Source organism: Haliotis rubra, unplaced genomic scaffold, assembly GCF_003918875.1.
Source record: "Haliotis rubra isolate DU_JTF1 unplaced genomic scaffold, ASM391887v1 Scf7, whole genome shotgun sequence".
In the NCBI taxonomy this organism is placed as follows: domain Eukaryota; kingdom Metazoa; phylum Mollusca; class Gastropoda; order Lepetellida; family Haliotidae; genus Haliotis; species Haliotis rubra.
The window spans coordinates 4,029,910-4,101,998 of NW_025767412.1; the positions used below are offsets into that span (position 1 = coordinate 4,029,910).

Below are 72,089 nucleotides of genomic sequence, written 5' to 3' on the forward strand. Positions count from 1 at the left end.
TGTCAATCACTGGATTGTCTGGCCCAGATTCAGTTATTTGTAAACCACTGTATATAGCTGGAATATTGCTGTGTGATGTCAAATAATTGACAAACATTAAAAAAACCAAACTTGTTGTCTAGTGCACGGTGCTATTATACACCTGCTGTAGGATAACACACAGGGTAGTTGCAGTAAACATGCTATGTTATAAGTGCAGTGACTGCTTTGAAACCCGCGAAGATCCGGGTTAGATTTGGTCTTCAGTAACCCATGCTTGTCGTAAGAGGCGACTAACATGATCAGGTGGTCAGGCTCGCTGACTTGGTTGATACAGGTCATTGTATCCCAATCTCGTAGATTAATGCTCATGATGTTGATCACTGGATTGTCTGGTTCAGACTTGATTATGTACAGACCGATGTCATATAGCTGAAATATTGCTTGGTGCGACATTAAACAACAAACAAACAAACACAAAAAGATAGCAGCAGAAACCCTGCTATGATATAACTGCAGTGACTGCTATGATATAACTGCAGTGACTACACAGCCGTGACAGTGGAGTGAGTGAGTGAGTATGGTTTTATGCCACTTTTTGAAATATTCAGCAATATCACCACGGGGGACACGAGAAATGGGCTTCACACATTGTACCCATGTGGGCAATTGAACCCGGGTCTTCAGCATGACGAGCGAACGTTTTAACCACTAGGCTACCCACCCCACTGCCCCCGTGACAAATAACGAAAGTACACTGATGTCAAACTGTGACGACTTTACAGCAACATGACAAACTGGTCATGTATTATTCAAGGCAAAACACAGTTTCCACTCTGTTGAAGTCCTAGTGGGAGAAGGTTTCCGTGCATGGAAGCCCAGGAGGACCCTGGATGCCGAGTCTGCACCAGGAGTTGCTCGGGAAGAACTAGCTTGACACTGCACATGTGACTATCAGCAGCTCTGTCATGGATATTCATATGAATACCTGATGGTTTTGTGTCTCCTTTTTTCCAAATAATTTTTAATTTTTAATACCAGCACTTGAAATAGGAGAAGTGGATTTACCAGAAATTTTTTTAGGTGGAATATTCATAAAACTGAAACCAGGGTGCTTGTTTTGCAGAATTGTCTGTTAAATGTAAGCCATTTTCCAAGAGAAATGAGAAATATGTAATTTAATCATGTGGAATAAGTTTTTATCTGAAAATTTACAATGAAATTGTCATTTGATTATATCTGTTTTTTCCTTCTTGGCATACTGATGATTTCACCTGAAATATAACTAAATTTCGATGAAAAATTTATCCTTCAAAAAGTGGAAAAAATTGTAAATAAGCAAAATATTGTTTAAATTTAAATCTTTAACGTTTAGAAGTGATAGAATTTTAGATATTTCCCTCCCATCTTTTTGGTGAGTGAAAAACGAATCAGTAATGTTTTGAGGCCTTAAGATAAATTTTTATCTTGAGTTTGCTTCTGACATAAGTGTGTATTGTACAGACAGGTTGTGGCTATGACACGAGTCACGAGACATCCCACGCAACAATGGATGGTGTTGTGTTAGATGAACTCCTGGTGTTGGGAGATGAGATGCAGTGATTCCTTTCCTTGTCGTATGCATGTCAACACACAGGCTTACACTGAAAGGATGTTTAACTGTAATCTGAGACCCTTTGCTGTTTATCATGAATCCCTGCATGTATTTGACTGAATGGAATACGTGTTGAGGTGAAGAAAAAACACAGGATTTCATTAAGACCTTTCCTAGAGATGAGACGATATGGGTTTTTTTAAAGCTGTTGAATGTCATTAAACCCACATCCCTCAACACAGGGGGATTGTGTTTTCAATACACTGTACTTTGACTTTGTTAAAAGGTGAGAGAATTTGGGAAGGAAAATGATATATGTGGAAATATAGCTAGCTAGTATTGTGTGTAATTTAGATTGGTTTTCCTTACAGTGGGTGAGTGAGTTTAATATGAGTTTAGTATTAGGGGCGGTGGGGTAGCCTAGTGGTTAAAGCGTTGGCTCGTCACGCCGAAGACCCGGGTTCGAATCCCCACATGGGTACAATGTGTGAAGCCCATTTCTGGTGTCCCCCGCCGTGATGTTGCTGGAATATTGCTAAAAGCGCGTAAAACCGAACTCAGTCAGTTTAGCAGCGATATCCAGCGATATCATAGCAGGGGACATTAGAAATCGGCTTCACACATTGTACCCATGTGGGGAATCAAACCCGGGTCTTCAGTGTGACGAGCAAACACTTTAACCACTCGGCTACCCCGCCGCTCCTTTCGCTGCATGAAATGTGGATATGTCTGTCGAGGTGCAGGACCTGTATTTTGGGTCAGTATCTCTTATCATGTTTGTACTTGTTTATTGAAATATGTATTTCTTGTGTACACATTGAGTCACTGACAACGTCTATCTAGACCAAGGGTGAAGATGATACAGTCACTCGTTATACACCATTGCAACAAGTTTCATTCAACTCAGGAAAACGCTCTATTCATGATTTGTGACAAATTCAAGCCCCAGTTGAATATTTGTCCTGATCTTGTGAGCATTATATGTGTAGACAAGGAGGTACTTTATGTAAAATAACCCTCGAGAAAGCTAAACACAGTGTCAATGTTGCTAGATCAAAGAGAACAGCATAACAGAAGGTACTGTACAGGGTTCAATATTGACTTATATAGAGGTTGGGAACACAGATTCTTTAGCGGAAGAGACAAGGCAAGTTGAGAACCAGCAAGGACACTGTGAGATATTGTATGTTGAGTTGAATGGACAGAGACACAATTGAGATAAACAGGTTAAATCTTGTAAAGAAGGCCTCTGGTTGTAGTTCATCCAGCACAGGATGAGTCACTTGGTCGGCAGACTCGGAGGCTCTCCACCACTAGCCCAGGTGGGCTGACAGGCGCTACCTTGTATTGTACAATACCTGTATCTCAGCTGGTGTATTTACCTTGAGTTAGTGGGGTGTAATGGTGCTTTTATAAATATTCTACCTATTGCAGAGGACATAAGGGTGAGGAAGTATAGTTTACACCGCTTTTAGCAATATTCCAGCAATATCACGGTGGGGGACACCAAAAATGGGCTGCACACATTGTACCTATGTGGGGAATTGAACCTGGGGCTTTGGCGTCATGTGCGAACGCTATAACCATTAGACTGCCCCACTGCCTAGAGAAATGGGACAGGCAGCACATTGCATTATACAATACCTGTATCTGTATGTGATGATTATTCCATGATGAGTGTGAGAGTGAGAAATTTGTTGTACTCCTCAGGGATTGTAATGAACACTTTTACCATTATGAGGGGCGGTTGGGTAGCCTTGTGGCTAAGGCGTTCCCTCGTCACTCTGAAAATCTAGATTCGATTCCCTACATGGGCACATTGTGTAAAGCCATTTCTGGTGTCCCCTGACGTGATATTGCTGGAATATTGCTAAAAGTGGTGTAAAACCATTCTCACTCTGCCGTTATGAACACTCCACATGGTAAAACGTTTTTTTTGACTGAATTACTTCCCTTTGTGCTAGGTAACAACAAGCATCATGTAGGATAATAAGTTTTCTCTCTTTCTCTAACACTGTTTCTTTTAAAGGCTCCCAAATATAAGGTTTCTTTGGTTCATTTGGTTTCTTTGATTTTTTTTGTATATCTTTCAAACTGCTATTCAGTTCATAAGAATTTAAATACTTCATGTTAATTTAATAATCAAATGGAATGGATGTTGTGATAGAAAGGAGCTTATGAATTAGCTGGGTCCTGTTCCATAATGATCATTAGGTGTATTAGCAGTGTCGGGAAAGCCCTATCCGTGAAGACTCAGGTCAGAATTGGTCTTCAGCAAACCGTACTTGCTACAAGAGGTGACTAACAGGATTGAGTGGTGAATCTTGCAGGATTGCTTGACATGTGTCGTATCCCAGTTTTATAGGACGATGCTCATGATGTCCATCACTGGATTGTGTGGTCCAGACATGATACCAAACAGACCAAAATTGGTAATAGCTGGAAAATAACTGAATGTGGCATTAAACAACAACAAATATTCTGACACACGTATTACATGTATAGGTACATATTGACATATGATCACTTCAAACATGTGTAATATACACAAACAAATATTGACTCTCATGTAGAAGTATGGATTTATATGATGGCACTGATTACTCTGATATTGGTCTAGAAGTTGGTGAGGAGTCTTATTGGCCAGGTGCCAAGTTAGTATGCTTTATGCTGCTTTTAGCAATATTCCAGCAATATCACAGTGGGGCACTCCAGAAATAGGCATCACACATTGTACCACTGTGGGGAACCGAACCCAGGTCTTCAGCATGACGAGCAAACGCTTTAACCATTAAGCCTACCACTTCAGGATACCAAGTAAGGGAGGTAATATAGACTCAACTTGCTGTGTTGAATGAGATGCTGAATAATACAACATACAAGCTCAGATAAGAGTTGAATGAATGCAGGTTTGCACGTAACCAATATTAATGAAAAAAGGTAGAAGCAGAAATAGTATCTCTAGATTGCATTTTAGATCAATTTTGAAGCTGTCTGTTAAATATGGAATGAGAATAAGATATTCTTTGGAGACTCCTTGTTCTGCAGGTATATGGTTGAAACATTTTCGAGAAAATAATATATTTCTATTTTACGAAAGAGTAGTACTGATATTGAAATATATATTGGAGTGATTTGAGTTTTTGGAACATTTTTTTTTTTTGGCGAACTGCTGACAGGACTGAAATGGCGACATTTTCAAATAGGCGACATTATGGAGAATGTGTTGTAGTATTACTATTTTCTAGAAAAACAATAAATAAAAAATGATGTAATGTGTTGGGATGTAGTGTTTCGGTAACAAACATCCTAAAAGGACTTTTTTGGTATTTTTGGTTTGGAGGATAGTGCAACATTGACAGCAAGCACTGCCATTGTGTGTATTCTGTACATGAATGAAAACCGACCAGAGAAATTTAAGCACCTCATGTCATGGCTCACATGCTCTACAAAAGATGGACGGATGAAACTAATCGGCTCTCTCGTGTTGGTGAACAGGAGATAGGGAGTCGGAGTCACCTAACATTTCCACGACAGTCTAAGACGTACTGTGTTGATGCAAAAAGCGGAACAGAATCTCAATGAAGGCATTGTAATATCGCCTGCCTGGCTGGAACAAGGCCCCTCTTAGTGTGTACCTTACTACCTCATTCACAGATCGTAACTAGGGTCAACCCTACAATCACGCGGCGAATTGTGATATTTACCTGTTCACTGCTGCATAGATAAAATGCCTTTGATAACGTACATTCTCAAGTTTCTTTCACCAGCCATTCTGGCTAGCTCCATTCAAAAGTTTCACATGTTGTGTTTTTTAAGTCGATTTTCTCACTTGACTGATTTTAAAGGGGCAAAGCAGTTAATTCTGTTGCCAGTGGTAACTTTGAAAAGATGATGCTTTTTATGTATTTTTTTGACAGTTACAACTTTAAATTACAGTTAACTTTGATTTGAACTGAAAGGAGCATTGTGTTCAGGGAGCTTGATATAATGGGTTTTGTGATGGGCTGGTCTATTTTCAAGTTTCAGTTTTATGGTGATGGAAATGGTTTTGAATTTAATGTGGTGTTTCTCTGTCAAGTGGTCATATTTGATGTACTTGCCCAGCAGCTTGTTTAATTGCAGCGATCAGGGTCATTTGTACCTGAAAATTATTGTGTTAATCGTCAGACATGGTAACCATTATATGAGGTTAAATATTCCTGCATGGAAACAACCCTTAAATGTGAAATACTATTTTGATCACGTTGATGAGTTTTTGAAATTAAAACATTTGTACCATTTCGATTCTCCCAATGCTGTACAGCATTTATTATTTGTGTTTGTTTGCTATTTCTGTGAGTCTTACAAGGAAGTGTGATGTTTGAAGCAAAGCTTATGTTCTACTCAATATTAATGATTTGGATCACTTTCTGATATTTAAATGACTCTGCAACACAAACTTAGCCATTGATGCTAGAAATGTTTTTGGTTGTTTTTTTGTAAGTGCGGAGGTGTCACAGATTTGTTTTCCTTGTTGTATGGCAGTTGTAACAGACTTGAAGACAGTTTTAGCTTTAATGTGTTTTTGTGCCTAAATAATTATGGTTGTAAGGTTTTTCAGAGCTGTGCCCAGGGTGCAAAATAGTTTCCAAATTTTGCTAGCCAGTCGGGCTAGCGATACCAGGAAGTTACTAGCCCACATAATAATTCAATAGCCCGAAATTTGAATGTAGACTCAGGTTTCATTATTAAGCTGCTAATATTATGAAAATTTTATCAGGCCATAATCTTGCGTAATTTAAAAGTGTATTAATTATAACTTAGGAGTCAAGGAGAGTGATGTATTTAAAAAATGACCCAATGAATATTCACGAGCCAATCGGGCCAATGACTGTGGAGATATACTGGCCCAACTGAATTTTTACTAGCCGTGGGCTAGCAGGCCAGTGGCTATTTCACACACTGGCTGTGCCCACTCACTCACTCATTCATTCACTCACTCACTCACTCACTCACTACTTACTCACTCACTCACTCACTCACTCTCATATCCTCATCAGGTCATGGTTTCCAGAACCTACTCACTAATGTGGACGTCTTTCTAGTGGAACTGAGAACACCTTTGACGACAATTTTCCTGAAGGATTTGCTCGCTCGTGCAGAAAAACTCCCCTCGACCTGTACTTAACCACGAGGTCGAGGCTTCATGTGGGATCCCCCATCTATCTCCTGGCCGTGAATTAATGTTGGTCATGCTCCACTACTTGTGTCGTAGTTCGGCATTCCCAGAATGCTCTGGTTTGTTTCCATCCAGACTGTTTTCAATAATATTGTGGAAAGTAGATAGGACGGGGATGGTGTCATCTTCACAAACCCACTCATGTGAACCTCCTGTCTGTCCTAATTCATGTGTGTTTTTTCATACTGCGATCATACTGGGCAAGTTTACCTGATTCTGAATGAATGCAGCACCATGCTACTCAGGCAACTTGTCCGAGTCTTCTATAGTTTCTCCTGGTGTAGCAAGATCAGCTCATACTGGTCCATAAACTGAAACACTGCTACTGTAAGACTGATGTTTTTCTTTGTATACTGTTACTGCAGTTTAAAAACTCTCATATATCTGACTTCTTTCACCTGTTGAACTGTTCTTTTGTTTAGATGATCTCTCCATCCTTAGAGGCAGTATCCAGATGTTGAATGATATTTCTCTTCATCCTTAGTGGCACTATCAAGATGTGAATAATAGATGGTCTCTCCATCCTTAGTGGCACTATCAAGATGTTGAATGAGAGATGGTTTCTCCATCCTTTGAAGCACTATCAAGATGTTGAATGATAGATGTCTGTCCATCCTTAGAGGCACTATCAAGATGTTGAATGATAGATGGTCTCTCCATCCTTTGAAGCACTATCAAGATGTTGAATGAGAGATCGTCTCTCCATCCATGGCACCAAGATGTTGAATGATAGATGGTCTCTCCATCCTTAGTGGCACTATCAAGATGTTGAATGAAACATCGTCTCTCCATCCTTAGTGGCAGTATCAAGATGTTGAATGATAGATGGTCTCTCCATCCTTAGTGGCACTATAAAGATGTTGAATGATAGATGTCTGTCCATCCTTAGAGGCACTATCAAGATGTTGAATGATAGATGGTCTCTCCATCCTTTGAAGCACTATCAAGATGTTGAATGAGAGATCGTCTCTCCATCCTTAGTGGCACTATCAAGATGTTGAATGATAGATGGTCTCTCCATCCTTAGTGGCACTATCAGGATGTTGAATGAAAGATGGTCTATCCATCCTTTGGCACTATCAAGATGTTGAATGATAGATGGTCTCTCCATCCTTAGTGGCACTATCAAGATGTTGAATTGCGTCTCTCCATCCTTAGTGCACTATCAAGAGAATGATAGATGGTCTCTCCATCCTTAGTGGCACTATCAAGATGTTGAATGATAGATGGTCTCTCCATCCTTAGTGGCACTATCAAGATGTTGAATGATAGATGGTCTCTCCATCCTTAGTGGCACTATCAAGATGTTGAATGATAGATGGTCTCTCCATCCTTAGTGGCACTATCAAGATGTTGAATGATAGATGGTCTCTCCATCCTTAGAGGCACTATCAAGATGTTGAATGATAGATGTCTGTCCATCCTTAGTGGCACTATCAAGATGTTGAATGATAGATGGTCTCTCCATCCTTAGTGGCACTATCAAGATGTTGAATGAGAGATGGTTTCTCCATCCTTTGAGGCAGTATCAAGATGTTGAATGATAGATGTCTCTCCATCCTTAGTGGCACTATCAAGATGTTGAATGATAGATGGTCTCTCCATCCTTTGAAGCACTATCAAGATGTTGAATGAGAGATCGTCTCTCCATCCTTAGAGGCACTATCAAGATGTTGAATGATAGATGGTCTCTCCATCCTTAGTGGCACTATCAAGATGTTGAATGATAGATGGTCTCTCCATCCTTAGAGGCACTATCAAGATGTTGAATGATAGATGTCTCTCCATCCTTAGTGGCACTATCAAGATGTTGAATGATAGATGGTCTCTCCATCCTTAGTGGCACTATCAAGATGTTGAATGATAGATGTCTGTCCATCCTTAGAGGCACTATCAAGATGTTGAATGATAGATGTCTGTCCATCCTTAGTGGCACTATCAAGATGTTGAATGATAGATGGTCTCTCCATCCTTAGTGGCACTATCAAGATGTTGAATGATAGATGGTCTCTCCATCCTTAGTGGCACTATCAAGATGTTGAATGATAGATGGTCTCTCCATCCTTAGTGGCACTATCAAGATGTTGAATGATAGATGTCTGTCCATTCTTAGTGGCACTATCAAGATGTTGAATGATAGATGGTCTCTCCATCCTTAGTGGCACTATCAAGATGTTGAATGATAGATGTCTCTGAATCCCTAGAGGCACTATCAAGATGTTGAATGATAGATGTCTCTCCATCCTTAGAGGCACTATCAAGATGTTGAATGATAGATGTCTGTCCATCCTTAGTGGCACTATCAAGATGTTGAATGATAGATGGTCTCTGAATCCCTAGAGGCACTATCAAGACATTGTTGAATGATAGATGGTCTCTGAATCCCTAGAGGCACTATCAAGATGTTGAATGAGGGATGGTCTCTGAATCCCTAGAGGCACTAACAGGACATTGTTGAATGATATCAGATGATCGCTTCTCCATTAAGGCACTATCAAGATATTGTTGAAAGACGTCTGATGATCTCTTCATCGCTAGAGACAATATCAGAAGACAGTGTTCCAGATGATCTATTTATCCTGTTGACCATGTTGACAGGCACAGAAGAAATGAGGTGGGGTGGCCCAGTGGTTCCATGATGACTTGTCACAATGATAGCTCGAGTTTGATTCCCCACCTGAATACAGCCTCTTTTGTACTGATATTGATGAATCATTTCTATGTGCCAGTATAAACAACACTCATTCACCAACTCACTCACTCAGTTTGGGACATATTCCTAGTGTAGGAACACCCCCTAGTCAAGTGTAAGGAGCTGTCAAGCAGGAGGGGCGGTGGGGTAGTCTAGTGGTTAAAGCGTTGGCTCGTCACGCCGAAGACCCGGGTTCGAATCCCCACATGGGTACAATGAGTGAAGCCCATTTCAGGTGTCCCCCGCCGTGATATTGCTGGAATATTGCTAAAAGCGGCGTAAAACCAAACTCAGTCAGTCAGTCAGTCAGTCAGTCAGTCAAGCAGGAACATCGTTTTCAAACGATTTTCATATTTCAATGCAAAAGGAATGTTGCTTAAAAACAGGTTCACAATCTCTTGTTATGGTAACTATGTACTTTAGGGGATATTTTGTTATACATGCTGCTAAATCATATTCAGTATTTAGATACCGAAGTGAAACTATTAAAAAACCTTTTGGATTTGACTTAATCATGTTTATTAGAGAATATAATTGACAGCTACACAAGTGAAATTCCTTGAGTATCTAGCATTACCGTAACATGAATCATGGACAATTCAAAACCTTATTGTACTAAGATCTCGGTGAGGAAATTGCAGTATTGTGTGGAGTTTAGATGCATACAATTAAAAGTCAATTATTTGTGCATTAGTCTATCAAGTTTAATGTGTTGTGATAACTAGTTTGCTGTAACCGTCAACAAGTAAACATTTTTCCGCAGTGAGTAATGGTGATTACAAAAAGCATTCACCTCATGCGGAGAGGCGATACTTGAATCGCGTTTCAATTAAACACATAATCCTGTTAAGTCGGGCATGCTGCACAGTTTGTGTGGCACATTAAACATTTGAGTGCGTACCCACACTCAATCCGTCTCAACCACGAGTAGCCCTAAATACCTCCCCACGCTTGTTTGTCATGTCAGGTGTCTCCAGATTTACAATATCAACAGATTTATGGCTTAAATATATTTTACTTATATTTTAATGACATTATTTTTCTTTATTTTTAATAAAATCTTAAAATAGAAGTTAAACATGAGGTAACTTTATAAATGTGGTGAAAACATATTAAAATGTCATTACTGAATTATTAAACTTAAATATATTTAGTTGATATTTTAAGTATTCTTTATATTAAAATGAATATTATAGATATCAGGTGTGTTATATGTAATTCTTTTTAAATAACGTTGTCTTTGACAGGCATTTAGAAGTTGAAGAATTTGAAAACCTGAAATTGGCTTAGAACATATGATAACACTACCTCTACTTTCACTTTACTTCTCTCTTATTGATCATGTTCCTCTCTCTCTCTTCTTAATTCTGAAGGCTGTGGGATAGCCTAGTGGTTAAAGCGTTGGCTCGTCACGCCGAAGACCTGGGTTCGAATCCCCACATGGGTACAATGTGTGAAGCCCATTTCAGGTGTCCCCCGCCGTGAGGTTGCTGGAATATTGCTAAAAGCGGCATAAAACCAAACTCAGTCAGTCAGTCAGTCAGTCTTAATTCTGAGCTTTCTCGTTATTATGTACAATGTTATATGTCTTAGAAAATTCATTCTATCTTGTATAAGCATATATTGATTATTCACATGTGTCTATATTAATTCAATATGATACGGCCTATATTCACCTGATGAAGGGGGGGATGGGTTAGTCTAGAGGTCAAAGCGCTTGCTCGTCACACCGAAAACCCGGTTCGATTGCAAAAAGTGGGTAAAACTAAACACTCAGTCACTGATGAAAGGGCCTCTGAAGTTGATACGAGCAATAAAGAAGTGGTTTTTCATAAAAGTTTTATGTTTTCATGAAATATAGTTTCTCCAGATTGATTCATGTTTCTATACTATGAAATCAATAAAAAACTATTCATACAGGGTCCATTAATATGTAATAAATGTCAGAGTTTGTTATAAGAAATCTGTCAACTTTTAAAAACTCTATGTCTGACTAGTTTCCCGATGGCCTGCCTTCAAGTACGTCCCTTTCGTGGTATTGATTGGTTTTTAATGGGGACAGGAAACGGAGGTAAGTGTTCCGGATTGTGCTTGTCACCCTGTGGCCGGGAGCCGCCGCCGAGGTCAGGTCGTCACACGAAACAGTTGACCTCATCAGGTGGATTACTGTGAATGAAATTGCTGGTGTGGAACAGTTTGATGAGTCGAGGCCTCAGCTTGCAGGACTTGTTTGAAAAAGGGTGAGGAACTCAGCTCATGGCAGCTCGTTCCCTGTTAGGAGAATTCAGTGGATAACTTGAGTTAAACTGTTGCCACATTGAGTTATATAACCTTAAACTAGGAAACGATGTGTCACAAACCAAACTAGACCACACACACACACCTGATTGGACCTACATCACACGCACGATACTGAATGTCACACACTTAATTCAACGTCATACACTCCAGATTCAATGTTATACGCTCCAGATTCAACGTCATTCACTCCAGATTCAATGTCGCACACACCAGATTCAACGTCACACACACCAGATTCAATGTTGCACACCTGATTGGACCATATCACACACCAGATTGCACCATCTCTCTCTCTCTCTCTCTCTCTCTCTCTCTCTCTCTCTCTCTCTCTCTCTCTCTCTCTCTCTCTCTCTCTCTCTCTCTCTCTCTCTCTCTCTCTCTCTCTCTCTCTCTCTCTCTCTCTTCTCTCTCTCTTCTCTCTGACACTAGTGAATGTATATTTTAATCGTTTGTATCACTTGTATAGTCCACATTCTCCAGGAGGTTCAACCTGTATCCAGTATGTCAGGTATCATTACCTCTCTCTCACTCATTCACTCACCTGTAATTAACAGTCGTCACCTGGCTCGGCTGTTTCTCGCTATAACAGTAGCGGAGATTAGGCCAGATTCCTGCAAGATGAGTCTACATGTTAACAATGAAAAAACCCCAGGATTATAATTTGAACACGTTGAAAAGCGGATCAGAAATGAGAGAGGCTGTTCTGTGAGCCTTGTGTGGCTCTTGCAGCTGTACAATATGATTTAACCTACTTCATTATACAATGCCTGCAGGCTTTTACCACCTTTTTAACAGCCCAGCCATGCCATGAAAACTCAGTCTTGCTGTTAATGTGATGAGACAGACAGGCTTAAAACATATGTGGGGATTAAACCTGTCCGCTAGGGAGGACTGGAGTCCATGGCTCGTCACAATGCTGGCAACTAATTGGACTCAATGTCATATCTTCTTTTGAAATTTTCAAAATGGTGGTGGGAGTGTGTCGATTTGTGGCATTAGTGTTGTGTACCACTTTATGTCAAACATATTCTTGTGTAATACATAACTTTTGTCAACTTCAACACTTTTAAAACCTTAATGTCACATGTTCTTGAAAAATGTTATTGAAAGGTGTGGGTTTTTCAGAGTTGTGTTCTGAAAGGGCGATGTGATAAATGAATAAGTTGGATTGTATTTGGATGTATTCAAGTTGTTCGGATTCTTGTACATGAGTTAGAAAACTTATTTTAGTAACAGTTTTTTTGGTATATACACGTTTTAGAAAGTTAATCAGGATAATAGGGGAGTATTGGGTATGTCTGTCCAAGAAACATGATCTAGTCCTATTATACAGGGATGGCAATTTGTTACTGATCCGCGGATTTCCGCTGATTTTATTTCAAATTGTTCAATTTTGAATCGTCTAAATCCATTGAGAAATTCTCAACTCGATGACACAATATTAAAGCATTATGTCAGTAGTGGAAGATTTTAATGTTACTAGTGCAAAATCATGTTACTCATGGAATATCATTATCTTACTTATAATGTCGGGTAGCCTAGTGGTTAAAGTGTTCGCTCGTCACTCCGAAGACCCGAGTTCGATTCCCCACATGGGTACAATGTGTGAAGCCCATTTCTGGTGTCCCCTGTAATGGTATTGCTGGAATATTGCTTAAAGCAGCGTATAACTAAACTCACTCACTCACTCATTATCTTATGTTCATTTATATACCTCATCATAGTTGATGGTGTAAATGGGCTTTGAAAGTTGTGAAGGAGAGTGTATTTTTGAAGAGACAAGCTTTCTTTATTGTGTCAGTAAATGAATGATTTGTGTTGACTCAATATTTCTTCAGGAACATGTTGCAGAAGATGATTATTAAATATTTATAAAAAAATAAGCAGTATGTTTGGAGAAATCTTATGTTATAATTATAAATTTGCCTATAATTTACATAACATGTTGATTTTGCAACTTTGGTACCAAACTCATAGATCTACTTGACACATGAGTAGGTAACACTATCAAGATATGGAGCGTGAGTGTGCCTCCCCCCTCGCTAGCCTCACTATCTCCTTTGCCTTTACAACTGTTGGAGACGGGGATTCGGAGAAGCATCTTCAGGTGTTACTTGAACACAGCCTCTTCACTCCCTGTGTCCCTCCATCTGTCATCAGCAATATAGTTCTCAGTTTCCAGTCACCAGCTGGAACACTACTATGTAGCACAACTCAAGACATTGAGACTGCTTCCACCATTGGTAGGAGTGTTTGCACGAGGTCAGAGGTCGCCTCTAGCCAATGAGAGCCCACGTGTGTAAGTCTGTGAGCCAGTGTCAGTATAGCGAGGTATCCATCAGCATGTGTACGCTGTCTACCTGAGCCTCCACTACAGAATCCAGAGACAGTTACACTATAACAGTGGAATACTGCCATTGTGAATGTTTCAAGGATTATGTCCGTTCTTGGAGAGCACCCCTTAATGGAAGGCGGCCCTCCCCCCCTGGTTCCAGGGCTGTGGCGCCCTGCCCTGTGGTGTACCCCCACCCCACGGGTCCCTGAACTGCCAGTGTATCCCCAACCCCGCTCGATGACTCACCTGCTAAGTGACTACATAGCCACTACCTCCTCTTCTCCACTGTGGTACCCCTGGTATTTTAAAGGTAGGCTGTTTTCTTCTGTTGTTTAAATGTCACTTTCTTTAAAGTTGCATTTAATTGCAATGTTATGCAAAAGTGAAAAGTCAAGATTTTATGTTTTGAATGACATTTAAAAAAATGTGGAATGAATGTTAAAAATAATTTGGCACATGAACTAAATATGTAAAGCTATTGAGTAATCTATTATTTCGCAGAAATTGTTGAAGGATTATGAATAATTTATTCTTCAATTTCAAGATTGTATGCATTATAAACAATGTAATAGGAAACTGATAGAATGCAGAATAACATTAAGTAAGCTTTGGAGAGAGTAGATGAAATTATGTTAAAAGATTAATCTAAAAGTTATATTTGATGGTAGACATGCTTCTTGGTTTTGGCATCATGGTTGTTTGGTTTGATGGCTTTTGATCCTTGTCTTGGAGAATGCAATTGCTAAGATCTGGGTATGCTCTGTGAGCCAGTGACAAGCCATTCTGGTTCAGTATGTGCCATGCATGCATTATTAGCAGATAAGGAGGATTGGTTGTTATGTTGAAGGCTTAGTATTATTAATGCAATATCTGTGATCAAACATAAAGATATATTCCATATTATAGTGTCTTGGGAGGTGTATCACACACTATGTACAACATTTTATACTGATGTAATTTGAGGTCATTGTATGCTGGATTATGCCTTGCATCATTGTACCAGCACTTTTATTGTATATATACTTGGGTTAATGTATCATGCAGTTCGTTTAATACTCTACTGGATATATACATTGTATTTATATTCACCTTTGGTTAATATTGTCTGTACAACATTGTACCCGGTATTTATTGTATTTATACTCAGCAGGATTTAATGTACCATGCAGTATATCTATGCTGAAGTATAGGTTTGTGTACCATGCAGTATGTACAACAGGTGAGGTGAGGTGAAATTGGATTTAACGTCGTGCTTGAGAATATTTCGCTCCTATGACGATGTGCATGCGTGTGTGTGTGTATGTACGGCTGCTTGTACTAGCCCAGACTTAAGCTGGTTTTATAGTGCTAGCCCACTGAGATACCATGCCGCAGTGAAGCATGGATACCCCACTCTGACACATTATACTGACTCCAAGCCGACCAGTCCTTGTTGTACCCATTAATGCCGAGCTCCAGGCAGGGACCAACAATTACCATATTTTAACGTCTTTTGGTATGACGCGGTCGGTGATCGAACCCGCGACCTTCCGCTCTCCGGGCGGACGCTCTAACCACTACACCGCGGAGGCAGTCATGTACAACAGTGTACCAAATATCAGTATATATGTACATTCAGGCTAGCATGTTTCCTGTGTGTACCCACCTATTCATACAGTACAGTGTTGCAACACTCTTCCTGTATAGTGCCAAGCTGAGCAGTCCCTGGCACTTTACAAGGCACTTTACCAATCTACTTCAAGCAGGTGAAATAGCTCAATGGTTAAAGTGTTCACTTATCCCACGAGAGGGCTGGGTTCTATTAACTGGGTTCAGTGGGTTTTGGGAAGGTTGTGCCAGGATGTCACTGTCATTTTACTAAAAGCAGGTAGAGCCACTCAAGAGATCTGAGAATTACTGTAAATAGTGAAATTACTTGAAATTAAGTAGAATTCAGGTTAGGGAGGGTTGTATCTTCATTAATTGAAACTAAGACATTAACAAACATGTAATCACGTGCAAAGCTTATTTTACAGATCACACCATATTTGAAAAATCTTATTTTCCAAACCTCATCTTATTTTACAGATCATGACATTTTTACAGATATCAGCTCTTTTATAGATCCAACATTTTTATCCAAATCCTAAGGGTTAGGGGTGTCACTCATTGTCCAGTGTTTTGGAGTACCTGAAATCACTGGTGTGTGTAAGAGCAGTTTAGGATGTCCCTGAATGACCCATTGCTTAGGGCAGGGCTGACCAGGCAGAGTTCCCCATTGATAGTTGGTCATTGAGGGTCACTGGACTGAACAAATGGTGTTTGATACCAGTCTTTAGATTTCATTGATGCAAGGGTTGGGAGTTCGACACGTTGTAATTTTCATTTGAAAGTGTGCTTTTAAGAATGATAGGAAATTCATTAAGTTTGATTTATTTGTTTTTGAAACTTATAAAAAGATGGTTAGTTACGTTAGAGCCTTGTAGAAGTTTTCTCCTGGAATTGTTAGGTCTGTGACTACATTTAACTCCCGGAAATTTGCTTATAAAAACAGAATAAGTAAATGCACCTACAAGCCCATTATCAAACAATATTCCTGGCCCTATTGGCGGTGGGGTAGCCTTGTGGATAAAGCGTTTGCTCGTCATTTTGAAGACCAGGGTTCAATTCCCCACATGGGTTCAATTCCCCACATGGGTTCAATGTGTGAAGCCTAATTCTGGTGTCCCCTCCCGTGATATTGCTGGAATATTGCTAATACCGGTGTACAACTAAACTCACTGGTAGCAGGGTAAGGCATGGGTTTGAATCCCAGACAGGTTTGATTGTGAGTCTGGGTTTGTCAGCACCATATCCGTGCTCCAGGGTTTCACTGAAGGGTGAATGTCTAAGACCTGTAACACGTCGACAATCACTGATACATTCTTACATCTCTCACTCATTCGCTGTATTTGTGAATAGATGCCAATGGCTGGTGTGTTTTATAGTTGCCGTCTGCTTGGGCATTAGAGTACGTGAATGCTCGCTTGCATTAAGGGTAACTGCTTTAAGAGGTTTTATGTCTTGGGTTTAATGTGTGAAACTAAAAGTGTCAAGTTACTTCAGTAACAAGAATAAACATAAAACCATTGAAGTATAGACAGATATTTTTAGTTTAATGAGTAAAATGATCATGTGGATATGTCAACTTGAGTTTCTGCAGTATCTGGGAAAGAGATGGAGTGAAATAGAAGGATCCTCAAATTTAGGGTTCATGAAGAGGGTCTACTCATTCACTCATACACAGCCTTATTCACTCCTTCATTCCTTTACTCACTCACTCAACCAACCACACACACACACACACACACACACACACTTGCCCACCAACTCTCTTACTTGACCACTCACTCAATCTACCTCTCACTCAACCAAGCTACCACTAATTCAGCCACCCACACACTCTCACTCACTCACTCACTCACTCACTCACACTCACCCACCCACGCACCAACCCAGGCACCAACCCACCCACTCACTCACTCACTCACTCACTGACTGCCTTCGTGGTGTAGTGGTTAGAGCGTCTGCCAAAAGACGTTAAAATATGGTACTTGTTGGTACCTGCCTGGCGTTCTGCATTAATGGGTATAACAAGGACTGGTCGGCTTGGAGTCAGTATAAGGTGTCTGAGTGGGGTATTCATGTTTCACTGCGGCATGGTATCTCAGTGGGCTAGCACTATAAAACCAGCTTCAGTCTGGGCTAGTACAAGCAGCTGCACATACACATACACATGCATGCACGACATTAAACCCAATTTCACCTCACACACTCACTCACTCACTGTGTAAGTCAGTCCTGGCCAGTAACCAGCAGTTTTCAGGCCACCATTGCTCCTGTATAGTCCCATCCATTATTCATTCTAACAACCCTTGTTTATGATAAGTTTTTCATAATTCTCTGTTCACTGAGGCGGTGAGGAAGCACATGAGGTCGGATTTCAGCATTTCTGTTTGGCCATTTTAAAGTACCCATCTCTTTGTGCTGTGACATTTTGTTTTCAGATAAATATGTTCATTTTGAAAAGACCTGCTAAATGATAGATGAGACTCTGTGAGGAGCGAAACTGATATTGTACGAGTCCTTTAGCCAGGAGAACATCAAGCGTTATCTGCTCAGTTCTGTATCATTTCTAATATCTCCTACAAAGACGATTAAAGTTTATCTTCAAAATAAAATTGATAAAACTTTTGAATAATTATTTTGATAAATTTTAATGAAAATTGAACCATTCATTATTAAGGCAGTTTTAGATTGGTTAAACAGTATCTTGGGAAGGTATTTTTTGTTTATAACTAAAACACATTATTCAGAATTACAAATATTGATTGATATCCAGCTGGATGACATTTCGAACTCAAACAAGGAAATTACAGCAAGACAAGAAACACACTCCATGTACTGTGAACACGATGGGATATTTTCAGAAAGGACATGTAAAATGGACTCAGGAATCAGAAGTCTTCAGTGACTGAATTTGATTCAAAATGGGTTATTAATAATAATAATAATAATAACAACTCATGATGCACATGTTTAAACACACATGATTTTCCAATTGCAATTCTCCGTGTTAATTATAGGTGTCCTCAAACAAGCTGGAGACTGCGAGTCTTAACTTATTTCTGTCAGTGCCGTGGGGGAATTATTCTCAACAAGTGGTCCAATTTTAAGTCTGCCTAGATGTTTTGACTTTGGGACATAGCGGAAATGAGACAGTGTTTGCATGTAATTAAATCCACAACAACTAGATGTCGACGTGCATTTCAAAATTTGTTGGACTGTAAGGCTGACTGAGATGGGAATCAGTTTCCTTGACATAGTCACTTCATCAAAATGGCTGCTCGGACAGACAGAGAACCAGACATTAATATGTGGGTTAGAGACAAAGTGTTAATTTCAAGCGAACGCCATCTCCTCTTTGTAATGACACTTGTGATTATGTCATCACATGTGGCTATTAGTGGTGTTGGTTTTCCCAATATGGGACATTCCACATATATATTCCCATACTTAGCATTCATTCCGAGTACAGAGGGCGTGTGATTGCAGATCAAAATGGAAGTTAATTACTGGTTGTCCACTCACTATAGCTGTCTTTTTCAGCTGGCTTGTTTCAGTGTCAAGCTCTTTAGGAAATTAGCTAACCCTACATCACAGAAATATCTGAACTAAATAACGGGTAATTACTCTAATTTTTTACAAATTATGGAAGTATTGCTTTAATTTTTATCGCTCCAGTTAGAATGTTAGGAAGTGGTCTGTGTGTCTGTCATTCCATCTGTCTGTTCATCTATGTGACTGTCCTGAACATGTCTGTTTCATAGTTATATTACCAGAGTACAGAGCATAATCTGTTTTACAATGATTTCATACATAACAGACTTGTAAAATAGAGGAATGTCACTTTGAAATTTTGACTTGTGGTGAAAGTTACAAATGTTCTGAAATTTAGCTCAGAATGCTTTGAAATTTCATGATAAGTTGCACAGGGTGTATATCATCCCGTGGGAACTGTTTGAACATGAGGAGTAGTCTGTCTCACAGTCCCTGAACCACATTATTTTCCGTACTGCCAAGCCTGGCCTGCAGTGGTAAAGCCCTAAATAAAGCAAGTCTAGATTTCCTCTGAATCTCTGGTCTCCCTGGGGCTCCTTTTCAATTTACATGGGCTTGTTTGTTACTATCAAAATTATATATATATATATATTCAGAGACTAAGCGTTAGTCTACATGAGGAGTTGCATCCCTTGATGAAGCCAGGATCTGCTGTTATTGGGTTCAAATCCCAGATGAGACCCATTCTAGTGCTTGTGGATGCCACCCGACAAGTACAACTAGTGTTACTTGTTAAATTACTTAACTGAACTATTATCTAAAGGGTTCTCCCGAGTAGACACTATCATCACAAAGACTCCGTATTTGGGTTACAAATAAACTCAAGGTGAAGAGCAGTAGCAGGGTGTTGGCTGGAACAGCAGTTTTATCTCGGTTGACTAATTATTATTCCTGACCATATATCATCCAAGGATGTGATATCATTACAGACAGACAGGGTGGGGAGTATGTCTTGGGTTTGCATCTCCAAGGTGACAAAGCTTAGGGCAGACTGTACACACCAAGTTGTGTAATACGATCCCACAGAGCAGGAATCAGAGATATGTTTGTATCTAATTCATGTACTGCCTGAATTGCATTCACTATCAGAAACCAGTCTCAAGCCTGGGATGGGTTCATTCAAAATTGGTGTGGGAATTTATGAATGAACACTGCAGAGGGCCGGCCTATCAGCTGGAGCACTTGCTGCAGAGAAGTGTGTTCAGCGTATGGCAGAGGTTAGAAGACACGTAAGATACACAGACGGCTCAGGAATCGGAGAGATCAGGCTTTACTTCACAGTTTTTAAATGTTTTTTGGGATGACCTAGGCTGCCCTCCTCCCTCTGCATAATTTGTGATAAGCATTTTCAAATTTTCTATCAACATGTATGAATACGTCTGTGGCGAGACTTCTGACAGAGTTCAGTAGAATTTTTTTCCTGTTAATGATCAGTTTCGTGTCATGTAAAATGTCTGCCGCAAATGTGGGTTAAAATCCCTTGTGAAGTTGTACGATTTCTACATTCAAGTTGTAGTGCTTGCATCTGTTTCAGGTTTGTATTTTAATGGAATAAGGACCAATTTCATGACGGATTTAATATTGAGGCCAAAGTTCTGTTATATTTTATTTATTAATAACATTTTTTATATTTAGAATTATTTTTTAACATATTTTCAAATTATTTGTTCTATTTCCTCAAAATGTTAGCATGGTTAGTTGGGTAGGAAATGTTCAATTAGGGACCATTCATAATCATTTGTTTCTAATGAGCGGAATTAAAAAAACAAACTTTTCATATTTGGAGGTGGCAGATTTTGTCTAAGTTAAAAAGTAATCCTTAGGTTTCACATGTTTTATGTTTTGCATTGTGAAGAAGAAAATATATTCTTATTCCCAATTTGCCTGTGACAAGCACCTAACAAACGCTCCATAAATCGTGTTGTGATCTGTCATAAACGTTTAGTAATGGGTTATCTGAACAGAGCAGATCTATTGCGCTGTCTACACCTGATTGTGATCGCACAGCTACAGTAACTCGTCAACTGTTTTTGTTTTTACAGGTAGACCTAAACATATAATCTACAATTTCAGCAAAACAACTGATTTATTTATTGAAATTGTTACTACTATTTTCGATACAAAGGTTTTTGTTATCGTATACTCGTTTTCATGATAGATCTTGGTGATGAATATTTCAATATTCCATAAAACTGTTCGTATCATGGTTTAAATTGGAAACCTAAATTTAGCTCCTCCGATCATGTTGACCAACTACTAAATATTTTATAAGAAAGCTTGTTTTCATTGATTTTTATTAAAAAGAATTCAATATACATTAACCAGTAGAACCAGAACATACAATATTTATTTTTATGGCCATATTCAAGTTGTAGGCGAGTGACTGAGATTGAGGAGCCATCTTGTGAAAGTCTGTGGTGGGTCTTTGTTATCAGAAATGGAGGAAAATGATTCCATAGTTCAGAATATTAACTGACCATACCTCACCGGACAATTGGCTATTGCCCACCTTCAATTGCCATAGGAAGTATTCATTATGTATGATAATTGTTGGAAGGTGTTTGAAAAGAGGGAAGTATTTTGTCAGAACGACATAATGCATTAATAGTTGATTGGTGACTAGCATGTTCTTGGACCACCGTGGTATACATGGCATTGTCTGCGGGATGCAGTGTATATATATTTTATGAATCATGCTTCGTGAGGTTTTCAGGTTCTTCTTGAAAAATAGTATGAATTTCTAATGGGCTGTTGTCACTGTGTAAATATCAGTAGGTTTATGGATTGAAATATGTTTTAAGGAAAATACTCTCTACATCTTTGGATTCAGATATCAGTAGGTTTTTGGATTGAAATATGTTTTCAGGAAAGTAATATACTTGTTTGGATTCAGATATTAATAGGTTTGTGGATTTAAATATGTTTTAAGGAAAATACTATATACATGTTTGGATTCAAATTGTTTGATGTCAGTTGTGTAAGGTCAGATTTGATAAAGTTAGTGAAGAGAATTCTTAAAATATTGCGCAATTTCCAGCTGTACTAGGATATTTGCTGCGTGGAGACACTTTTTGCTAGGATATTGCGTTGTGGAGTTTAGTGGACATGTTCACCTGACATTCTAATTAGTAATGTGTAGAAGTATTAACAAGTACTTGTTTTATGTTGAAAAGGACAGATTTATCATTATAACAAAACTCCTCCTCTCTTGCTATTCAGAATTTACATAAAAAATAAACTATTTATTAATATTCTGTAAAAATCGATAATTATGATCCAAAATATCACGAACAATGCAAGGTGGATGTATTTCCTTCTAATAAGGAATTAAAAGTTAAGTCGAGCACTGAAATATAATCATCCTGTAAATAAATCAACGAACAATACATTTGCAAGAAACAGATAAAACCCTTCTTTAAATAAAGTAAATAGGAAATATGGAATATAAAATATATGACATTGATGTTAACAAGTATAAATGTTTAGACTGTGCTACCCAACTTTCCCCTACACTGTAAAGTGATGTTTTCATGGGTCGTGGAAACATAGATACTTAATTTCAGCCAAACTATTAAAAGACATCTGTGTCATTTTAGCCTTCGCTGTTGTTATGTCGGCAAATAATGATAAACTTGATGACCCAGTGGCTTGTTTATTTATAGTTAGTATTTCCTGTTGATTGTGATATACATGAGAGGGCTTTGTGCCTTGCAGCAGTGTGACAATACCGGCTTGATGTCACTGGTGGTAGAACAGCAACGATGCTGGAGGTTCACGAGGGGTGGTTGCTGTGAGTTATTACATCAGATCACAGGTCTGCAGTAGAACAGCAACGATGCTGGAGGTTCATGAGGGGTGGTTGCTGTGAGTTATTACATCAGATCACAGGTCTGTCACTGTGGTAGAACAGCAATGATGCTGGAGGTTCATGAGGGGTGGTTGTTGTGAGTTATTACATCAGATCACAAGTCTGTGGTAGAACAGCAACGATGCTGGAGGTTCACGAGGGGTGGTTGCTGTGAGTTATTACGTCAGATCACAGGTCTGCGGTAGAACAGCAACGATGCTGGAGGTTCACGAGGGGTGGTTGTTGTGAGTTATTACATGAGATCCATGGTCTGTGGTAGAACAGCAACGATGCTGGAGGTTCACGAGGGGTGGTTGCAGTGAGTTGTTACGTCAGATCCCAGGTCTCCGGTAGAACAGCAACGATGCTGGAAGTTCACGAGGGGTGGTTGTTGTGAGTTATTACATCAGATCACAGGTCTGCGGTAGAACAGCAACGATGCTTGAGGTTCACGAGGGGTGGTTGCTGTGAGTTATTACGTCAGATCACAGGTCAGCGGTAGAACAGCAACGATGCTGGAAGTTCACGAGGGGTGGTTGTTGTGAGTTATTACATGAGATCCATGGTCTGTGGTAGAACAGCAACGATGCTTGAGGTTCACGAGGGGTGGTTGAAGTGAGTTATTACATCAGATCCCAGGTTCGATCAACAGTGTTGAAGTTTCACGAGATTTTGGAGGTTCATAAGGAAGAGGTGCTTCTGTTTGACTGTGGCATGACATCAGATCCGATATGTGGTAGAATAACAGTGACGTTGGAAGTTCATGATAGAGGGGTTCTTGCTCTGGCTGTCTGACTGAAATGTAACTTGTTAGCATTAGTTCCGTAAATGTTTGTAGATGTTATGAAGGATTGGATTAAGACACCATCACCCTAAGAATGTGTCCGATCAGTCTACTGGAATGAAAAAGCGTGACAATTTAGATTCCTCAAATAATTTATGTTGTATCAACACAATATTTGCATTGTAGCATTGTGGGTCTCAACAGGAAGACCTCTATAATGTTGAGCGTATTATTAATCAGTGCCTGTTTCATTTGTCTGTTTTGATTGTGTCCTGCTTTTGCCAACGTAAGTTTTGTTGTGGGTTTATGATTATATTCGATTATTGATCGATTACTGAGCTCCAATTATCGATCTGCATATTGTGAGCACCAGCAAGTATACTAGCGCATGTGCAATAATCTTGCCTGCCATGTTAATCCTCATCTTTCACTGGCAGAACAACTTACATCAAAGTACAAGGTTGCAGCGTTCGAAATTAACATCGGTCCTTAGGCCCGACTGAAAAACACTCAGAGCACAGCTTTTGTTTTCTGCAGGTCCTTATGGCCTTTTTAATCCCTAATCCCATACAGCTTTTTTATCCCTAATAACTAAGAGCATTATCTTTCAGAAAATATAATGCAGTAATTTCTAGTTTTTATCTTCATCAGCTCTGCCATGTCCCTGTCTCCAATTCAGACTTTTCAGAAGACTTGGATCTTGACATGAATGTTGATTTTGTTGTAAATGAAGACTTGTCAGTCACAAGAGTTAAATTAAACTCTTTGGACTCACTTTGTTAGTTGTCACATTTTTTGTTTGCTGGGAATTACTTATAATGTAGCTAAAATATAGATCCTGCACATTCTGATCAGGACCCACAACTTTTTATGGTTCTGGGCCCTTATTCTGGAAACGTTCGTAGCTCTAAGAATTCTTAACTTTGATCGTAGCCAATGTGTTAAGAATGGGCTTAAGAAGTTCGTAGGGATACGATAGTTTCGAGAATGGCTCTACTGGTCCCTTGGGGCCTGCAGCTTTTCAGGGTTAAGGGCCAACACTGCATGGAGAAGACTAATGTCTAGTCTCTGAAATGAACATATTTACAGAAAAAACAGTTCATAGTAAAAAGAAAAAACATAATGAAAAGGATCCCTGAGACTTTTTCATTTTCCTGAAACTGTGAAATCTAGACTTGCCACATATTCCAGACTTTCTTGGACTTTCTTGGATATATTTGTGTCAGGGTCTGTATGACAGACTTTGCGTGGAGGTTCTGAGCTGGAAGAACAAATTATTCATTTCTTGTGACCTTACAGCCTTACGATATGCTTACGCAAGTCAGTTTGACAACAAGATGTCAACTTATGCATGATCAGCACACAGGTGAACTGGTGACAGGACTGCCAGGTGACGACACAAGACGGACTGTACGTCAGGTATATGTTCTCAGGAACACAGCGGCCATTGTTTACAGTTGCAACAACTTAGACCAGGGTACAGACATTACAGAGTAGGAACAAAAAACTCTAACTCAGATTTCACTAGTCACAGCAGGTCCATTGTTCGCGACTTGAACTGTAAATGATGACAACCTTTAATACCTTCATCCGGTGACATGAATCAGACGTGAACTGTCGTCACAGATAGTTCTTAAAACAACCTGTACATTCAGGAAAGCTGCCTTAGTGAGCTTCACTGAGGCAGTTCTTTTAATGTGGTTTTGTGAAGTTTCGGTGAGATATTACATTGTTACTGCTGACATTTACCTGTCTCTTTGAATTACCAATTTGACATATATGTTCTGCATATGCAGTTGATAGTTGATCAGAAGAAAGATGGAAATTTATTATGAGGCCTCATGGTCTAAAGGATTTGTTGGAAAATAAAATATGTCTTGCTACTCTGTTGAAAGCTAATGAGACATTAGTGTTGTAAAAGTTTGTTCAAGTGACTTCATAAAATTTCACTTAAATCAATTTTTTGTAAGCATACAAGAGTATTTCCATTTTGCTGAAAATTATCTTACAGTGTTGAGTTATGTTAATTCTATATAAGCTTGCAAAAGTATTCCCATTTCTGAAAAATTAGTCAAAAGGCTTTCAGTTGAATTAATTTTATAGAAGCTTGAAGAAGTATTCTATTTTGCAGAACAGTTAAGTGGAAAGGTTTTCAGCTGAGTTCATTCAAAATGAGCTTGCAGAAGTATTTCATTCGGAATGAAGGGGCGAATTAAATCTCCTGCATGTGTGATGATGTGCTTCCTGAACACTGAGCCAGCAGCACATTAAGCACATCATCCCGGAGAAACATTCACAAGAAGTTAACACGTGTTCACACTTCATGTGTAGTCAGGAGCATAGTATTAAAACCATAATATCCTCCTAAAGACTATTTAAAGCTTGTTATTTTACTGCTTACACTGAGTGCTCCCATTTCTTATGTGTGTCCTCTATTGTATGGCCTCAGCTCCGGCTGTACCCCATAATGCCGTCAGGTAGAAAATATGCAACTGAGGACTCGTTTCCTCTGAGCAACATTCAAATCTCGTTGGCGGTCAGGACAAATCTCATTGACACTCATAGGTGGTCATGTTTTACATTGCTGCCTCTGGCTTATATCCTGAATATGTAACAATTGCTTTTTATCATAGTTGAAATTCCATAGCCTATGGTTTCATCATGTTGAGTAATGCTGCTTGTCTTGCAGAGGTCTCCCCCCTGGTGTCAGTCATTGATGGCCATTTCATACCCTTCTCCATCTGGGGGACATCGAAATATTGTAATTTGTCATTGTTTTTCTTATAGCTAACATGCTGTTGTTTTGGGATATCTGGTAATGGAAGATGAAACCTTGTTTGCATCTGTTCATGTTCAGATTTGTTTGGGTTCAGATCTCTTCAGAGCTGTTCCTGTCTAGATATGTTCATGTGTAGATTTTTCGGTCTCAGATCTGTTCCTATTCAGACCTGTTATGTTCTGATCTATTCGTGTCCAGATAAATTCATGTTCAGATTTCTCTGGGTTCAGATGTGTTCATATTCAGACCTGTTCAGATGTGTTCATGTTCAGATATGTTTGTGTGCTAATCTGTTAATATTTGTTGATGTTCATATTGTTTTATCTTCAAATTTATTCATAAGGCTGATCATGTTCAGGTCTGCCTGTGTTCATATCTGTTCTGTTCAGATTTGTATGTGTTCATGTTGGTTAAATGTTTGGAAATGTTCAGTTTTTGAATTTTCCTGTTCATATCTGTACTATTCAGATTTTTCTTGTGCACATCTGTTTATGTTCAAATGTGGAATTTACAGGATTAAGAACTATTATGGCCCACTTAAATGCCAATGGTCTTGAAGCAGGACCAGTACTAGTATAGTCATAGTTCTCTGATATTAAGTCATTGAAGTTGAAGAAGAAACATCAGAGTCTGGTTAAATATTTGTATTATTGCTTAAAGATGTTAAAAATGATTTCTAGTCCCTCTGGTAGCATTTTTACTCCTGAACTTTTTATACCCTAATGCATGTCTATCTGTTTCATCAAAGAACAATGACTGAGCATTGAAGATTCATTTATATGCAGCGTACTGATTTTACTAAAAATGTTAATTTTAGTAAGATCTTTAAAAATTATTTACTAATATATCATAGGTATAGGGGAGAAGACTTTTTTGTAATCTGGAAAATTAAGAGAAAGTTTTCAGTTGGAGTAAAAAAGCAGGTGAATTCATTAATGTTGTTACATATGTTTGTGTTCTCCCAATTTCATTTCTATGTTTCTTAGTAAGTCTAAGTACTTCAAAATATTTTAACTAAGCCAGGTTGTCGAATGTTCTTATGCTCGCTGTGACTGCTTATCTCGCATGTTGTCATACCGTTATTAACCAATCAAAAGTTGGCCAGGTTTTAAGATGTGCAGCAGCGATGATCAATCTTCCATTTGACGTGTAGGACGAGGCTAGATGTTTGTTGTTGTTTTACAATCACAATTCACTGTACACTTTCCAAACTAACAGAAATATATAAAAATAAACTCTTCTATTTTTAAGACTTTTTTTGAACTTACGAAGAGTTATTGCTTTTTACATTATCCTCAAATTGTAAAAACAAATATTCTGTCTTGAAAATTGTGTAGTTTTATGATATCAGTGGCTCCGACTCGTCTTTCTCTAATGGAGGAACTTCAGCAACCTCAGAACCCCAGGGAAGTTCCAGCAGAAACTGAATCTTGTCTCGTGAATGATTTAGACCTGGTGTCAAATGGCAAACAATCTAGATGGCTCCAAACTCCACATTTCCTTCTAAATATTTCATCAATCCTGAATATGACAATGGTAAATTTGTGAAGCTGTTTAAGGATTTGTTCATCATGGTGAGTGAGTATGGTTTTATGACGCTTTTAGCAATATTCCAGCAATATCACGGCAGGGGACACAAGAAATTGGCTTCAAACATTGTACCCATGTGGGTCTTCGGCGTGACGAGCGAACGCTTTAATCACTAGGCTACCCCACAGCCCCTCATCATAGTCAGAGATATGGTCTCTTGTCATCACAACGTTCATTCTTTGGTCTTTTAAATGTACTTGCACAGTGCTTGCCATGACGCAGAAAACATGCGTTTTTAATGCACAAATTATCTTAAATGCGCAGTGAATTTAGAAGCTTGCATCATTGTTGACGCAATGCTACTGGGCTGTTACATATTGTAATTTGCTGTTGTTTAAAAATACTTAGTTTAATGTTTGCCAGTTAACTGCTCAGTGCTGATTTAAATACCTGACCTGCCTTTTGTAGTTATGAAACAATCACAGTTGATGTCTTGATGAAAGTTTCGAAACATGTCCATGACTCCCTCTCATGACACCAGGGAGTCTTAATGACTTCCTCTCATGACACCAGGGAGTCTCGATGACTCCTAAATTTTTATGCCTAGGACAAACACTGCTAAGTTGGTCAAGTGGGTTAAAGTTTTTTATTGTCATGTGAAGGCTCTTGGTTATCTTCTCACTTGGGTGCAATGTGTGTAGCCAATGTTGGTATCCCCTTCGTGATATTGCTTTAATATTGCTAAACACGTCATAAAAACATTTTACAGACTCTCTGGTACTTTATCCTTTTTGTTTATTTTTTATGTCAGAGGTTACTGTTTGATGTTGGCATTTTAAGATTTATTCAACAACCAAGGAGCTATTAATATACCTTGCTTCTAACCAACTGGATTAAACACAGGTGCAGGTTTTTAAAACTGGCATGTGGGAACTCTGCATTACAATATCTTGAATCAGCTGCTGTTAAAGTCTGGTCAATGGCTTCGCTTTCCCTGCAGTTGACGGCCTACTATTGACTTTGAAGCCTACGTTCACAGCAGTGTGAATGGGCCGACCATAGCCTTACAGGTACACTTATCAATGGCGATCACGTAGCTACAGCCAAAAATGTCATTCATAAAGTATGTGTTGCGGCTTGTGCGAGGAGATTTATGTGAAGTCACGCCCGAATGCCCAGACCTATATAACAGTCGTGTTATTATTCGTGTAGACTATAGACGTTATTATTTTCATTCCCCATCCTGTTAAAGCATTCCCAGGGCTTGAATTAACATAAAACAACTTTGTACATGCAACAACCTTGGAGAAGGTTTATATTGAAATTCAGTATTTAAAACAGCTATAATCTCTGATGTGTTATGAAAGAAGTTGTGAATGGTAGTTCTATTTTCAAAAACTCGGTTAGGAAAACAGGTATGGGTAAATTGTTGATGCAGAACTATCGTGAATGTTGATAATATGATAATATCTTCTTACCTGTTTATTTGGCGACGGTTTAGATTTTTGACTTGATTTATTTGAAACTGTGGGAGTATTGAAATGTTTTCGCCCTCACGATGTGTGAAATACAGGGTTTTGTATTTCATTTCTTAACGACCTTTTGGTCATCAGTAAAATTTTATGATTTAAGTAAATGGTGTTGAGGTGATTGTATTTGTTACATGATTGCCATGGAATTTGTAAGAGTGGTCAGATCTTGAGTGTAAGATATCTGTGTTGAAGTAACAGCAGTGTTGATACCTCTGTGAGTTTTAGGGGTTGAAGTGATACCTAGAGTAACTCTTAGTCCCTAAACATATATAATTTGGATAGTAACAAATAACAAATAAACCCATTTAAATTGAAAAGGAGCCCTAGTGAGTTTGGAGATCCTGAACCTGGGGAAATCTAGACTTGCTTCATTTAGGGCTTTAGCATTGCAGGGAGGGCTAGGTGGATGGGGAAATAATGTGGTTCAGGGACTGTGAGACAGACTACATTACAGGGAGGGCTAGGCTGTAGGGACAATAATGTGGTTCAGGGACTGTGAGACAGACTACAAGACTACATTGCAGGGAGGGCTAGGCTGTAGGGACAATAATGTGGTTCAGGGATTGAAAGACAGACTAGGTGATACCCTGCAGTCTGTGCTAGTCATAAGATGACACTGAATGGGTCCTGGTCTAGCTCTGTGATTGGTTGATCACGCTTCCTCGTACTGATGGTGAGATGGTGCTCATAGTATTAACCACTGGTTTGTTTGGTCCAGGCTGGATTTACAGGCCACCTGGAAGGCCGTACACTGGGAATATTTCATTATGAGCAACAAACTGATTAAAACAGACAGCTGTCTGTGTACTTTAGGGGGTGGAAGATAACCAAGTTCACGCAGCTGCATGTTCAGATACTGCTGCAAAACTGAAGTGAAATAAACAACTCATGTCAGGTGCTTCTGGTAAATACGTCCTATAAATCTTGGACTAGATACAGTTGTTCTTTCATAGGCGTTAATTTCATGAATTTTACAAGTAAGTTAAATTCAAGAGAATCAACTTGATATCTTGAAGAAGGTTCAAGACACTTCTCTGGGTGTTTTATCATCCTTTTAACATTTTCAGTTTTAGTTTCAAAGTAGAATCCTGATTTATCCAGATATTCAGAAACAAGTCTGCAGTGAATGTCAGTGTAAATGTCACTAGAAACAATTGTTAACTCTGTAGAGGTGCCTTGTATGTTTCTGATCTCAAGACCAGTGAACTTGAAGAGGCTCTTGTGTTCATTTCTACATTATTGTTTTGAATGCAGTGTTAAATTACCTCTGAATTTAAGAAAAATATATTAAAACAGTGAATCAAAACAATTAATAAATATCAATGAGTTAAATCCTTAAATTTGAATATCTTTGGTGTGGCATTTCAGTTTCAGCAGAAGTCCTCTTCACTGTCAACTATCCATAATAAGTTGTGCTAGTAATAGTATCTTGTGCCCCATCCCTCCTGCTCCTGCAGAAAGTTGAAAACCTCATTTCTTTCCTGTGTCTCCAAGGAACTGAATCAAGATATATTTGTTGCTAAATTTTATTAACTTTATTTCAGGTGAATCTTTATACAAGAGAACCTCCCCACTAGACGACCGAGAGTCGCCAAGCAAAGAGTTGCCGTCAAAGTTGCTCAAACATGATCGAGTGAAAGAACGCCAGGATCTCTGTCACACTCTCAACTTTGACAAAGATCATGCTGCACGTCTCAACTCCAAAAAATCAGCAGGAACACAAACGTAAGTTTTCTCTGAATGTCTGATGGTTTGATCCCAAGACTTCGACACCTGTGAAGATCCGGGTTACAATTGGTCTTCAGTAGCCCATGCTTGTCGTAAGAGGCGATTAACAGGATCGGGCGGTCAGGCTTGCTGACTTGGTTGACACATGTCATCATCCCATGTCATGCTGTTGTATCTCAATTGCGTAGATCGATGTTCATGCTGTTTGACTCTGTATATGTGTTCAAGTTGGGGATAAGTGTTAAACTGTCTCAGTGGTCTAATACTGTATAATCAGATAGATCTGGACAAGTGCAGCCCCACACACATACGTACATGCACACGGCTACATTAGTGCAATAATCTTGAACATGACATAAAATTCTATTTTCACCTTACCTTCAACAAGGTGTTTCAAGAACCCAGTCTTACCCAGGATGCGGTTACACAGACAGTGAATTTCTTTTCTGCCTCTTACATCATATTACTATCTTTTACGCCATAATATTGCTTTACCAGCTAGCAGTCACAGATGCATCAACCCCAGCACAGACATACACAGTAGGTGGCGCCACTGTGTTGTATACTACTTTCCTACCACCTGCAAAAAACTACCTACTTAGTCATCATAATGATCAAAGATTCACTACCCTGTTGCGTGTCTCGTTCTAGTTTGGGCCGTAAACAAGAAATAAAGGCTTTTTGTAGTGAAATGTATTCTGAAATGAGTTTCAAGATGTATGAGAAACTATTCTTTTTGATATTAATTCTTTATTGATGAGATAATTATTTTTAAGACTGTCTTCAAAAGTTCATGAAATCATGAAGCTGAGTCAAGTGAGGATGTTTTCCCAAGACCTACTTTTGAGTTATGAATCATTTGTGGGTGTAGCTTGTCCACTGTAAACAAGTCAAGCGCCATTCAACTTTTGTTGATTTGTTGATTGCCGGTTCCGTTTCACAACACGCGTGCATGTATCTGCTCCACAACTAAACTATGATTCATAATTCTATATTTGTTGGTTATGAGTTTGACGTTGAAGCTGTTGAATTGTTCAGTTACTTGGTAATGACGTAAAGAGGCCGCTAAGTGTTGTTCCACATGTGGCTCCATGATGTTGAAAAAGTAGATTTCAAGATTGTTTTCTTCAACTAAGTTTTACTTGTTTGTGATGTTGATGATCAATAGTTTGCTTTGCTTAAGAACTTTTTGTTTGAAATAGTAGCAATGATGCCATGGTTTCTTCAGATTTAATGTATTGTCCCAAAATTCAAAGTGGAGAATACTCATTCAAATTTTCACAATATTTTTGTTGTCAGTTTCATATAATCAAAATTCCAGTCCACCCAGCTGTGAATGGGTACCTTGTAAGGATGGAAAGCCACATGAACTTGGTGCACCTAGTGGCTGCACCAGTTGTATGCTCCCCAGGGAGTTGAGATTAAAAATATGATATGCCGTTGAGATTGACTTCCATTGATCGAGGGAAACAAAGTGCTTTGAGCATGCACATGGGATGGACTATAGCACTATATAAATACCCATATAATAACAATTAATAAATCAAGAGTGAGGTAGTGAGGACCCAAATTTAATATTGTGCAATTTGGTTTGCATCCCCAAGGAATGACAGAAATTTGTGATCATGGATCTAAATATTTCTTGTACTCGATTATATTTCTAGGTCTCTCGCCCGTGTGTGTGGGTTACCCCAACTGACTTTTAGAACTGGTGAACAATTAAACACTGGTTACAACGTCAAAGATTCTTTTAGGGCTGGGGCGATAACCCAGATACCCGGGACATATGGTTAATTAGTTGGACCCGGGTACCCGTCTCAATACCCGGACCCGCTAAGATGATGTGGCTAATAGATTACACAATGTAATATGTTATTCTTTCATGATTAAAAGGCTGTATTGTCTTTGAAGATTTAGACATAATTACAGTCACTTATTTTGAATATAATACATGGTTAAGACATTGAAAAACTCGAAATTTAAGCCTCTGAGCTGAAGAATATATTGCCATTTCTTACAAATTTGATGTCAGGAATTAACATAACGGGTATCCGGGTAGGGTAGGGTAATAGGGGGTGGGGTACCGGGGTAGAAATAGAAAATTTGGACCCGTCCCAGCCCTAGATTCTTTGTTATTTACTGTTCAAATGGTTGTTAAACCCAACTCTCTCTATCTCTATCTCTCTGTTGATCATCATCATATTACTGAAATACCCAGTTCACTCACACATTCTGATTGGGGATTCCAGTGTGTGAAATTTATGCTGGTCCTGTGGTCCCTGGCTAGTGCAAATTCATCAGGACCACTAAATGAAAGTTTGCAGTGATCCTGGTGGCCAGTGAATTTTGTATTGATACTATCATAGTTAAGTAAATCTACAAATGTTATTTTGGATCAGTGAAGTACAGACAGGATGGCTAATTATTGTCCACTCACTGCTCTTGAGGTCAAGTGGGAAATTAGGAAGGTTTCTTCCCTGTGATTCTTGTTTTCAAATTCACATTTTTCCTGTAAATCTATAATATTTTATCGTTGCCATAAGAACCTGTATTTTGGAAATAAAATGTTTGATTACAACAGAAGTCCTCTTTGCAGTCAAGTAATCATAATAAGTTGTGTAGGTACAGGAACATTGTTAGGATCAACTGAAACTAGTTACTTGCAGTTTGTTATTCTGATTGGTGATTGTTATTATCAAATTTCTGTTTTTCAAGAGGACAAATAAATCATTCACAGTCCATTGTAATCACACTGAATATTCAGAGCAAAACCAAGCACTACTAGAAAGTTGCCACGCTCACGATTCTCTCCTGAATTAATTATGATATTGTAATGTGGAATATTTTAGTTTTATTGCATTTCTTACTGTTAGGTTATCATGCTTTTTTTTCTTCAGTCCAAATTGTAAATATCATGATTATTTCCAATGTTCTGCCATAAATGAAATTCATGCATAATTAAGAATAAACTTGTTATTAATGTATGGGTAATCTGAATTTTTATTTGGAGAAATGTAACATTTCATGACTTCCACAGGATGTTTGGTGACAGTACAAAAAGCATTGATACCAAATTATAAGGGATGAGATCAGTTTGAACCAGTCATCAACGCTAAATAACCTTTGGGGGAATCAAAAGTAATTTTAAACTGGGACAGCTTTTGGAAATGGTAGATGGCACGGTGGTCGTGTTTTTTGAGCACAGGTGACTGATCTGATGAATTTTATCAATGATAATTGCAGAGAGTAGTTCGATTGTTGTCAACATTCAGCAGAGAGTAGTTAAGATAGTCGTAAGTGCCATACATTAACATTAATTGTTATCTTCAACATTCAAAGCACCTGGACTCTAGAGTCTTGCCCTTACACTGAAGCTCATGTAGCATGTGTTCTGTTGTACAAAGCAATCTTTGTGCTAAGGTGGTCGTAACCCTCTTAGCTTAACATAGACTTACGACAGTCGTAGCACTAAAGTTGTTTAGTACAATGGCACTTAACTTTTTTTCCTAAATCATTTAAGATACCTGTTTCATTGTACAAAGAAATTTTAGGAAGCAATCTTTAGCTTAAGGCGGTCGTAACCCTATTAGCTTAACATAGACTTACGACAGTCATAGCACTAAAGTTGTTTAGTACAATGGCACCTAACATTTTTTCCTAAATCATTTAAGATATCTGTTTCATTGTACAAAGAAACTTTAGGAAGCGATGTTAGAGCTAAGGTGGTCGTAACCCTCTTAGCTTAACATAGACTTACGTCAGTCGTAGCACTAAAGTTGTTTAGTACAAGCACTAAAGTTGTTTCAGTACAATGGCACTTAAAAGGCGGTAATTTCTTCCTAAATCATTTAAGATATCTGTTTCATTGTACAAAGAAACTTTAGGAAGCAATGTTAGCCCTAAGGTGAATTAAGTAACCCTCTTAGCTTAACATAGACTTTACGACAGTCACTTAGCACTAAAAGTTGTTTAGTACAATGGCACCTAACATTTTTCCTAAATCATTTAAGATATCTGTTTCATTGCACAAAGAAACTTTAGGAAAGCAATGTTAGCGATGTTAGTCATTAGCGCAGTAAGGTGGTCGTGAACCCTCTTAGCTTAACATAGACTTACGACAGTCGTAGCACTAAAGTTGTTTAGTACAATGGCACCTAACATTTTTTCCTAAATCATTTAAGATATCTGTTTCATTGTACAAAGAAACTTTAGGAAGCGATGTTAGCGCTAAGGTGGTCGTAACCCTCTTAGCTTAACATAGACTTACGACAGTCGTAGCACTAAAGTTGTTTAGTACAATGGCACCTAACATTTTTTCCTAAATCATTTAAGATATCTGTTTCATTGCACAAAGAAACTTTAAGGTGGTCGTAACCCTCTTAGCTTAACATAGATACGACAGTTAGCACTAAGGTGTACAATGGCACCTAACAATTTTTTCCTAAATCATTTAAGTAACTTTAGGATCGCGATGTTAAGCTCGTAACCCTCTTAGCTTAACATAGAGCACTAAAGTTGTTTAGTACAATGGCACCTAACATTTTTCCTAAATCATTTTAAGATATCTGTTTCATTGCACAAAGAAACTTTAGGAACCTCTTTAGCGATGTTAAGCTAAAGGTGTTAAGTAACCCTCTTACAATGGACTTACTTAACTAAGTCGTAGCACTAAAATTGTTTAGTACAATGGCACCTAACATTTTTTCCTAAATCATTTAAGATATCTGTTTCATTGTACAAAGAAACTTTAGGAAGCGATGTTAGCCCTAAGGTGGTCGTAACCCTCTTAGCTTAACATGGACTTACGACAGTCGTAGCACTAAAGTTGTTTAGTACAATGGCACCTAACATTTTTTCCTAAATCATTTAAGATATCTGTTTCATTGTACAAAGAAATTTTAGGAAGCAATGTTAGCGCTAAGGTGGTCGTAACCCTCTTAGCTTAACATGGACTTACGACTGTCTTAGCACTAAGGTTGTTTTTGTAATATGACATTTAGGGTTGCATGGGTTGAATACTCCTCAGGGAGCTGAGAATGGAAATTCAGTGCTTATTCAAATCCCTTGACCGATATAAAAATGCATGCTTTGAGTATGCTTCAAGGTGTATGTTATGCTCTTTATGAATATAAACAATAATAATATTACTGATGAATGGCATATTATGTACACAAGGCAGTACAATGCAAAACTATATTATTGTCTTGTTAACCATTTTGGCAGCATCTGCAGTTAATGTCCCTAATTTCTGGTCCTTGGTGAAATGTGAGAAGCCTGTCAGGCTTGGAGGCTGCCATATTTAGCAGAAACAAGTCCACACTCTGCTGCCCAGTTTGCCATGAAAGATAATGCAAACAGAATCAAAACCTGATAAAAAATTCATTTTAATTGTTGGTTGCCATGGTAATACACAAAATGTGCACATCCCAGAGTATATCGGATGCAGGCACATTAATTATTTATAATTTCAGATACATAAAAACTGAAAACATAATCATTGATATGTGAAATGGAACCTCTTTTGAAGACATTTAGTTTCCCTGGAACTGTTTCATTGTGTGGTATGGATCTTTTAGACGGATCAAATTGCAGGATTTTGTTGTTGAATTTTAATGTTTGATGAAAACACTATTGTTTCAAAATTATTCTCATATTTAAAGTTACTTGACGATTATCTATTACTGGAAACATGTCAGCAGTTCAGAGGTGAAATCACTTTTTAGGATTGCCATCATTGTGAAGTATGATGTGTGTTTGACGCACTCAGCAATATTTCAGCTCTATGGCGGCAGTCTGTAAATAATCACATCTGGACCAGACAATCCAGTGAAGTATGATGTTACTGAAGTTTTTGTCAATAAGCAATGATAAATGAAAATGATTAAAGGCCATTAAAATATGGCCACAATTGTACATGTATGCTGTACAGTAATGGCAACAGTAACTTCAACCATTAGTCCGAAGCTAATTTTGAGTAATGTCCAGTTCAGTCTAGTAAGTTCAACCAGTGATACATATGAAACACACAAATTTATTGAAGAAACCATGGCATCATTGCTGCTATTTCAAACAAAGAGTTTGTAAGCAAAGGCAAGTTTGGGCTGCAAGACTCAAAACACTTTGAAACAAACTGTGTTGCTTAGAGAAACAATTGGCCAAACATTTGAAGGGAATCTACATGATGTCTAAACTGTTTATTCTTAGAATATGCCCTTATCAATTAAGTTTGATCCTTTGGTGCTCTACCATTTTGGATAGACTGAATATTTGTATCATTTCTAATCATGCTTTTCATTGATGAATGTTGTACTTTGAACTTGAGAAGCAGGAAATGTGATTGCCTCCCTTATCCGTGTGAGGATGTGCAGGTTGTCTTTCTTATCTTTGTTAGACAGCACCAAATCCTCGCTGTGTGGTGTCACTTTCCAAAGTGTTTTGCAATTTGTGTTGACTCGCTTTTCAAGGCTGACATGCCAGTATATATGTCAAATGAAGAGTTGTATATATACCATGAATATACTTCCTGCATTTTGTGAGGGGTATTTTGTTTGGGACCTGAATGTGTTTGATTGGTTGCTTGAAGATGGCGTCAGGCAAATAGTATCTCATGTTGCCATGCAACTTCAGCATGATCAGTTTTATTTTTTGATAACAGTTATATTCGATAGTTTTACTCATGAAGATCTAGGTTAGATTTGATCTTCAGTAACCCATACTTGTCGTAAGAGGCGACTAACAGGATCGGGTGGTCAGGCTCGCTGACTTGGTTGACACATGTCATCGTTTCCCAATTGCGTAGATTGATGCTCATGCTGTTGATCACTGGAGTGTCTGGTACAGACTTGATTATTGACAGACCACTGCCATATAGCTGGAATATTGCTGAGTGCGGAGTAAAACTAAACTCACTCACTATTAATAATAATATATTCACAATTCAGATCCACCACATTCTGTCCTCGAGGTATGCACCAGTATGACACTAACATGTGTTCCTCTCCAATATTGAGTAGAATAAAGCTGAAAATGTTGAAAGAGTTGTGCTTGTTTAGCTGCATGACTAACATGTTACACTGGGGGGGGGGGCAGAACAGCTTAATACAAGAGCACAGTAAGTAGGAAGCTGTTTATGTTGGTTATTTTTAAAAGTTTACCCCTGCTCAGACTAATTTATAGATATTGAACATAACACTTATGTTAAGGAGAGTTTTTGTGGCAGACTGACTTTGTTCTGAAGCCTGTCCGGGAACTGCGTGTCTGCAATGTGGACAAAGTGTCATTTATTTATATTTATGGATAATGTAAATTGGTTAGTCACGAAATACTGCTTTGAGTTAGTGGTACACTGATGTGAGATGGTGAGTCATTATGCAAGCCAAGCACACACACATTCTGTCTTTAACAGTTCAACAAGTCAGTTCCCACAGGCAAAGGCAATTTGCTGTCTGAGAAATATTTACAGTATCATTTTCTGATAAGACAAATATAGACATAATGTGAACTTGATTGTCCTCGTGACTGAATATGATCCGGTTATATCGTTGTTGACATACTGATAGAAAAATATAATGCAAGAAAGTTTCTTGGGAATAGGGCAGTGAGGTTTTTTGAGGCGTAAAGCCATGGTAGATGAATTTTTGGATTTTCTTCCCCACCCTCCCACTACCAAACACACCATCACCATGTTTTTGTAGTGAGTGAGTGAGTTGAGATTTAAGTCACATCGGCAGTGTTTCAGCCATATCATGACTAATGTTATATATGTTATATATTTATATAGTCCCAATCATCCATTTCCATGCAGGAACAGATGTTAAAGGTTTCCCGATTAGGACACATTCTATTTCAAAAGGGGGGCTGGTGGGGTAGCCTAGTGGTTAAAGCGTTCGCTCATCACGCTGAAGACCCGGGTTCAATTCCCAACATGGGTACAATGTGTGAAGCCCATTTCTGGTGTCCCCCGCTGTGATATTGCTGGAATATTGCTTAAAAGCAGCGTAAAACTCACTCACTCACTCACTCACTCACTCACTCACTCACTCACTCACTCACTCACTCACTCACTCACTCACTCACTCACTCTTTCAAAAGGCATGTAGTCAGATGTAGCTTGTTAAGTGACCAAGGAGACGACACACCTCTTTGTCCCTGTCAGTTTCAGCTGGATAAAAGGGGATTTGGTCGGTCAACGTCTGCATATGGGTGGTTGACTCCAGATCAGTAGTTTCCAGATCAGTAACTGGACTCTGTGTATTCTGGGACAGAACCATGTGGTGATCTATTTGTGCCGATACAGGTGAGATAAGACTCAGGAACCACATGCTTCACTCCCATAGAGGTTCCAAGAATAGGTCATCAGTACCCCATGCTCTTAGAACCCTGGACAGGATAGTCAGTGGGATGAGAGGACCAACTGAGGATTGGTTGGTTACAGAGTCCTGACAAACCATTGGTTGATAGAGTTACTGCCTTTACCATGACATTTGTGAGCAGGTGACATTAGCACCTGATCTGAGCAGGTCACAGTGTTCATGAAAGACAAATCCCTGATCTCTGGCCCCCTGACTGTTACATGTGACACCTGTATATTAAGATCCTCCCACCAATGGGTGTTACAGTGTATTGTGACTGTAGCCCTGTATATTAAGGTCCTCCCCACCGTGTTACAGTGTATTGTGACTGTAACGATGACAGAAGTGTTATAGTGTATTGTGACTGTAATGCAAAACCACAACAACCAGGCCTCTGTGAGGCTTAACAAAACCAGGGCCCACACAGGTAGAAGTTTGGTGACGTTCCAAGACTCAGGACGGGGATGAGTCACCTGTGGAAGGAAGCGGCTTCAGACATAGCATGTTTCACTTTACATGCAGTGTAAAAAGAATGGAGGTATATCTCTCTGACATATGTACAGCGTCAGCCAGGGACTACTGAGGCTTAGTTTTGCTGATGTAAGCATTTTACTGTGATATCTCAGCTTAGTCTGTGATAGAGTAAATGCTGTATTGATGTGAGTGACTGAGTTTAACTATTCTTTCAGCAATATTTCAGCAATAGTTTTAGGTGACAATGAGTGTAGATTGTTGATAAAAGGTTGAGATATTTATTGACAGAGGCTGGCAGTTTGAAATTTTGAACTTGCAAGGGGAGGTAATTAGCTGGGATTCATGATTCTGACATGAGTAGTGTGTTAAAAGATTTATATACTTATTGAAAATCATGGTGTATCAATCATATCTAGTCTTCTGGATTATGTGAAAGTTGGTCAGTCAGTGAATAAACTATAAAATGAAATTGTGATGCATTAGCATAACTGAAAATGTCACTTGTGACATCAGTCCATTTTAGGCAATAGTGAGTGAGTGAGTTTAGTTTTACGCCACACCCAGCAATATTCCAGCTATATGGCGGCGGTCTGTACATAACCGAGTCTGGACCTGACAATCCAGTGATCAACAGCATGACTGACTGACTGACTGAGTTTAGTTTTACGCCGCTTTTAGCAATATTCCAGCAATATCACGGCGGGGGACACCAGAAATGGGCGTAACACATTGTGCCCATGTGGGGAATCGAACCCGGGTCTTCGGCTTGACGAGCCAACGCTTTAACCACCAGGCTACCCCACCGCCCCTCAACAGCATGAGCATTGATCTGCACAACTGGGAACCGATGACATGTGGCAACCAAGTCAGGCAGCCTGACCACCTGATTCCGTTAGTCGCCTCTTATGACAAGCATGGGTTACTGAAAATCAGTATTCTAACCCAGACCTTCATGGGTCATTTTTAGGCAATAACCATGGTAGCAAGCTACATTGCTTCTGGAAGGAGGACATACTTACATTGTGTTGACACTGGTACCTGAGTAGTGAGTAGTGTTTTACTCTACCTTAATGGGGCAGTGGGATAGCCCAGTGGTTAAAGTGTTCGCTCATCCGGGTTCGATTCCCAACATGGGTACAATGTATGAAGCCCATTTCTGGTGTCCCCCACTGTGATATTGCTGAAATATTGCTAAAAGCGGCGGCGTAAAACTAAACTCACTCAATCTACCTTAACAGTCTGTAACAATTGTTACATCTTGGTTCCTCATGGATTCACTCAGGGGACATATCCTACAGATAATCCTCATGGGGGGAATAGCATTGTTTCAGAGAATATATTCTACAGATAATCCTAATAGGGAGACAAGCATTGACTCTGAGAGTATATTCCATGTATAATTATCATGGGGAGAATAGCATTGTTTCAGAGAATATATTCTACAGATAATCCTAATAGGGAGACAAGCATTGACTCTGAGAGTATATTCCATGTATAATTATCATGGGGAGAATAGCATTGTTTCAGAGAATATATTCTACAGATAATCCTAATAGGGAGACAAGCATTGACTCTGAGAGTATATTCCATGTGGTATTATCATGGGGAGAATAGCATTGTTTCAGAGAATATATTCTACAGATAGGGAGACAAGCATTGACTCTGAGAGTATATTCCATGTGGTATTATCATGGGGAGAATAGCATTGTTTCAGAGAATATATTCTACAGATAATCCTAATAGGGAGACAAGCATTGACTCTGAGAGATCTATATTCTATGTATAATTATCATGGGGAGAATAGCATTGTTTCAGAGAATATATTCTACAGATAATCCCAATAGGGAGACAAGCATTGTCTCTGAGAGTATATTCCATGTGGTATTATCATGGGGAGAATAGCATTGTTTCAGAGAATATATTCTACAGATAGGGAGACAAGCATTGACTCTGAGAGTATATTCCATGTGGTATTATCATGGGGAGAATAGCATTGTTTCGGGGATATAATCTACAGTAAATCCTTATGGGGCAAAAAGCATGACTTCTTGTGACAAGCTTAGATCCAGGGAACATATTCCATGTATTAATGTAATGTTCACTGTGAGACAAGGTACATGGGTACCAGGGATGATAGCAACAAGAAGTGATAGATGTATTCTGATGACGCAGGCTGTTGTATACACTGGTAATAGCAGCTTACTGAGTGCTCAGTGACTCATCCTCTCTTGCAAGCCACACACCAACTTTTTGATCTTCAGCAAGTTTCTTGAAATACCAGTCAGTCTGATAGGCATAGTTATCAGAGAGCGCTGAGCAGACAACGCTGCCGTAATTATCATCAACAGCGAGTGTGGCAGAGGTTGGCATGACCCAGCCAGTCGCTGCAGCTCAACAGCTTCCATTGGGGCAATTATTTACAAACATACTTAGAAACAATTTGAATTGTATTACACGAACTTCATGACAGCTGGAAAAAGTTGTGTGAAGGTATCTTGTGTGCAGTTATCAGATGGGTGTGTTGCTGTGGTTGCTGCTGCTGTTGCTGTGGTTGCTGCTGCTGGTGCAGGTGGCCCATGCTTCTTGGTGCATGCACCTGTTAATTCTGTTAATTAGCATTTAAAGGAAGCATGTCATCAGTTATTGATGACTGTGAGTCATTAGTAGGTGTCACCTGATGTTGTTGCTTATGCTAACCTGGATTATATTTCCAAAGGATAAGCCCTGTGCCTCGTGCTTGTCTTAAGGTCAGACACAAGCCTACTGGCACCTGAGCAAGTCATTCAAGCTTTGATTGTGAGAAGTCAAATATATCATGAAGTCAAGGTACCCTAATTTTGTAGAGGAACATTGATACATATAATGTGTGTTATTTAACATTGGACTTGGCAGTATTCTAGGTATATGATCACAGTCTGTTAGTAACTAAGTCTGGGTGAGTGAGTGTAGTTTTACGCCGCACTCAGCTATATTCCAGCTATATGGCGGCAGTCTGTAAATAATCAAGTCTGGACCAGACAATCCAGTGATCAACAGCATGAGCATCGATCTGCACAACTGGGAACCGATGTGTCAACCAAGCTATCGAGCCTGACCACCCGATTCGGTTCGCGACGCCTCTTACGACAAGCATGGGTTACTGAAGGCTCATTCTAACCCGGACCTTCACGGGTCAACTAAGTCTGGACCAGACGAACTAGTGATTGACATCATGAGCAACAATGCATTTAGGATCTTTAGGATGTTATGGCTGGATTCAACCAAGTCAGTGAATTTGACCACCTTGTACCGGTAATGTGTGTCGCCTCTCAGAAACAAACAGCAGTTCTTGAAAACCAATTCTTCTCTGCTCTCACCAAACACATTGGTTCGATTCTTCACAATGCAATATTGACCTCAGTTTTGTCTGTGGTAGAGCTGAATATTTTGTTGAACTCTTTTCCTGTCCCATTTTTAGTCTTTAGCAATGCATTCGTGTCACTGACTTGGTTGACACATGTCATTGTATTGTTGTGTAGATTGATGCTCATACTGTTGATCACTGGATTGTCTGGATCTTCACAATATAGCTTGAATATTGCTGAGTACAGCATTAGTCAACAAATAAACAAATTATTCATTAGGGGTTGATTTTGAATATTTGACCGGACTATGGCAGTGATATTGCACGAGAGCATTAAACCATGTTCACTCACTCACTCACTCACACATGTTCTGTGGGGTAGCCTGATGGTTAAAGTGTCGAAGACCTGGGTATGATTCCCCACATGGGCACAATGTGTGAAGCCCATTTCTGGTGTCCCCCGCCGTGATATTGCTGGAATATTTCTAAAAGCAGCTAAAACCTTACTCACTCACTCACTCTTATTCTGTTTTATGTGGCTGGACTGTCGCTTATAGCCACATCAACAACATCAACTGGTACTACTCCATCCTTCTCATGGCTCAATCAGTTTTTAAATCCTCATTGTCTCCTGGGTAGTTGTCAAGCATTGAATTAATCACCTGAATCCTGAATAGACCATCAAAAGCTGTTTCCATTATCTTATGCTCTTTCCTTATCCCATCAACTCGATGGCAATCATTTCAGTGACTACCTTAGGGTCAGGCCTGAAATATCTGCTTGTGTCATGGTTCCAAAATATGTTAAGAGATCATCCTGAAGGTGGAACAATAATTATGCAAATTATACCAGTGATGACCGATTCAAGTAGACCTTTGCTCCACCTGATGGTAGGGCCAAGACATTATGGCGACTCAGTCAGCCTTGACATTGGAAAAGAAAACACTTTCCATGATGAAATTCATATCATCCTTAACAGGTGAATCATCGTTTTAATGTCTGAATTATAGAGTGGTTATTAGTGTGTATACAAGACTTCTGTGTGGGAAATTGTGCTTGGAGCAATAGGCCGCAACTTTGACACAGCATGGAGGTGATACTTTGTGTGCTGGTTGAATTGAGTTGACACTCATGTTCTGGTTGAATGGAGGGATTTTTAGGCTTCTATACTTTAAAGAAGCATTTATTGGAAGTTTCTCATTAATGAAGTAGAGGTTTTCATATCAAAGGGGTGGTGGGGTAGTCTAGTGGTTAAAGCATTTGCTTTTCATGCCAAGGACCTGCATTCGATTCCCCACATAGCTGCAATCTGTGATGCCCATTTCTGATATCCCCTGCTGTGATGTATTTCTAAAAGCAGCATAAAACGTCTCTCGCTTGCTCACTCACTCACTCACTCACTCACTCACTCACTCACTCACTCACTCACTCACTCACTCCACTCCACATCAACTGGTGTCTTTTTTAGTGACTCACACTGCTTCATGGTGAGAACAAATGTAGTCAGTATGTACCTATTTAGGTTCAACGGTTGGGTTCGGTCAAAATAGTCGAGATGAAAGCATTGTTTCTTTTCCTGCAGGGTGTGTTGCAATCAGAACAGTTTCACACACACAGAACTATAGATGTGCTCGAAAACTGTTCAGACTGGACATGAAAGCCCCATTGGTGTGAATGAGTGCAAAAGTCACATTGCCAACCTCCTGGTTTGACTGGTGCTTGTTGAGGATTGGCTGTCTAAGAGTTGTGTAGCTTCATAACCTGACTATCACCTCACATGAAGTATGGTAGATATTGTATATCTTGTCAACCAGACATATATAGCAGCACTCAGCCAAATGATTAACACTTTCATTCTTACCGAAAACCCTGGATGATTCTGGAATTAGGAAATTCCATGTGACACCAGTTCTTGGTGACCCAGACAATTTGGTATATTGCTAGATGTAGTAGTAAACACCAACTCACCTACTAAATTACTAAATGATGCTTTAATAATCGTTAAATCATAATTTAGAATGTTTTAAAATTTCTCAAGGCTGGTAAAAAGATCAGATATATTTTTCAGTGCTCTTAGTCGAGTATAAATTTTCTTTGCCTGTAAAGATAATTGCAATTGGTAAAAAGCTATGATTTAGTGTTAGGAGGAATGGAGTCATATTTCAATGTAACATATTGGTAGTTGAAGAGTATGTATTTGTGTAAAAGTATAAAGTGACTTTGTGTGTGTACAGACATGATTTTGAAATCTAGCTGGGCTGTTGGAAAGATCTATTTTTTATCTTATGAAATCTTCAACATACTGAATGTATCCCTCAACTTTGTGGCATAACCTGAAAATAAAAGCTTCTATTCTGGATGCCAAACACAAGTCTGATTCCCCAGTATAATGATAAAGTCAATTTGTGTAGTATAGCTAATATTCACCGTAATGAAACAATACGTCAAGGAATATAGAAATATGCCATGACATTGTTCCCAGTGTGGCGCCAGCCCTTTCTTGGAATGGTTGGCTCTGTATGGTTATTTATTGATGGACATGAATACTGGAGCTGACATTATGGCTATTGTTGGTGAAATATGGTCCCAGGCAGTTGCAGACATGATTGAGGAGTGAAGAAGTCAATGGGAGATGATATGTCATGTACTAGCAGAAAGTCACTTTTCTACCATCAAGCTATACCCATGGGTTACATGAAAAACAGGGGTTAGAATTGGTCTTCAGCAACCCAAGCTTGATGCAAGAGGCGACTAACAGTATTGGATGGTCAGGCTTGCTGACTTGGTTGCCACATGTCATCGGTTCCCAATTGCGCAGATCGATGCTTATGGTGTTGATCATTGGATTGTCTGGTCCAGATTCGATTATTTACAGACCGCCGCCATATAGCTGGAATATTGCTGAGTGCGGCGTAAAACTTAACTCACTCACTGAAGACACAGGTTCGATTCCCCAAAAGGGTACAATGTATGAAGCCCATTTCTGGTGTCCCCTGGCGTGATATTGCTGGAATGTTGCTAGAAGGGGAGTAAAACCTCACTCAGTCACTCACTCGCTCTTGTGTTGTCATACTGTCAACTACCTGTTTGTTAGAACTGCACAAAAGTTGAGGCTGCTGAGATATACACCCCTGTATGAGTAGCAAGGTGTTAAAACAATATCCTCAGGTTCAGCAGTGACTGGGATATACCAGTGTTGCTTTGATGTATATAAAGCGTATCCTCCTAGGGTTGTGGTCAAAATGCCTCTTTCTGACAGTACTGTTCTGCTTACATTGAGATGCAGTTTCATGACATTAGTACCTAGATTAGCGTTGAGAACGTTTTTATTGACCATGGACAGTTCTTCAAACATTATGGCACCCAGTTTTAATGGAGGCTCACATGGAATAACTTTTGATAACTGGAACAAAGCAGAGAGTAAGTTTGTCTAGATCCGTGTTCCACCCACTGCTGTCTCCATGATTCACAGGAGAGGAATTAGTGTAAGATAATCTCTGTAAGAAGAAGTAGTCCTGGAGTGTTTGAAAAGCGTGGGAAAGTTCCTGCGATTTGTTCGTCTTGTCAGGTAGAGCTGTGTTGAAATATACACATGTAATTTGCCCTTTTGTCTCTGTGCCAAGTCTTGCAAAGAATCAGCGGTACTGGAATCGGTATAGTATACATGACATTACCACTGCCACAGTTCCTGCTGTAGACACAGACTCATCTCATGGTGGCCCACAGAAACAGTCTCACCTCATGGTGGCCCACAGAAACAGTCTCACCTCATGGTGGCCCAGTGACAGACTCACCTCATGGTGGCCCACAGAAACAGTCTCACCTCATGGTGGCCCAGTATCAGACTCACCTCATGGTGGCCCACAGAAACAGTCTCACCTCATGGTGGCCCAGTGACAGACTCACCTCATGGTGGCCCACAGAAACAGTCTCACCTCATGGTGGCCCAGTGACAGAGTCACCTCATGGTGGCCCACAGAAACAGTCTCACCTCATGGTGGCCCAGTGACAGACTCACCTCATGGTGGCCCACAGAAACAGTCTCACCTCATGGTGGCACAGTCTCACTACAGGGTGCCCCAGTGACCCAATCTGACCCTGTGGTGACAGTCTCACCTCATGGTGGCACAGTCTCACCATCGGGTGGCCCAGTGACAAAATCTCACCACATGTTTGGCTAGTGATACAATCTCATCTCATGATGATGGTCAGGTCATCAGTGTGTTCCTGTAGCATCGGATCTCATCAAGTGGGCCTGATACGACATTCTAGCCCGACATTGTGTGATACTCGATTCTGATTGGCTGAGAGCTCATCAAAACCATACTTAAATGGCAGTTTAAGACCGCTAATTAAAGTGACCGATTGACAGCATATGAATACAATGAACTCATTGACCCTTTTGTTTGTAAACAAACATGTCGAACATTGACAATTTCTACCTCAGCAGATCTTTGATGTGTTTGAAGTATAAAGCGAATGATTTAAAGAAGAATTTCTTGACCCTAACCCCAGTGAAGAAACTATGAAGCTGGAAAATTCGTCAACAGCGTAAAAGCGGCAGTATTCCACCATACTTCAAACCAGGTCTAAGATCTAGTGGACATTCTCTGTAGCAATATGAAAGAATCCGGTGATCCTTAACTTCCTCTGAGTAGTATACACGTTTGCTCAGTATTTAGTTACCGCTTGGTCTCATATCAGAGTTACACACTTCCGTTATAATGACCATAAAACATCAGATGAATGTCACGTTTTCCTTAACGCTACAGCATGTGTCACCTAAAGATTGTCCTGAGAAGTTGTCCTCCTGATACTGATTTGGAAAAGTACACATTGGCATCAGCTGTTTAGGTCCCGAAATTATCTTGACCCAAATTTGTCATCATAAAACCATCTTTAAACAGACATATATCACCATCAGCTGCATGGCACAATATCCTGTATTTACAAAAGTATTAGGATGCCACTGGTTGGACTGACTGACTGACTGAGTTTAGTTTTACGCCGCTTTTAGCAATATTCCAGCAACATCACGGCGGGGGACACCAGAAATGGGCTTCACACATTGTACCCATGTTGGGATTCGAACCTGGGTCTTCGGCGTGACGAGCGAGCGCTTTAACCACTAGGCTACCCCACCGCCCCCCACTGGTTGGATGTATCTGCAGCCTGTCTCTGATTCCTGGAGATTGAAATAAAAAGTTAATCCATCTTAAGTCCAGAATGATTGTGCAAGTCTTAAATGATTGCATCAGCTCCAAGGTTGGGTTAAATCCATCCCTGTTCCAGGCTTGATTTGAGTTCTATTTTTACTTTGTAGATATATTTATGTAGATAAGATAGCTTTATTTCTGTGACTAAATGTATATCTATATCTGGTTTGGCGATACTGTTTGATGTTGCAGTTAACAATTTTTAAATTAACGGTGCCAGCCACAACAGTGATACTCCTTGTAATGAAACAAAAACAATAATAATTTATTCACTAATAAATTGAAGTTCCGCCAGCATAGTTTTAGGTGTTTTTAACAAGAACGTACTCCCCTCTTTTCTTTTGAAATAGTGTGCAGTAAATAACAACAATGTTGGTCTCATCTCCCAAATCCTGAACATATGAGTCACTTGGTACAAACAGTTTCCATGGAGATTGGGTTTCCAGAGGTTAGAACTTGTCACCGGCAACCTATATCTGTCGTAAGACCTGATTCATTTGATTGGGAGGTCAGACTTCAGACATTCATGTCATTGTACTCTTGACAGCATGGTGGGTGGTGGGGTGGGCTAGTGGTTAAAGTGTTCACTTATCACATCGAAGACCTGGGTTTGATTCCCCACATGGGTACAATGTGTGAAGCCCATTTCTGGTGTCCCCCAAAGTGATATTTCTGAAATATTGCTAATAGTGGCGTAAAACTAAACTCACTCACTCCGACAGCATGGATTGTTGCTCAGCATATCAATCCCTGGTTTGCTTTGTCCGGGCTGGAACAATTACTGGTCGTGTCATTGAACTTGATTATTGCTGAGTGGTCTGTTAACAAACAAAACAATAGACATTCAGTCAGTACGTCCCCTGATGCTGTGAGTGTACCAGCCAGTAGTACCTCAGGATATTCTTGCTACATAATTCCAATGTCAGGAAGCCAGCAGGTTGGAATGAGGTGAGCGCCACTGAGAGACACATGTGTGTAATAATGATGTAATCCCATGCAGATAACTCTCAGCAACGGCATGCCACGGGGTGCTGGCATTTTATGTTTTCTGCAGTCATACAAGTTCTTCCTCATGTGTGGCACAAAGTTGATAGGTTATATCACCCACTGGGATATATAGTCTTGTTATACCATGTAGGATACCATTGTGTTACCAACACCTCTCAATTGTGTTAGCTCTATGTGATAGGTTATATCACCCACTGGGATATATAGTCTTGTTATACCATGTAGGATACCATTGTGTTACCAACACCTCTCAATTGGGTTAGCTCTATGTGATAGGTTATATCACCCACTGGGATATATAGTCTTGTTATACCATGTAGGATACCATTGTGTTACCAACACCTCTCAATTGTGTTAGCTCTATGTGATAGGTTATATCACCCACTTGGATATATAGTCTTGTTATACCATGTAGGATACCATTGTGTTACCAACACCTCTCAATTGTGTTAGTTCTATGTGATAGGTTATATCACCCACTGGGATATATAGTCTTGTTATACCATGTAGGATACCATTGTTTTAGCAACACCTCTCAATTGTGTTAGCTTTATGTGATAGGTTATATCACCCACTGGGATATATAGTCTTGTTATACCATGTAGGATACCATTGTTAACAACACTATCACCCACTGGGATATATAGTCTTGTTATACCATGTAGGATACCATTGTGTTACCAACACCTCTCAATTGTGTTAGCTCTATGTGATAGGTTATATCACCCACTGGGATATATAGTCTTGTTATACCATGTAGGATACCATTGTGTTACCAACACCTCTCAATTGAGTTAGCTCTATGTGATAGGTTATATCACCCACTGGGATATATAGTCTTGTTATACCATGTAGGATACCATTGTGTTACCAACACCTCTCAATTGTGTTAGCTCTATGTGATAGGTTATATCACCCACTGGGATATATAGTCTTGTTATACCATGTAGGATACCATTGTTACCAACACCTCTCAATTGTGTTAGCTCTATGTGATAGGTTATATCACCCACTGGGATATATAGTCTTGTTATACCATGTAGGATACCATTGTGTTACCAACACCTCTCAATTGTGTTAGCTCTATGTGATAGGTTATATCACCCACTGGGATATATAGTCTTGTTATACCATGTAGGATACCATTGTGTTACCAACACCTCTCAATTGTGTTAGCTCTATGTGATAGGTTATATCACCCACTGGGATATATAGTCTTGTTATACCATGTAGGATACCATTGTGTTACCAACACCTCTCAATTGAGTTAGCTCTATGTGATAGGTTATATCACCCACTGGGATATATAGTCTTGTTATACCATGTAGGATACCATTGTGTTAGCAACACCTCTCAATTGTGTTAGCTTTATGTGATAGGTTATATCACCCACTGGGATATATAGTCTTGTTATACCATGTAGGATACCATTGTGTTACCAACACCTCTCAATTGTGTTAGCTCTATCTGATAGGTTATATCACCCACTGGGATATATAGTCTTGTTATACCATGTAGGATACCATTGTGTTAACAACACCTCTCAATTGAGTTAGCTCTATCTGATAGGTTATATCACCCACTGGGATATATAGTCTTGTTATACCATGTAGGATACCATTGTGTTACCAACACCTCTCAATTGAGTTAGCTCTATGTGATAGGTTATATCACCCACTGGGATATATAGTCTTGTTATACCATGTAGGATACCATTGTGTTACCAACACCTCTCAATTGTGTTAGCTCTATGTGATAGGTTATATCACCCACTGGGATATATAGTCTTGTTATACCATGTAGGATACCATTGTGTTACCAACACCTCTCAATTGTGTTAGCTCTATGTGATAGGTTATATCACCCACTGGGATATATAGTCTTGTTATACAATAGTGGATACCATTGCGTTACTAGTCTGTCTCACGGTCCCTGAACCACATTATTTTCCCTACTGCCTAGCCCTTTCTGCAATACTAAAGCCCTAAATGAAGCAAGTCTAGATTTCCCCAAGTTCAGTATCTCCAAACTCACTGGGGCTCCTTTTCAATTTAAATGTTTAGTTTAAATGATAGTTTATTTGTTACTATCAAAATTTTTTGTATTCAGGGAGTAAGCCTTAGTCTACTATGTGTTGCCAACACATCTCAAGCCTAATGCTTCGAAGGTCCGGGTTAGACTGAACCTTCAGTAACCCATGCTTGTCGTAAGAGGCGACTAATGGGAATCAGGTGGTCAGGCTAGCTGACTTGGTTGACACATGTCATTGGTTCCCAATTGTGCAGATAGATGTTCATGGTGTTGATCACTGGATTGTCTGGTCCAGACTCAATTATTTACAGACCGCCGCCATATAGCTGGAATATTGCTGAGTGTGGCGTAAAACTAAACTCACTCACTCACTCCTCATGCTTCGATATTTCTAAACTATTACTAATCATGCTTAAAACTATACTCCAGACAATTTCACATTAATGGATTCCCTCTAAAAATTACATTGAGCAGTTTATATCGATAAGAATTTATAGGTTTTTAAAAATTTTACCAGTCTGATATACAATTGCAACATGCTTCAAAATTCCAGCAGAAGAGTGAAATGTTTAAAAGTTTATAAAACCTTGTCCCATGTGGAGTGCTGTGACTCAAGGTGGTATATATTGGTGGCACACCACAGCTGTGTTCACTGGGCAACTAGTAACACTTGTGGTGGTCTGGGCCGCCGAGCTTGACAGTGTCTTTCAGTTAAGGATCCTGTCAAGTAAGAAGCCTCATAACTCTTTACTGTACATATGAGTCATCCGAGTGTAAATACTGGGAGGTACAGTCACAACTTAAGCACTACAGGTATGCCCTCTTTCAGCGTGGAACTTCACAAGTCACTTCAAGTCCCAAATCAAATTGAGAGGGCTTAGCTGTAATCTACAAACCTGCTGCACTCCTCGAAAAAAATTCAAGTACAAGTTTTCGATAAATTTTTGAGTTTGCATCGAAATTAAACACTTAGAGTGCTTCAGAGTTAAATATGGCTTTGGATTATTAAGCATTGTTGGAATAAGTAAAAAATATGTAAAACTGATTTGTATCAGATTTGAACCATGAATTGCCTGAAGAACTTGAATCAGGATTAAATATGTTTGTGGATTAATGTTTTGTCCTGTTAATTGAGGTTTATTGTTTAATGGTGCTTTAATGACATTTTGTATGATATTTCATGTTAAGTTGATCATTACTGTTTGCTTTAACAAGTGTCATGTTATAGAAGTGGTGCTGAAAACAATGTCATATGATTGTGGTTTGCACATACCTCATCCTCAAAGAGTAGGAGAGGCTAGTTTGGAATTTCTATTGAGACATTGTGATATCTTGTTTTAAATTTATCAAAATATCAGGGGGTGGTGGGGTAGCCTAGTGGTTAAAGCGTTGGCTCGTCACGCCAAAGACCCGGGTTCGATTCCCCACATGGGCACAATATGTGAAGCCCATTTCTGGTGTCCCCCGCCGTGATATTGCTGGAATATTGCTAAAAGCGGCGTAAAACTAAACTCAGGCAGTCAGTCAGTCAGTCAAAATATCAGATGTGTAGGATTCTGTAGATACTTGTTGAAGTTGGAGGTTTTCCTGGAGACTATAAACTGGTGATTCCTAGTTGTGATCATGAGCACCTGAGACTCCTTGTAGCTATCACACATGACAAGTATTTGTATATATCTGTCCTTGTGACCACCATTCTAGCTTTGCATCTACACCAGGGTCACTTATTATAGCACTGTGCGAGTCATTCGGGGGCTGGTCACAGTTTTGTTCGGTGGATTTTATGCTGCTTTTAGCACTATTCCACACTGAATATGGAAGATATAGACTTCTTATGCAGTAAACTATGTTTGTAATGAACATGCATATTATGATATAAAACAATTTTTTATGGATAACAACTTGTTTATTTCTTAAGTGCGACAGTTTCGATACAGATTGTTGTGACAACGGTACAAGAATTTGTATCGAAACGTCGCACTCATGAAATAAAGAAGTTGTTATCCATAAAAAATTGTTCTATATTGTACGTCTCAACTTCTAAAATGCCACTGAAACAAGTCATGCATATTATGAGCTGATGCATGTAACAAACTCTTTGGTATTTTTTGTCCCCTACCACTTGCTCTAGAATTTACTCAAAATGCCTATAGCAATGGTCGTAATGAACTAAAGTGAGTGGTCCCGCTGAGTTTGTTGTTAATTTAATGAATTTTACACATATCAGGAATTGAATGCTGGTTGACAAGGCCACGATTTGGTCAGGGAGTAACACCATCACTCCGAACTGATAATATAATATAATATATACATATTTGAACATTTATAGCTTATTGGATAGAGATGCAACTTAATTTTATTGCTGGTGGTAGCATATTGACTGTGGGTAACAAAATGACTCGTTCTAGTGCCAAGTTGCTTCCATACAGTGACGAGCCAAAGCGATAGCAAGATGTCATAACCTTGACACTGACACTGGTAGACATGACACTGGTGAATGCTGGGAAGTTATCGACATGTCCAACATGATAATGTCTTAATATTCTGTCTATTAATTTCAGGCAATTTACAAGTTTTAATGGAGACAGCTACCCGTACTACCCGTGTGAGACAGTTCCTGCTGATTCCTCGTACAGCCTGCGGACTCTGTACCCCCCAACCCCTCCTCCGCCGCCACCACCCTCACACCCTAGTCACGACCAACATCCCGCTATACCCAGCCATCCTACCGAGCTCCCATCGCCCGACATCCAGAACGCACCCTTAAATCTCTCACTCTCAAGTGGAGGCTCCCCTCCACCTCATCGTCCACAACTACGTCCGTCGGTTATCACATGTGCGGCGACGACGTCATCACCAGGCAGTAGTTCCTCACAGCGGTATGGGTGTTCGAGCCCGGAGGAGCGCAATCACCGCCATCAAATGTACCTGCGGCAGGTAAGACGAATTCAAGGGACAGCTTTATAGGGGGGATGTCTTAGTTATATCATGTTCATGAAGGACACTTCAAAGTCATATTTTTGTGGTTGTGCACTGATAGAACTGTCCAAGGATAGATTTAGGGCTTGTGCATTGATAAGTCATTACACTGAATTTTGGTGGGGTTGTGTTTGTCAACATTTTTAAAGATCAATTTTGGGGTTGTGCACAGATGGAGCAGTTCTGGTCCAGGGCCCCATTCCTCAAAGCGATCGTAACCCTAAGACGATCGTAACTCCCATACTTTAACATGGAGTTACGACAGTCGTAGAGGCGCTGCGATCGCTCTGAGGAACATGGCCCTGATTTTTAGGTTGTGTACTGATAAGAGTCAGTTAAAGGATTGATTTGGGAGTTATGCACTGATAGAAGTTTTAGTACTGATTTTGGGTTGTGAACTGAAAGGAGTTAAAGGATTGTGAACTGATAGGGCAGTTCTTGTACTGAGTTTGGGTTGTGCACTGAAAGGATTTAAAGGATTGTGCACTGATAGAACAGTTCTTGTACTGAGTTTGGGTTGTGCACTGAAAGGATTTAAAGGATTGTGCACTGATAGAACAGTTCTTGTACTGAGTTTGGGTTGTGCACTGAAAGGATTTAAAGGATTGTGAACTGATAGGGCAGTTCTTGTACTGATTTCAGAGTTGTCACTGAGAGGAGTCAGTTAAAGGATTGGTTTGGGGGTTGTGAAATGGTAGGAGTTGGTTCAAGTTATCGATTTGTTGGTTGTGAAATGACAACGGTTCAAAGATTAATGTTTAGAATTGGGCACCAAGATGTCAGTAGTTGCTCTACCAGGTGGGCCACTGCCAAAACAGGTTACAGTGGGACTGATGTTTCGAGACTTCCCGTTCTGGGAGGGCCCCGAGCTAATTGTGTGTGAAATGTGCGGTTAGTATTGGAGTGTTTGTCCTGGAGGAATCAACACCATGGTTTGACTTTGAGAAGGTATAACAGACGTAAACAGTTTCATAAGAAACAGGCTGCCTGAAAGTTTGTGGATGTTTATGAGTAGCTTATTCTGCTATTGAGGCTGCACACATATAGAGGTTGGCCTTTTTGTGCATTTGCCTCTGATTCATAACATTTATTGAGCTCAATGACGTCAACTCCTTTCTGGAAATATCATCACTTTTTCTTTCGCTAAAATAAATAGAAGTAAACAGAAAAATAGAACTAGCTAGAAATGAAAGGCAAACAAGCAAGTTCATATATACATGTTTTAAATAGATATAGTGCTACTATCAAAGTGTTTCGCTGGAAGCCAAAATGCTGTAGGTTTGAGTGAAGCTTGGCAAGTGATAATGAAAGGCCATATATGTCTGATCAGTGAAATTATCTGTAGAGAAGAGGACACAGACAGTTAGATCAAGCAGTTGATACTCACAGAAAATATGTTAAGTGTTTGAAACTTATGCAAGTGAAAAGGGCAGGAGATATCTCTTAGACACAACAGGTGCTTCTGACAATTCAACAGCCTTTTGATAACTACATATGAAATATTCATGTATGACTTTCATGTGTTTGTCTTAAAAAAACATGTAATTCTGTGGAAAGAATTCATTAGCCTCATTGAATGCAGAACAACTGAGATGGTATTTGAAAGAAGGTGGCCCAGTTGTCTGGGTTGCCACAGTTAGCTGTTATCATGGGTTTGAATCCCAAATTTTCCGTAATTGCTGAATTATTTAATTTGTAAAATTAATGGTAGGGCTAGAAATTCCATGCAGAACAACTGGGATGGTATTTGAAAGAAGGTGGCCCAGTGGTCTGGGTTGCCACAGTTAGCTGTGATCATGGGTTTGAATCCCAAATTTGCCGGCATCATGATTTTGATGTTTATATCGGCTCAGTACCTGTGCTCATGGGTTTAACTTAACTGGTACCAACTGCATGACTTCCGGCTTTCTTTCCCACATCAGGCTGACACACAATAACTGAAAAACTGTTTGAAGTTGTGTTTGAACCCACCTCACTAACTCATTCTTCATATGGTGTAAAAGGTTTCTGATTAACTTCAGTATTTTTTGGGATGAGTGAATTATCTTCTTATCTTGTTGTACATGGTACCTTCTAATGATCCATTGTGTCAACTGGGAACTTCAGTGCATTGTGTGGTACCTTGAAATCATGCATTGTGTTAACTGGGAAACTTCAGTGCATTGTGTGGTACCTTGAGATGATGCATTGTGTTAACTGTGTTTAATCATATTTCAATCTGTTGTTGCAGTAGTGACTGACCCGCCATTGAGGAGCACTTCCGGAGATCCTTAGGCCACAACTACAAAGATTCTATCCAGACCAAAACCACAACCACAACGGTCACTGCTGCCACTGCAGTCCACGCTAATGTCTCCATCACAGGTGAGTGCAACAGCAGCAGCAGCAGCAGCAGGAGACAGCAGAATGTATAATAATAATGAGAATATTAATCACGCGCCTTTTCCAGGCTAGATATCTGCTCAAAGCGCACTATCTAATCATTATTACCCCGGAAACTCCAAGCTGAATGTTAGGCGCTAGAAGGTTAATAGTATCACGATTTACTTCACTGGGTACCCATTTACTACTGGGTGAACAGAGACAATTTTTAACAAACTCACTTGCCTAAGGTGAGACCACATCTGCTTCATTGTGGAGCAGGACTGAAGTCCTAGAAACTCTCAAGAGTCAAGCTGTCATACATGGTCACCCATCAAAGGACTCTCCACGCCCAACGTTGCTTAACTTCAACTAATTTGTGACAGTGGGATGCATTCAGAAATTCAGACATTTTATGGGTGATATGAAATTCTAAAAAGTACAATCACTCGGTCATTACAGGGAGGAAACTTGATTAAAGTCTACAAGTCTGAGTTGTGGTAGTATGCAGCAAAGGTTTTGAAGTTCTACAAAAGCCCTTTGGATTCCTTTAACATCAAGAAATGGGTCAGGGAGAGTGGGCTTGTCATCATTTGTGCCAGGGGTGATAGGCTATGCTTTCAGCCAATTATACGATTACTGAAGAAGAATTGGGCAAATCACAAAATGCAAGTCCTATATCAAACCAGCTGTATTCTCATATACTTCTGTAGGCATTGTAGCCTATTTTTATTCCAAGAATTGTTTCAAATTCTGCAGCCATTTTTAAATTGTTGACCATTGTGTTCCATAATTTTGCCAGAATGTTAGAAAGTCATTGCTGAATATTGAAGTATCCTAACCTAGTAGTTTTAGGAGAAATGAGAAAAAGTTTTAAAATACATGACAAAGAGAAAAATCATGATTACTTTAAAAACTGAAACTTGATCAAACATTTATCTAATTATTTTCAGGCTCAGTTGACGATCACTTTGCCAAGTCGCTTGGAGACACAACATGGACGGCCATAAAGGCCAAGTCAGACCCAGTCAAGGATATGTTTGCTGGGTCTGTCGACGACCACTTCGCTAAGGCATTAGGCGACACATGGTTAAGAATAAAAGCCGAGAAAGAAAGCAACTGCCATGGATCATCTTGTTCCTCGCCATCTGGGTCGCCCCCTCATGCCTCCATAGTGACCACATAGATCTGTTCAAGTGGTTCTAGTGCAAGGGAGGTAACTCCAAAAACTCTCAACTCCTTGCAGCTGTGCCATGTAAGGGAGGTAACTCTGTGCCATGTGTTGGATGGCCACCTATCAAACCAAAGAGGCAGGGATATGCCATGACACTCTCTGTGGTATAACACACACTGTGCTTACAAGTGCCATTGATTGCAAGCTTCTATACCAATGTGTTGCCTTGTCACTTGGCACTGTGAAGCCCACGGTTCACAAGCAAGACATTGACGATGTGGTCGATGTTTACAAATTTGAAATGGCAATCAATGTGTACATATTGAAGAAGATATTGTATGTATGTTACGTTTATGATGGATTTGATGAGATTTCCATGTCGTGAGATGAAGGTGCCGAACCACCACTATTTATGAAGGAAAACGCTACAAACTGATATAAATCAGCCTTGTTACATGTTTGTGTCTCAGTCAGCTGCAGAAGTTGACGTCCATTAATTATAAAAACATATTTAAATGTTATGTATGAAGAATGGATAAATATAACTTTCACATAATACATTCATATATTTGCCTTTTGTTACAATGATTTATTGTATTGAATAATTGGTGGAAAAATTGGCCATATGTGTCCAAGACTAGGTTCAATATCCTGTTTCTGACAGGCATTTCATGACACTTCTGATGTTATCCTCCGTGGAAATGTCCTGAACATTACCTCGGTGGGCCAGGGAAGGAGATATAATAGGGCATAAGACAGTTATCCCATGGCTAAATGTGACATACCTGTTGTTACTGAAGGCTGAGACAACTACCAGTCACGTTCAGTCATACACAGGAACACTTCACTCATGTGCCATCATGTTTTGTCATCTGATCATTTTAACTATGGTTGACTGGGCTCCAGACCATGAACCTCTTCATTGGTGTATAGCTGGGGTTATAACACTGTCAGTGATGGAGTTATGATACTGTCAGTGATGGAGTTATAACACTGTTGATGGCTGTGTGATAACACTGTTTATGATGGTGTTATGAGGCTGTCAGTGATGGAGTTATAACACTGTCAGTGATGGAGTTATAACACTGTTGATGGCTGTGTGATAACACTGTTAATGATGGTGTTATGACACTGTCGATGGTGTTATGTTACTGTAACTGATGGTGTTATCACACTGTCGATGGTGTTATGTCACTGTTAATGATGGTGTTATGTCACTGTTAATGATGGTGTTATGTCACTGTCAACGATGGTGTTATGTCACTGTCGAATATGGTGTTATGACACTGTTAATCATGACACTGTTATTTATAGTGTTGTGACACTGTCAGGGATGGGGTTAAGACATTGTCCGAAAACTTCCTCATCAACCTCACTGTCAAGATCACAGGACAAAAAATGTGCAATTTACAACTGACACCTCAGCTCATTGGAAATATTTCCTCAAATCGTGTATATATGTCTTCGTTATGGATAGATATATTTTCACAGACTAATAATAGCAGTTACTTAGTCTGATCAAAGGGAAAAACAACCTGTTTATGACGATTACAGCCATACAACCTGACAACTGTTTGTCTAAAACTAATTAAGATTATTTCCACCTCCAGGTATAGGCAGCAGATATTACTCTTTGTTGTTTTAGAACTGTGAAACTATATTCACAACAACTGACTTTGTAAACCCATGACCATGGAATTTAGCATCCTTCTGCTTCTGAACTCGTCGTAATACTGACTTGTTTGTTTATGATCAGCTACAAAGGGAGGGGTTGATTCGGGACAGCTTGGAAAGGTGGAGTTAACTGGGAACAGCTGGGTAGGGTGGAGTTAACTGGAAACAGCTGGGTAGGGTGGAGTTAACTGAGAACAGCTGGGAGGGGGGAGTTAACTGGGAACAGCTGGGTGGGGTTGATTCGGGACAGCTTGGAGAGGTGGAGTTAACTGGGAACAGCTGGGTAGGGTGGAGTTAACTGGGAATAGCTGGGTAGGGTGGAGTTAACTGGAAACAGCTGGATAGGTTGGAGTTAACTGGAAACAGCTGGGAGGGTGGAGTTAACTGGGAACAGCTGGGAGGGGGGAGTTAACTGGGAACAGCTGGGTAGGGTGGAGTTAACTGGGAACAGCTGGGAGGGGGGAGTTAACTGGGAACAGCTGGGTAGGGTGGAGTTAACTGAGAACAGCTGGGAGGGTGGAGTTAACTGGGAACAGCTGGGTAGGGTGGAGTTAACTGGGAACAGCTTGGTAGGGTGGAGTTAACTGGAAACAGCTGGGTAGGGTGGAGTTAACTGGGAACAGCTGGGTAGGGTGGAGTTAACTGGAAACAGCTGGGTAGGGTGGAGTTAACTGGGAACAGCTGGGTAGGGTGGAGTTAACTGGAAACAGCTGGGAGGGTGGAGTTAACTGGGAACAGCTGGGTAGGGTGGAGTTAACTGGAAACAGTTGGGAGGGGGGAGTTAACTGGGAACAGCTGGGTAGGGTGGAGTTAACTGAGAACAGCTTGGAGAGGTGGAGTTAACTGGGAACAGCTGGGTAGGGTGGAGTTAACTGGAAACAGCTGGGTAGGGTGGAGTTAACTGAGAACAGCTGGGAGGGTGGAGTTAACTGGGAACAGCTGGGAGGGTGGAGTTAACTGGGAACAGCTGGGTAGGGTGGAGTTAACTGGAAACAGCTGGGTAGGGTGGAGTTAACTGAGAACAGCTGGGAGGGTGGAGTTAACTGGGAACAGCTGGGAGGGTGGAGTTAACTGGGAACAGCTGGGTAGGGTGGAGTTAACTGGAAACAGCTGGGTAGGGTGGAGTTAACTGAGAACAGCTGGGAGGGTGGAGTTAACTGGGAACAGCTGGGAGGGTGGAGTTAACTGGGAACAGCTGAGAAGGGTAGAGTTAACTGGGAACAGCTGGGAGGGTGGAGTTAACTGGGAACAGCTGGGAGGGGAGTTAACTGGGAACAGCTGGGTGGGTGGAGTTAACTGGGAACAGCTGGGAGGGGGAGTTAACTGGGAACAGCTGGGAGGGAGTTAACTGAGAAGAGCTGGGTAGGGGGAGTTAACTGGGAACAGCATGGAGGGGGAGTTAACTGGGAACAGTTGAGGGGGAGTTAACTGGGAACAGCTGGGAGGGGGAGTTAACTGGGAACAGCTGGGTAGGGGAGTTAACTGGGAACAGCTGGGAGGGGGAGTTAACTGGGAACAGCTGGGAGGGTGGAGTTAACTGGGAACAGCTGGGAGGGTGGAGTTAACTGGGAACAGCTGGGAGGGGAGTTAACTGAGAAGAGCTGGGTAGGGGAGTTAACTGGGAACAGCATGGAGGGGAGTTAACTGGGAACAGTTGAGGGGAGTTAACTGGGAACAGCTGGGAGGGGGGAGTTAACTGGGAACAGCTGGGTAGAGGGAGTTAACTGGGAACAGCTGGGAGGGGGAGTTAACTGGGAACAGCTGGGAGGGTGGAGTTAACTGGGAACATTTGGGAGGGGAGTTAACTGGGAACAGCGTGGAGGGGAGTTAACTGTGAACAGTTGGGAGGGGAGTTAACTGAGAAGAGCTGGGTAGGGGGGAGTTAACTGGGAATAGCGTGGAGGGGGGAGTTAACTGTGAACAGTTGGGAGGGGGGAGTTAACTGCAAACAGGTTGAAGGACGGAGTTAACTGAGAACAGCTGAGAGGGGTGAAGTTACCTGGCAACAGCTAAGAGGGATGGTGTTAACAGGGTTCAGCTTGGAGGGGTGAAGTTACCTGGCAACAACTAAGAGGGATGGTGTTAACAGAGTTCAGCTTGGAGGGGTGAAGTTACCTGGCAACAGCTAAGAGGGATGGTGTTAACAGGGTTCAGCTTGGAGGGTGAAGTTACCTGGCAACAGCTAAGAGGGATGGTGTTAACAGGGTTCAGCTTGGAGGGGTGAAGTTACCTGGCAACAGCTAAGAGGGATGGTGTTAACAGGGTTCAGCTTGGAGGGGTGAAGTTACCTGGCAACAGCTAAGAGGGATGGTGTTAACAGGGTTCAGCTTGGAGGGGTGAAGTTACCTGGCAACAGCTAAGAGGGATGGTGTTAACAGGGTTCAGCTTGGAGGGATGGTGTTAACTGAGAACAACTAAGAGGGATGGTGTTAACAGGGTTCAGCTTGGAGGGATGGTGTTAACAGGGTTCAGCTTGGAGGGATGGTGTTAACTGAGAACAACTAAGAGGGATGGTGTTAACAGGGTTCAGCTAGGAGGGATGGTGTTAACAGGGTTCAGCTTGGAGGGATGGTGTTAACTGAGAACAACTAAGAGGATGGTGTTAGAGGGATGGTGTTAACAGGGTTCAGCTTGGAGGGATGGTGTTAACAACTTGGAGGGATGGTGTTAACAGGGTTCAGCTTGGAGGGATGGTGTTAACTGAGAACAGCTGAGAGGGATGGTGTTAACAGGGTTCAGCTAAGCAGAATTGATGGGGACAACAAGGATGTGTGTGGTTAACCGAGAGAGCCATGAGGAACAGAGTTAACATGAAACAGGTAGGACTGGAATGTCAAATTCAAATACAAGACGAATATACTTCACAACTTTTGATAGAGATATCTATGCTGTTGTCAATCCTTTAGAAACAGCTGCTTACAGAAATATTAAACTGAAAATGAAGCTGAGGCCAGACTAATTTTATTTCTTGTTTTACAGATTTTTTGTCCTCAGAAAACCTAAAGACAGAAGGGAAATAGAAAATGTAAAGATCCCCAATCAAAGTAATATTCCTTGTAAATACGGAAAGTATTTTACTTTTGGCAAATTATGAAGTGTATATGGGGCAAAAAAAGCAATCTAAAAACATTTTCTAGTAAGTTTACATTTTTGGCCAATAAAATCATTAGGATTGTATTTTTGAGTGGGGAAAAGTCATTTTAAGTTTTTTTCTTATTCTTGAAAAAATACGTATGGTGGATCTGTAAAACAAGAAATAAAATTGGTCTGGCCTGAAGATGTGTCAGTGCAATTTGGATGACATCTCCCAGCAACATTCAGAAATAACAGAACTATCTGAAATAACAGAACTATCCCTATCAACAGTTGAGTGATATAGATACTTTGAATTGAAAATAATGAATTAAAAGTTTTTGCAGTCTTTAATTAATAGCATGGGTAGCTGTTGTGTTAGGTGTGGCTTGTTTTCATATTGTTACAGTGTTATACATGTATTTTGTGTGAGCTGGACAAGTTGTTAATCTGAGATAACACCCTGGGTTGAGATATATAACGTAGCAATATGTACCAATTGAACAAAGGTGTCAGCCTACCTGTTGTCTGTCGTCACACAGTGTTTAGCACATATGTCGGTTAGGAAAATATTCAGACAATCGCAATGTTGGGGTTTCTTCAAAGAAGAAATCTTCCATGTCTTCACAAGCAATACAGTAATCAAATTTGGTCATTTAATTGATGTAGCTTCCATATTTGAGCGGTATTATCATGCATGCTGTTCCACAAAGACATCTTAGCGCTAAGCCGATCGTAAGTCATAACTTAAACACTGACTTGGTGGAACTTGTATTGCTTTCTAGAGAAGGTGTCTGTTTAAAGTTAGGCTGTTTTTGGGTAAGTGATCTTAGCGCTAAGATAATTGTATGCCCATATGTAAACACTGACTTGGTTAAGTCATAGCACTTTCAAGTGTAGGGCTCCTTTCTAAAGTTGGGCTGTGTTTCACTAAGTTATCTTAGCACTAAGATTATTGTAACACCAATATTATGCATTGACTTGGGAAAGTCATATCACATACACTGTAGAGCTCTTATCTAAAGTTGGGCTGTGTATCACTAAGTTATCTTAGCACTAAGATTATTGTAACACCAATATTATACATTGACTTGGGAAAGTCATACCACACACACTGTAGAGCTCTTATGTAAAGTTGGGCCATGTTCCACTAATTGATCTTAGTACTAAGTGAATGTATAAATATGTGTTTAAGACTGTTAGTGCTAAGGCAGCTTTGTTGGATGGAGCCCTGTCTAAAACCCATCACCCCCAAATGACACCTGCACGTCTAATTAAATAATTTTTGTTGAAGTTTTCAAAGGATTGAAGCAAGCTTGTATGTTTTTTCATTCCTAATTCACTATTTTGCACAAATTATGTATGTAAATTTGGAAATGTACTCTGATAACTGTGTGATTGTGAGAGACTCTGTTGTCATTCGGTGTGGCCGTAAACATTTAAATGTAAGCTAAGACCCGAGACGGTCTGTATGTGCTAATGTTTTGATGATAATTTTTACCATAATAACTGTATATTTATGATGTAAATGAACCATTCTACCAATATATAAAACAATATGTAAGAAAGAAAGAAAATATTTTGAGGTTAATTCTTTTGGAAAAAATATCAGATATAGAATTATAATATGGAAGCGGTTTCAGTCATTAGTCATATTTTCTCTTTTGCTTTTTAAGAATAATTTCTGGCACATCAGTAAACCAAGAAAAGTGAAATTGTAAGGTCTATGGAGTAGAAACAAATAATGTATTCCTTTTCCTACTAATATGAAATGTTCTTGTATTTTGCCTGTACAATGCATCATTACTTGCGTAATGTATAGTTTTCCTCCAAATAATACAAATCATACGACATACCCTCTGTTGCATCAGAGGGTCAATCATATATATTTTTGATTACCGCTGGGCGGAGTGTTAGCATACCTAACCTCATATGATTGGCTTGTCTGTTGATTGACAGTTCAACTGTCATTATGATTGGTTGACATTAGTAGCACATTATGTATGTTGGTTTTCTGTTGTAACAGCCACTGCCAAATTCTCAAGGGTAATGGTTGGTTTTAAGTTATTTTGCCATTAAAACATATAAGTTGTTGACGATAGTGATCACTCTTGACAAGCCATTTGTGGTACTGGTGGATTTAATGATCGTATAGTTTCCTTAATTTATTTCTAGTCCATTTCACAATAAGCATTCCTGTGGAGCATTGATCATGTGTCTGTTTGCATCTCTGAGAGACAATTGTCAGAAAGCGATTATCTGATTCTAGTCTGAATTAGGCCAATAAAATTGATTTTCTTGTCTTTCATGACCACCCTCAAATTAATTCAAATGATTTTGTTATGTTTTATTCTTTTCTTCCAAATCCATAGATAAATAACGTTGGATTTCATCATGCGTCCAATCTCAAATACGTCTTCATAAAATCCATGTAATAGTTTCATATATCCTCAATCTGTTTGAAAATGTATAAACCTAACATTTGTCCTAAAAAAATTAACATGTTTTCACAAATTATGGATTAATTGGCATTTATTCTTAAAACTGTCATCTTTCAGGGAGATCCTTCATGATTATTGCATCTCTGCATGGTGGGCCTAGCATGTGAAGGATGTGAATGTCTGCATGCTCCATGTTTCATATTTTGATGGAGGTTACACACAAACTATTGTCATTTATGATTCATTCAATAAAACAAGACTTCATGGTTTCATGGGATTATACCATGGTTTCATGGGATTATACCATAGTTTCATGGGATTATACCATGGTTTCGTGGGAGATTATACCATAGTTTCATGGGATTATACCATAGTTTCATGGGATTATACCATTACTTCAAAGGGGTATGTTTGTTTAGTTTCCATAACAAACAGAAAACATGCTCATGTAGGGATTTTATGAGTAAAACCACTGAAATATCTCCTTGCATTATGAAGGTGATTAAATAAGTCTAAAATATATTTACTATTGGCCATTGTTACTAGCAAGCTTTAAACCTAATTTTTCTCTCACTGCAGATACCTGAAATGTCATAGAGGTGATTAAGAGTGTAAAATTCAGAAATATGTATTCTTTGTTAGTCTGAGGACAAAAACATTCCTGTGTTATGATGCCAAGACTGAAACATTAAAAGTATTGTTTGTTTGTTTGTTTATGTTTGTGATTTAGGTGCCTAAGTTTTGTTTCACGTTGAGCCGTATCTCCAGGCAGCAGTGAGCGTGGTGCTACCCGAGCTGTGTTGTCTGCGGTCTTCTCTGTACAGTTAATTGTGGATATATGTACATATTCTGTTGTCATGTTCATATTCTCGATGTACAGTCAAGCTCAATAAAGAATCTCAAATAACATGGGTGTTTGTTGTCAGTAGTGTGTCATATTCATATGACCACCTCCGTGGTGTAGTGCTTAGAGCGTTCGCCCGGAGAGCGGAAGGTCGCAGGGTTCGATCCCTGACCGCGTCATACCAAAAGACGTTAAAATATGGTACTTGTTGGTCCCTGCCTGGCGCTTGGCATTAATGGGTACAACAAGGACTGGTCGGCTTCGGAGTCAGTATAATGTGTCTGAGTGGGGTATTCATGCTTCACTGCGGCATGGTATCTCAGTGGGCTAGCACTATAAAACCAGCTCAAGTCAGGGCTAGTACAAGCAGCCGCACATACACATACACATGCATGCACGTCGTCATATGAGTGAAATATTCTCAAGCATGACGTTAAACCCAATTTCACCTCACCTCACCTCACCTCATATTCATATAAGGATGCTTTGTTATGTGATGCTCCAATAAAACATGTTCCAACTGCTCTGGCCCTGATCAAGTTTGGACCAGATAACCCAGTGATTGGACTCATGAGCAACATCTCAAGCTGTTTGGGTATGATGGCATGTGATCAACCAAGTCACAGTCTAACCATCAGGATGTGGCTGTACAAAGCGATCTTAGGGCTAAGGTGACTGTAATTTCCATACCTGAACGTAGACTTACTAAAGTTGTTTTGTACAATGGCACCCGACCGCCTCCATGGTGAGTGTCCGCGCGAACAGCGGAAGGTCACAGGTTCGATCCCATGCCACATCATACCAAAAGACGTAAAAATATGGTATTTGTTGGTCCCTGCCTGACGCTCGGCATTAATGGATCCAACAAGGACTGATGTGCTCGGAGTCAGTATAATGTGTCTGAGTGGGGTATTCATGCTTCACTGCGGCATGGTATCTCAGTGGGCTAGCACTATAAAACCAGCTTAAGTCTGGGCTAGTACATGCAGAACCACTTACAGGATGTTTGAGAAAGTTAAAAAAAGAAATGCACTGCTGTTTGTTACATCTCACTTATGTCTGCTAGTGTCCCAAGCAGAGGATGTGAGCAGTGATTCCACTTGTCACTGTTAGTAGTACCTTTGGGGGCAGTGGGGTGGCCTAGTGATTAAAGCGTTCGCTTGTCACGCCAAAGACCCGGGTTTGATTCCCCACATGGGTACAATGTGTGAAGCCCATTTCTGGTGTCCTCCGCGATGATATTGCTGGAATATTGCTAAAACCAGCGTAAAATTAAACTCACTCACTCATTCACTAGTAGTACCTTTGATCATTGTGGTTTCCCGAATGCTCTGTGACCAGCAAAAACCAGTGATTGATAGTGTCAGCAAAGGTCTATCTGGTATGGGTCAGACAAACTGGTGTGGAGTAGCCTAGTGGTTAAAGCGTTGGCTCATCACGCCGAAGACCCGGGTTCGAATCCCCACATGGGCACAATGTGTAAAGCCCATTTCTGGTGTCCCTCGCTGTGATGTTGCTGGAATATTGCTAAAAGCGGCGTAAAACCAAACTCAGTCAGTCAGTCAGTCAGACAATCTGGAGACTAAAGGTGCTCCTTTATTAAGTAAATCAATCAAATATAACTTGAAACTTCCTCTTGCCTGGAAGACATCAGTAGTCCTGGTGTTGAGGGAATCAGCTGTATGGAGTTATCTACCTTATCCATTAGAGGATCTGCTGATTAGGGATATCAGTATCAGGAGGGTCACACTCTTGTGGCTTTTACTAATGTATTTCTTTATGAGGTTGGCTACTTTAGGTGTCATGAAGCTTCTTAAACAATGCACCATTGCCTTCATAGCTAATGAAACAACAAAACCATTGTCTTGCCAATTCAGGAAAATAGACCAACTCCTCTAGTGCTATCTGTGGGCAAAGGTGGCCCATCGTCTAAGACACAACAGGACATTTGATGTATGGAGATGCCCATGGTCGTGGGTTTGAAGAGCAGTTCGTCTTGAATATGTTTCTTGGTTTGCCAGCAACACACTCGAACCTGTATCATGAAACTCTCACACTCAACCAGTGAGCCACTTGCACAAGCACCTCTCAGCACCATCCAAGCAACTGTTACACGATCTACACCCACAATGTCTTGTATCAGGTATGGCGGTGGGGTAGCCTAGTGGTTAAAGCGTTTGGTTAAAGGCACGATGTCAATGCCCCACATAGGTGCAGTGTGGGAAGCCTATCTCTGGTGCCAACTCCGTGATATTGCTAAATGTGGCTGGAAAAGGTTACTCACTCACTGTATGGCGCCGGTCAGTGAATAATCGACTCTGGACCAAACAATCCAGTGATCAACAGCATGAGCATCGATCTACATGTGTCAGCCAGGTCAGCGTACCTGACCACCCGATCCCGTAAGCCGCCTCTTAGGACAAGCATGGGTTACTGAAGATCAATTCTAGCCCTGATCTTCATGGGTAGGCATTTTAAGTGAAGAAATTCAAGCTTTCACAACTATGTCAATATGCCTTGGTGATGCAGCACCTTACAAATGTCAAAACTCGTGAAGATCCGGGTTAGAATTGATCTTCAGCAACCCATGCTTATCGTAAGAATCGACTAACGGGATCGGATGGTCAGGCTCGCTGGCTTGGTTGACACTGCGGTGTATGAAATAAGCCAAAACCCCAGCCAGACATCTGGGCTGGTACCTTCAAAAACTTACCAGACCAGAAGAGATTTTACCAGTGCCAGTGGAAGATCTGATTTTAACCGGTCCTTCTTAAATCCTAAATAGGTAGTGCCAGTGGACACGTTATCTGAATATTATTTTTCACCCGTCCATCGGGCTGGCTAGCTGTAAAATTAGACCGTCCGGCAGAAATCTAGCCCGTCTCGGGCGGTCGGACGGGCCTTATTTCATACACTGATTGACACATGTCATCGGTTCCCAATTGCGCAGATCGATGCTCATGCTGTTGATCACTGGATTGTCTGATCAAGACTCGATTATTTACAGACCGCCGCCATATAGCTGGAATACTGGAAGTCTAGATTGCATTAAACCTCGCAGATGCAACTGTGGCCACGCATAACGGCGCAGGGACATGGTTTGGGCAGGGATAACTCCTACTGGACGTACTCTATACATCACATGGTCGATGGTAATCTTACCGGACAGCATTATCGGGACGAGATTCTGGCTCCTATCGCAGTACCATTCCTGCAAGCTATGCCTGGCTTTTATGGTCGACCATCTATACTGCAAGACGACAACGCTAGTATAGGCCTCATAGGGCCAGGATTGTCGCGGAATTCCTTAGGCAGCAGGGTGTAGAGCGGATGGAGTGGCCAACATGCTCACCAGACCTTAAACCAATTCAGCATGCCTGGGATGAACTCGGTTGACGTGTGTACACGCGTCACTCAGCACCAATGGATCTCTCGGGACTCCGCAGAGCTCTAGTAGAGGAATGGAATGCTTTCTTTGTTAATTTGATCAAGGTGCACCTGTGTCTTGGGCGCGCGAGGAGGGTACACAGATATTGAATGACCGAGTGCTTCATGTTTGTCATTTTCATTTATTTTTTTGGGTGTGTTTGTGGTGTGTGATGTGTGTGTTGTGTGTGTGTGTGTGTGTGTGTGTGTGTGTGTGTGTGTGTGTGTGTGTGTGTGTGTGTGTGTGTGTGTGTGTGTGTGTGTGGTCTATACGACTGTTGAAGAGGAACACTTTTTATGGATAGATAACTTCTTATTTGCAGTAGATGTCTATAAGAAGTTGTCTATCAACAAAAGGTGTCCCTCTTCATCATATACCAGCTTCTAAATGCCACTTAAGGAATTTATCCGACTGATGTTTGCTAGTGCTGTTTGATCTTTTGTCTGCATGTCACGATGTGTCACGTTTGTCAAGACATTAAACATTTTGATGACACTCTTAGTTCTATTATTTCTGAGAAACTTTTCTTTACCTGTGCTATGTATCATTTGACCCATTATTAATGACCCTAGTATATATGTAGTCATAGTCCTTAATGCGTATCTAATACCGTTTATTGAATTTTAAGAAATGTTACCACATGTCATAATGCATTGTCTGCAATGCGTAACGTCCAGTACGCTCTCACTGGATTGTTTGGTCCAGACTCGATTATTTACAGACCGCCGCCATATAGCTGGAATATTGCTGAGCGAGGCGTAAAACTAATCTCACGCACTCCAATACGCTCATGTGAGTATTCGAATACGGATCATGCTGCTGTTACGCACATGTTTGTTGTTTAACGCTGCACTCACCAAACCAGTGATCAACAGCATGAGCATCGATCTACGCAGCTGGGATACGATGACATGTGTCAACCAAGTCAGCGAGCCTGACCACCCGATCCTGTATTTCGCATGCAACTATACAGTATATTAACCACGTGGGAAATGGCCGAGGTTTTCCCCACTAAAGCGCGATCAAACATCGGGACGGTGAGGTAGCCTAGTGGTTAAAGCGTTGGCTCGTCACGCCGAAGACCCGGGTTCGAATCCTGTCATGGGTACAATGTGTGAAGCCCAATTCTGGTGTCCCCGCCGTGATGTTGCTGGAAAATTGCTAAAAGCGGCATAAAATCAAACATCACATGTTATGAATCAGAAGATCTGCATTTTAATGTCTCCTAATATTTTTATTTCAGACATCGAGACAGTCAATGCTGATTACGATTACGCACTACACACAGACAACACACACTTAACTCAGTTAAACATGTGACAGCTGAAACACAGCTCGTTTAACTCTTTAACTCCAACTGCGAATCCTTGGTATAAACGGATGTAATGAATGAAGATAGGCATGGATTGTGTCCAATGTTTTTGTTGGGAATCGATCTGAATGAAGGAAACACCCCGGCGAAAACAGCCACTAAAACGATTTGGTACTGTACATCCACAATCAATTTGTTGAAGTATCATTATGCTTGACTTGCATATCAAGCAGATATTGAAGTGCCAACGGGATTGTCGCAGCGCAGTGAGTGATTTTTACGCCGCTTTTACCAATATTCCAGCAATATCACGGCGTGGTACACCAGAAATGGGCTTCACACATTGTACTTATGTGGGGAATCGAACCCGGGTCTTTGGCGTGACGAACGAATACTTTAACCACTAGGATACCCCACTGCCCCACAGTATAGCGCAAATTGTGAGTCGGAACCAGTTTTTCTGCGCTTCTTTAATATATGGCGAATTCTACTGCTTTCTTTCTGTCCCGTATGCCACATACTTTGATTGTTGTAGTAACCACATATATGAAACATATATGCATAATATATATGTATTCGATGGACATTATTATGTCTATATCTGACTGAGAAAGAAATTACTTTTCAACCAATATTTGCTCTACGATGATGCGACCATCAGCCAGAGGTGATGATTGTGAAATATTACATCTGAATGGCCAATCGGAATCGGGGGCGGTGGGGTACCCTAGTGGTTAAAGCGTTTGCTCGTCAGGCCGAAAACCCGGGTTCGATTCCCCACATGGGTACAATGTGTGAAGCCCATTTCTGGTGTCCCCCGCCGTGATGTTGCTGGAATATTGCTAAACTCGGCGTAAAACCATACTCGCACTCGCCAATCGGAATCGACTAACTTCTAAATCAATGGAAGAATAATGTATT

At 40.1% G+C, this 72,089-nt stretch overlaps 1 protein-coding gene across 1 annotated transcript; it reads left to right on the top strand.

Moving 5' to 3' along the window:
• The first annotated feature begins 13,882 nt into the window (after positions 1 to 13,882).
• Positions 13,883 to 58,962, top strand: LOC124258603. Its single transcript, XM_046692669.1, has 5 exons — positions 13,883 to 14,432; positions 31,278 to 31,458; positions 54,446 to 54,821; positions 57,104 to 57,227; positions 58,178 to 58,962. The coding sequence occupies exons 1-5, from the start codon at positions 14,225 to 14,227 to the stop codon at positions 58,408 to 58,410; spliced, it is 1,122 nt and encodes a 373-aa protein (XP_046548625.1). The 5' UTR covers positions 13,883 to 14,224; the 3' UTR covers positions 58,411 to 58,962.
• The last annotated feature ends 13,127 nt before the right edge of the window (positions 58,963 to 72,089 follow it).

What these genes read in the sequence shown, in the direction of transcription:
- LOC124258603 (XM_046692669.1), top strand. Translation starts at nt 14,225, where the DNA reads ATGTCCGTTCTTGGAGAGCACCCCTTAATGGAAGGCGGCCCTCCCCCC. An exon ending in AAATCAGCAGGAACACAAAC is followed by an intron (nt 31,459 to 54,445) that starts GTAAGTTTTCTC and finishes TATTAATTTCAG; the next exon opens with GCAATTTACAAGTTTTAATG. An exon ending in ATCAAATGTACCTGCGGCAG is followed by an intron (nt 54,822 to 57,103) that starts GTAAGACGAATT and finishes AGTAGTGACTGA; the next exon opens with CCCGCCATTGAGGAGCACTT.